At 44.4% G+C, this 72,089-nt stretch overlaps 4 protein-coding genes across 4 annotated transcripts in view; 1 reads left to right on the plus strand and 3 right to left on the minus strand.

The window, feature by feature from the left end:
- Nucleotides 1–10,202: 10,202 nt before the first annotated feature.
- Nucleotides 10,203–14,082, minus strand: LOC306737381 (volume-regulated anion channel subunit LRRC8C-like; the record flags this gene model as incomplete). Its single annotated transcript, XM_079219107.1, has 2 exons — nt 10,203–12,727; nt 13,942–14,082. 2 exons carry the CDS (start codon nt 14,080–14,082, stop codon nt 10,436–10,438), a joined length of 2,433 nt encoding a protein of 810 aa, XP_079075233.1. The 3' UTR covers nt 10,203–10,435.
- A 2,249-nt stretch (nt 14,083–16,331) lies between these two features.
- Nucleotides 16,332–25,057, minus strand: keap1b (kelch-like ECH-associated protein 1b; the record flags this gene model as incomplete). The annotated part of the gene is made up of 6 exons (XM_079219616.1): nt 16,332–18,688; nt 19,958–20,134; nt 20,812–21,017; nt 22,126–22,802; nt 23,722–23,967; nt 24,752–25,057. 6 exons carry the CDS (start codon nt 25,055–25,057, stop codon nt 18,423–18,425), a joined length of 1,878 nt encoding a protein of 625 aa, XP_079075742.1. The 3' UTR covers nt 16,332–18,422.
- A 7,652-nt stretch (nt 25,058–32,709) lies between these two features.
- On the minus strand, nt 32,710–33,924 carry s1pr5b (sphingosine-1-phosphate receptor 5b; the record flags this gene model as incomplete). Its single annotated transcript, XM_079219816.1, has 1 exon — nt 32,710–33,924. The coding sequence occupies one exon, from the start codon at nt 33,922–33,924 to the stop codon at nt 32,710–32,712; it is 1,215 nt and encodes a 404-aa protein (XP_079075942.1).
- A 35,187-nt stretch (nt 33,925–69,111) lies between these two features.
- The window catches only part of fdx2 (ferredoxin 2), a gene marked incomplete at its 5' end in the record, with an annotated part of 3,009 nt that continues 31 nt past the window's right edge, over nt 69,112–72,089 (plus strand). Inside the window, 5 exons of the mRNA XM_079219141.1 lie at nt 69,112–69,298; nt 69,592–69,643; nt 70,590–70,696; nt 70,780–70,867; nt 70,975–72,089. The exon at nt 70,975–72,089 is cut by the window's right edge and continues 31 nt beyond it. Coding sequence (XP_079075267.1) covers nt 69,112–69,298; nt 69,592–69,643; nt 70,590–70,696; nt 70,780–70,867; nt 70,975–71,131 — 591 coding nt within the window. The 3' untranslated portion in view covers nt 71,132–72,089. The remainder of the gene's footprint in view (nt 69,299–69,591; nt 69,644–70,589; nt 70,697–70,779; nt 70,868–70,974) is intronic.

Genomic DNA, 72,089 nt, shown 5'->3' on the forward strand with positions numbered 1-72,089 from the left:
GAACTCATGGTGGTGATATAAAAAAAAGTTCCAATAACAAAAACTTTCCACACAAAAGGTATGAAACTTTGCTTTTGTCTTTTTTGCAACATTCGCTTCGAGCTCCCCGACTGAATCTGAGCGCTGACAGGCACCTCTCTCCAATAAATAGTTTCATTTACAGAATGAAGATTTTGATATAAATATGAAGGCGCATTTCAAACATTTCTGTTTTTGTTTTTAAAGCAAAATATAATAACATAATAACTCCCGGCCTCGAACATCCGCCTGGCAGGCAAACGTTCTCGGACGGACGAGCCGGCGACCCTTCGGCTTATCCCGACGTGCTTGAAGCGAGGGCCCAGTCACAGATGCGAGCAGCTTTAATTTAGATTTAGCTTTAATTTAATTTATATATATATATATATATATATATATATATATATATATATATATATATATATATATATATATACATATATACATATATATATATATACATATATATATACACGTATATATATATATATACATATATATATATATACACACAAATATATATATATATATATATATACACATATACATACTGTATATACATATATTATATATATGTATATAGATGTTATATGTATATATATATTTGTAAATATGTATATAAATGTATATACAGATACAAATACGTATCAAAAGTGATGAAAAGCTTGAGGTTTCATGGAACGCCGTGGAAGTGGTGTGGTGACTATTTCATATGGTTCTTGATCATACAATTAAATTAAAGTCAGTTCATTTAATATTGCCCAACATCGCAAATACAAATTTGCCTCGAAGGGCTTCACAATCTGTACACATAACATCCCTGTGCAGGGACCTCATCACATCGGATCAAGAAAAACTTTGTTCGCTGTGAAAGGGTTCACTGTGAACCCTTTCACAGCGAACAAAGGGAAGAAACCTGAGGGAGAGCAACAGAGGAGGATCCCTCTTCCCAGATGGACAGAAGCAATGTATGTCATGTGACCAGAATGAATAACTTAACGGAGTTCCAGCACGTTACATAAATATGACAGAAAGTATTAATATCATGAGTAGTAGGCATGGTCCACGATCCATGAAGCAGAAAGAAGTAGAGAGGACGGGCATCAGCAGGGCCGCCATTGCAGGAGGCAGGACTGGCTCTAGGCACAGCCACAATCCATGGAAACTTGAGGCGAGGATGCACAGAGGCTCCCGAAGAAGATGAAAAAAGGAGAAAAAAAGCAAGCTCAACTGTACTTTGTCAAAACTGTTCCAAAGTTAACATGCTTCATGAGAGGCATGGCTTGAAGACTTCTGCATGCCAATATTAACTCACAGTCAGAGCGCCACCTACTGGGAAACTATGGCAATTTGAACTAGAAATGAAGGACGAAAATGAAATTGTCCGACTTCTGGTACGGTTTAGAGCATGGTCCCAAGAGAGTTATTTTTAAGTTTATATGTGGTACATACGCCTATCAAATATTGTGTATCTATGTTGAACGTACTGCAAGGGCTGCTTTGTTGAATTTAGTTGAATTTACCCCTAAGAAGTTAATGGGTCCTTTTCTTTTGAACACAATGAGATACAAACAAGCTTTTGATACATTTTTATGAAATTGAACCTTTAATGATCCACAGAGAATTCTGTACAAATCAAAGCCAGCGTTTAGGAAGATTTGAGGAACAAATAGTTTCTCTCAAAATTCAAAATGGGGGAAATTCTAAGTAGGCGGAGTTTAGTGCGACCGCGTACTTTTTTGTAGAGCAGACTCAACCGGACATGTGTGCCAAATTTCAGGTCAATTGATGATAGGGGGAAAAAACTGTGGGCTTTCACAACTCACAGGTTGTCAAAAAAAAACATGTTTTTTAGGGGGCGCTATTTGACTTTCTGTACGGTTTAGAGCATGGTCCCAAGAGAGTTATTTTTAAGTTTACATGTGGTACATATTCTTAGCGAGTTTCATACATGTAGGTCAACCGTAGCGCTGGGGCTGCTTAATTGAATATTTGTAGGGGGCGCTATCGAGCCAAAGTGCCATTTTGAGTCATTCAAGTCATATCAGGCAACTACATCTTTGCCTTTAAATGTGTGTGGCAAGTTTAGTTACGTGTCGAGCATGCCTAGTCCCTCAAAAGTGACTTTGTTGTTGACCGAGAAGGATGGGTCGCCAGGGCAACAGCGTTTTACGAAACATCAAAATCTTTGGGGGTTGGCGTCATGAAAGTCTTATGTTTGTCTAGAAGTAATTGGAAGTTGATCTGATTGACCGACTAAGAGAAGCAAGCCAAAGTATAGAAATATTTACTTCATGTTGCCATTAGGTGGCGCTATGACTCTAATTAAAAATTAGACTGCACATGTCTTCAGGCCTGGAGGCTGATCAAACATGTGAAACCTGGAAAGGATCTTATCATGTGGAGTCGAGGTTATTGGTTTATTCGGTCACGGCGAAGAATCAAACTTCCGCGATGCTCCCACGCGACGCCGTTCAACAGATCCTTACAATCTTCAAGGTGATGCATTACCAATGTTTTAAGTCTCTTCCGACACATTTTGAGAGGGATCTGAATAATCTGTGAGGAGCACGGTGTACAAGTAGAAAACATGTAACTTCCTGTTGCCTCTAGGTGGCGCTATGACTAGGATTAAAAATGATCATATGGATGTCTTCAGGGTCAAGAGGTCATGACACATGAGAAATATGGAGTAGATTCCATCATGTATGGCCGAGTTAAAGCAACTTCCATTTACATGGAAAATGGTGTCTCTTTGCCGCTGCTCTGCGCTCACATAGTTCGATATTTTTAAAATCCTTTGATAAATTTTCCCTGCAAAGGCCTCAACATCATATTGCCGGAATGTGAAATCAATCGTGTGTAATCTCTAGGAGGAGTTCGTCAGAATACAACGCCTGAAAACAAGGAAATGCCAAAATTGAGCGGTTCACTACAGCGCCCTCTAGTGTTTGAATATAATGAAACAATTTGGGTACGTTAAGGGACACGATGTTGACATATGCTACAAAGTTTGTGAAGACAGGCCAAGTAATTTAGAAGTTATGTGTTTTGACATATTGAGCCACGCCCCTAAGAGGTTAATTGGTTAATAACTTGTGAACGCAATGAGATATCAACAAAGTGGGAGATATCCTTTGATCACATTGAGCCAATGATTATCCACAGAAAGTTTCGTAAGAAATGGACCCAGCGTTTAGGAGCAATGGGAAAAAATAGTTTTTTACAAAATTCAAAATGGAAAATCTAAATTAGGCGCATTTTAATTTCACGGATTACTTTTTTGTAGAGCAGTCCCACCCGGACATGTGTGTAAAATTTCAAGTCAATCGGTCAAAGTTCGTAAAAACGGTGGGCTTTCACAACGGAAGGGGGCGCTATAGAGACATTTTCTCAGACTTTTGGTCGACACCCAAATTATATTAAAATTTTCGCCGAGTCGGATGGGTGTGCAAATTTTGAAGAATGTAGGTTTATCCCAAGCACCTCTTTTCCCTGCGCATTGGTCGCTAATAAGAATAATAATAATACTTAGCATTTCAATAGGTCCTCGACTCCATCAGTGCTCGGGCCCTAATTACAGTACATTACTGCGCGTTGATCAGAGGCTGCTCTCTACGAGTGAGAGTATAAACAACGCTACGGAGTCCTATTCGCAAATTGGGACACAACTACGTCTACAGCTTCATGTTTCTTCATGTTTCTGTGCAGATAAATAATTTTAAAAAGCGAATAAAAACACAACATCAAACGATAGCCGACGGATTTTTGAGATTGCCTTTCTGCTCTCCACACAGACGGTTTAATCTGCATGCAACCAAAGCCCGCTCAAACGTGATTGGTCGATACTACTACGCGTAATTAAAGAGTTTGTTTAGTTTGGTGCTTTGGCACTCAGCAGCTACGCCACCACTCACCCATGATGAGTATGTCTAATGCAGTTACTCCCAGAGCGCTGCGCCGGTGCCTCATGGAGGCAGCAAAGCTCCACGTATCAGTTTCCACATCATAGCGCTCCACGGTGTTCAGCTGGTTGGTGCCATCGTAGCCGCCCATGACAAAGATAAGATTCCCCAGAGAGCACACACCTGCAAAAGGGTCGATGGAAAGTTTATTAAAGCGTTAGATGACTTTATCTAGATGTGGGGAAACCGTAGAAAACCAAGCAATCCCCCAGAGTTCACTCCTGCTGAGTTAATTGTTAACGAAGTGAATCTCTGCACTGCTACATTGATGCAGTAGCAATCTGCACAGATGCACTCAAGGAGGTCCCACTCCACATGATATTGATACTTGAAAAAGAATAATACTTAATTCTCCCTCTAAGTTTGCAGAAACTAGTTAAAATTCCTAGTGCATGTCAAGCAAATGAGTGTCAAGGGACGTGAGACTCGAACAGACGCATTCTGATGTCAGGTGTGGCCACATATTTTCATTACAGTCATTACAGAGGCATTCAGACAGGTTGGGGATACTCCTTTTCATTTGTCATTGTGGTGTTCCTGGTTAATATTTCCCATTTGTCACCACCGTTCTCAGTTTGGGTAAATCTTCAACTGTAATTAACACACACACACACACACACACACACACACACACACACACACACACACACACACACACACACACACACACACAGGTGTGATATGTTGATGGCCGTTGATGGCCACACGTGTAGAAGAAGCTGGGCAAACAAACACCTTTTTCAGTCGTGTATTATAAACCGTGTGAAGGTAGTTAACTCAAGGTGAGATCTAAGAGATCTATTGCATATGACAAAGAGTTGTAACACAGGCCGTGGGAGAGAAACGTTACCAGTCTATTTTTAGCTTCAAAACATTGATTAAATCGGCTGGTCTTTAGTCAAATATCCTATTTCTTATTTATGAATGAACACCAGGACAAACAACTTGGAACAAATCAAAGCACACCCTGCAGCACACTAAAAGTAGTTTCACCTGTTGCTAGCTTAAAGGATACTGTTGGTGTTATACATTATTTTGTTATTATCAACAATAAATCAGGCTGTGGCCTCACTGACTAATATGTGTGAGCAGAATAACTGCAGCATTTACTTTGGTCTCTTCAGGGGAGCACAAAGCGGATGCATATGCAAATAAAAATATATATTTCACCCAAAACAACCATTATGAAGCTGAATTTGCTTACCTTTCAACGCCATTGTGATGAATGCACCCATGCGATCCACCGACTGCATATATCATGCCATCGATGACACCCACACCGATTCTGTTCCTCGGTACGCTCATGGGTGCACACGGCAGCCAGCAGTTGTTCATAGGATTGTAGCAGTCCAATGAATTCGAGTCCATGTTGCCGTCGGGCGCGTTGTTCCTTCCACCCACAGCGTAGAAAAGCCCACTGATCACACAGGCTGCGAGGCCGCTGCGGGGAACCTGCAAGTCAGCCAACCGGAGCCAGGCTCCCGTGCAGGGATTATACGCCTCCAGGTAGCTGAGAGACTGACGGAAATAACCTCCGGCTGTGTGGATGAGCTGTGGCACTTTGGGTGTTCTCCAAGAGATGGCTTTGTTGGGCTTGTGGAGGGTGAGGTCCTGGAAGATCTGGGCCAGGTAGTCTTTACACTGGGGGTCCCAGTCCAGAGACTGCAGCTGGGCCTGCAGGAAGTCGGGGGTGAGGGAGTGGCAGCGGACGGCCTGGAGCAGCGCCTGGACGTACGGCCGCCGGTTCTCCCGGTCGTAGCGCACCCACGCCACGCACGCCTGGAAGACTTCGGACTCGCAGCGCACATTGAGCTCGTCTCGGCTGATGAGGGTGACCAGCTGGCAGTGGGACAAGTTGAAGAACTCCTCCTGGGTCGCCACCTGGGGACAGAGATGAAGAACTTTCAATAAGACAGGAGCTCCGATCCACTCAATATCGAGAAGGAATCAAAAATAAACATGGTAAGACTCTTTGAAGAGGACCTGCTCCTTCAGGGAATGTAAAACTATATTCCATTTCTGCTAACAGATCCCCCCCAAAATGCAACACATTGTGCCTCTAATGTGTCAGGAAAACCAGAAAATGCTCTTAAGTGAGAACCAACACATTTTGGATTTTTTTTGTGGCTTGAAATCGCGGTGGCAGCAGGTTCAGCAGGCCGACCCAGGCTTCTCTCTCACCCGCAACACTTTCCAGCTCATTCTGGGGGACCCTGAGGCGTTCCAAGGCCAGCCGGGAGATATAATCCCTCCAGCGTGTCCTTGGTCTTCCCCGGGGTCTCCTACCAGTTAGACGTGCCTGGAAAACCTCTAATGGTTACGACCCAGAGTTCGTGGCCATAGGTGAGGGTTGGAATGTAGACCGACCAGTAAATGGAGAGCTTTGCCTTCCGGCTCAGCTCCCTCTTCACCAAGACGGACCGGTACAACGCCTGCTTTACAGCTGCAGCCGCACCGATCCGCCTGTCGATCTACCGCTCCACCTTACCCTCACTCGTGAACAAGACCCCCAATACTTGAACTCCTTCGCTTGGGGTAGGCAGTTTGTCCCCACCTGAAGGGAGCAATCCACCGGTTTCCTGCAGAGCACCATGGCCTCAGATTTGGAGGTGCTAACTCTCATCCCTGCCGCTTCACACTCGGCTGCAAAACGCCCCAGTGAATGCTGGAGGTCACGGTCTGAGGAGGCAAACAGGACCACATCATCCGCGAACAGCAGAGAGGTCGATCCCGAGACTCCCGAACCGGATCTTGTCCGCCCCCTGGCTGCGCCTAGATATCCTGTCCATGAAAGTCACGAACAGGACCGGTGATAAAGGGCAGCCCTGGCGGAGGCCAACACCCACCGGGAACGTGTCTGACTTATTACCGAGGATACGAACACAGCTCCTACTGCAGGCGTACAGAGACCGGATGGCCCGTGCCAACGGGCCATCCTGGGAGTTGGCACTCCCAGGACCCCTCCAGTAGTCTTGCGAGGGTAAAGAGCAGTTTCTGGTTGCTTTCCCTCGCCACTGGGCTCCAGTGCATAAGTACCCGCCGCCATTAACCACATGAAGACTAGGGTTGAGCTTATTTTTTTTAGTTAGTTGGTGGGTAGGTAGTCAGCTAGAGGGGCGCACTGCTAATTACGTCATAGGCTGTAGACTGCACACCGGTAGCCTTCGCTTTTTTTGTCGTTGATTGTTTCTGACACTTATATATGGAGAGTGTTAAGCACTTCTTGGCTTCCTCAGAGGAAAATTTGGATCTCTGCGAGAAAGCAACTGCTGAAGATAGCAGAAATGTTTAACTTTGAAATGGGTGATACATGTTGCTCTATGTCTGTGGTATGGCAGCAGCTTCTCACTATGAAGGACTGGCGGTGGCCTTTAGAGCCTCGTGAAGAGATGCTTCCTTGGAAACGTAATGTAAAATGTATGGGACGCGTTTCCTTGAGCTGTTGAAAAAAATACAAATTTAAGGCACGGGTTGTTGGGTGTCTGGGTATTTGGGACAAGATACCTTGCATGTGTTAAGCTTGGGATCCTGAAGACTACTGCTGCTAAATGGGCAGTATGGTTCATATTATACGCAAGTTGGTTTGTATTTCGGTTCTTGGGTTCATAGTCTAAATGGTTCTGTTGAAACTGGGAGCATTGCACAGCCTGTTAGGTGTCTGGGTAGTTGGACCCAGGTACCTTGCAGATGAGTATAGGTGGGATGGGGTGAAGTGGTGCTGTGACCATAAACACTACAGCTCATGCCTTGGTGTGGTGGGAGCTGTGTGGTAGTTGGGTTGCCTCTGTATGCTGTGCGTCTGTGGACGACTTGGTTGGCTAGAGAGCCTTTTGTTTGAGAGGAACCTTTTGGATGCTACTTTGGATTGGTGCCTATGGTAAGTTACAGTTCTGTGTTCACGACTCGGTCCTGCATCTCTATGCAGGAACTGGCCCTCCTGAGAAACCTTGCTGTGCGGTCTTGTGTTTTCATGTTACGGTGTAGTCTCTCTGGCTTTCCTTCCTCACTCGGCTCTCATTCTTAGATGCTTCTCCACGTGTGGGAGTTGCTGGGTGGCAGTGTGGGGATGGATTGGCATGGTAGGGAGGGCTCTGAGACCAGCTGTTCATCCATGTGACGTTTGGTAATGTATATGGATTTCTTAGATTTTTGTGAAAGATGTCCTGCTTTGGTTTCCTGTGCGGTATGTTTGATGCTGGGATTCCTGTCAGAACCCATCTCTTATGGGGGAGGGTGTGACGGTCCCCAGCCAGGCCACAGCGGTCTAATGTTCTGTCTATGTTGTGTCTATGTTGCGTCTATGTTTCGGGCAGTTTGGGTTTCGCCAACCACCTTGTTTATCTAATAAAGCCGCTTTGTTTTGGAACGCTGCATCTCCTGTGCATTTTGTCGCGGCGCCTGAGCCGGGTCGTGACAAGGACTTCAGGTGCTGCCCCCTCACCAGGGGACATGTTGGCCGGGTTTAGGAGTTCCTCAAAGTGCTCTTTCCACCGCCCGACGACGTCCACAGTCCGGGTCAGTAGTCTCCCCCTCCCCCGCTGAGAACAGCCTGGGGTAGGCTCTGCTTTCCCTTCCTGAGCCGCCGGATGGTTTGCCAGAACCTCCTTGAGGCCAACCGAAAGTCCTTCTCCATGGCCTCCCCGAACTCCTCCTATGCCCGGGTTTTAGCATCCGCGACAACCACAGCTGCAGCCCTTCTGGCCTGCCGGTACCTGTCAGTTGCTTCAGGAGACCCCTGGGCCAACCATGCCCGAAAGGCCTCCTTCTTCAGCTTGACGGCTTCCCTCACCCCGGTGTCCACCACTGCATTTCTCGGGTTGCCGCCACGACAGGCACCAATGACCTTCTGGCCACAGCTCCTAGCGGCCGCGTCCACAATAGAGGCTTTGAACATGGTCCCCTCGGATTCCATGACCCCAGCCTCCCTCGGGATTTGTGAGAAGCTATTCCGGATGTGGGAGTTGAGGACCTCCCGGACAGGATGCTCTGCCAGACGTTCCCAGTTCACCCTCACCACACGTTTGGGCTTGCCAGGTCTCTCTAGCCGACTCTGATCCAACTCACCACAAGGTGGTGATCAGTTGACAGCTCTGCTCCTCTCTTCACCCGAGTGTCCAAGACATACGGCCGCAGATCAAATGATACGACAACAAAGTCGATCATTGATCTCCGGCTTAAGGTGTTCTGGCACCAGATACACTTATGAGCCACCTTATGCTTGAACATGGTGTTTGTTATGGACAAACCGTGGCTAGCACAGAAGTCCAACAACAAAACACCATTCGGGTTCAGATCGGGCAAGCCGTTCCTCCCAATCACGCCCCGCCAGGTTTCTCTGTCATTGCCCACGTGAGCATTGAAGTCTCCCAGGAGAACTATGGAGTCGGCAGGCGGCGCCCTTTCCAGGACCCCTCCCACCGACTCCAAGAAGGCCGGATACTCTGAAATGCTGTTCGGTGCATAAGCACAAACAACATTCAGAGCCTTACTCCCCACTCCCTGCGGGTGGTGAGTCCACAGGGTTGCTGGTCCATGATCTTTTTTCGGGCTGAGCCCGACCGGGCCCCATGGGTGAAAGCCCGGCTGCCAGACGCTCGCCGTCGAGCTCCCCTCCCGGGTCTGGCTCCAGGAGGGTATCAGAGTGTGAATCAGATAAACAACGTATTCTTATATCTTCGTCTTATCTCAAGTTCCAACCACTCTACAGGAAATCATTCCCAATATTTTACTGTAAAAGTTGTACACTCAATATATTACTCATCCAGCAGGTACTGTAAAAGACAACAGTTGAATTGTATGTTAGTTGTTAATTATTGTATCACTTGATATCATGCCGACTCGACTTCTGATTTTAAAACCCACGGATGACTCCAGTCTTCTCCGAGAGATAAATACCTTTTATTCGGCCTCTGAAAGGCTTTTTCTCCCTCCGCTTGTTCGGCGCCTGAAAGGGAGCAACATGAGCCGCCGCTCTGGGGGAAACGCCTCCTCGCGCTGCGTAAACCTGTCCAACGGGATGCAGCGCGGTGACACATCCCGTGGCTTCTGCTCTGAAGAATCCACAAAATATTCAGGAAACAGTGAAGACGCTGTTTTATTCGTGTAAAATATTGAACCCTTGTCGACAGTATATATATATATATATATATATATATATATATATATATATATATATATATATATATATATATATACATATATTTAAAAAAAAAAGGCATCGTTATTTTTATTTATTTTTCTCAGTCATTGACACATTTAAAAGCACATTTCACGATGACTGGTTTTTATAGATATGTTTTCTAGGGTTTGGTTGTCCTTTTGTGGTCAGTGATGGTTTCCCATTTAACGCTATTTTATGAGACGTTCCTCCCAGTAGCATGGATTCATACTCCGTCATAGACCACCACGCACTGAGAGAAGATGAGTCAGCGACAGCCCTTTGTTCCACAAACTCAGCGATTAGTCAACCTGCTCCGTACATCTGATGGCAGCAGATCCAGCAGGTTTTCCTCCGCGATCAGCCCGCTGAGGTTCAGCAGGGAGCAGTCCCCGATCTCCACAGGGAGAGACTCCAGTCGGTTCCCTTTCACCTCGAGCCGGACCAACTGGGCCAGGCTGGCCACTCGGGGGCTGAGGTCCAACAGGCAGTTGTTTCCCAGAGCCAACGTCTTCAGCCGTTTACAGGAGAACAGCTCCTCCGGCAGCATCTCCAGGGAGTTGAACGCAGCGGAGAAGAACTGCAGCCCCTGCAGGATGCCCACCTCAGGAGGAAGAGAGGTGAGCTGGTTGTGGGAGACGTCGAGGTGCCGGAGTTTGGTGCAGTAAAACAGCCGAGAGGGAAGCTTCCGGAGCTTGTTCCAGCTGACGTCCAGCGTCTCCAGGGTGTGCAGCTTGCTGATGTGATCGGGGATGTACGTGATTTTGTTGTGCCACAGCTTTAGTGTCACCAATCGGTGGCAGTGCTGCAAGCTCAGGATCTCCTCCACCGTGCTGAGTTTGTTTTCCTTCAGGTCCAGCTCCTGCAGATTGCTCAGGCTGAAGACGGCACTTGGGATGCGCTCCAGCTCGCAGCCCACCAGCTCCAGCGAGACGAGGTTGGTTAACTTCTTCAGGCAGCTAAAAGCTCGGATCTTGACGCCTTCGTTATGGATGCTCAACCGCTGCAGCTGCAGCGCAACATCCACTACGCTGGGTGGGATCTTAGTGATATTGGCGTGGAGATCGAGGACTCTCAGAGCTCTAAGCCCTCGGAGAGAGTCCAGAGTGGCACTTTTGGACACCTCATTGGCTAAAGGACCGTTCAGATACAACTCCTCCAAGCTCTGCAGGCTGTACATCCACATCGGCACCTCTTCTAAACTTTCAAAGTGTAGACACAGGACCTTTAAATGCGCCTTGAGGTGGTTCAGGGCCGAAAGCTGGATCTTCGCAGGGCAGAAGACCAGCGATAACTCCTGGAGAGAATCCAGCTTGGCGACAGCAGCTGGGAGGATGACGTTCTTGACTTGCTCCAGTTTCAGCGATTCCACTTCAGTAATCTCAAAGACGGTGTCGGGGAGCCCCGGCAACATCGAAAGGTGGAGCTCCAACCGGTTACTGGAGTTCTTGGCGAGGCGGGTACGCAGCTTTTTGGCGGTCCACAGGTAGTTGAGGTTGAGCTGATGGAGATGGCTCTCGCTGACCTCGGAGAGAAAGACGGCAAATCTCTTGGAGTACAGAGCATCGTATTGGTCCACGAGGTGCAGGAGGAAGGCAAAGTCGTTCTTCACATCCGGTATGTCGTTGATGCCCGTCTCCAGGCGGACCTGCTCAAAGGAGTACTCCTTCAGAGGGCGATGGAACTGCCAGTAGAGGGTGTAGATGCACAGAAGGCCGTACACTCCCACGAAGCAGATATAGCAGTAAGCTAGCTTGGAGAACAGATGGGCTTTGTTGTGGTTACAGCAATAGATATCAAAACCAGTCAGCTCAGGAGGAACATAGCAGCGCACGATTATCTCAATGTTCGGTACCAGCACCGACGTGTAGATAATGATCACAAGGAACTTGAAGACCTTCAGTGACGTTTGCAGCACGTACATGACGTACAAGATGTCTGCTTCCTCCACGTGAGTTCTGAACTTCTTCACCTTTTCAAACAGAGCTTTGGCCTGCTCTCCTTCCTTCTTGTCCAGGACGGAGGGCGCCGACTGAAGCTCCGGGTTTTTCTTTTCTGGGTTGGACTTGACGGAGGCGGAGCGAAGAAGCAGCCCCGAAGTCTCCTCGTCGTCCGCTCGTCGGTCCGTGGAATCTTTCGACATGGTGTTCCTCCTCCAGCTAACCAGCCTTTCCTCGCCTCGTTCCTCAGAAACCTCGCTCAGGGCCCTTGTGGTCCAGGGGGAATCGAAGCACTTCCCAAGGATGGTGACGAACAGGTCAAGTTTAGAAGACGTCCCGGGGAACTTGAACCAGAAGCTGCTCGCGACCATGAAGATCATGGTGTGGATCACGACGAGGTACGGGAAGAACTTGGCAAACCAGTGGACAAACTTCTCGTAGCAGTAGTGGTTGACAAACACATACTGGGGGTTGTCCAGGTTGTTCTTGCGCCCAAACACCTGCAGGATGACGGGCTCTACAGGCGAGACCGATGTGTGGTCTGACGTCTCGTTGTCCCTGTAGGTCCGGATGTGGCTGCAGTCGATCACTTCAGGCGTCTTGCTGGTGAAGGGGCTGGGCAGGCAGGAGATCTTGTCTTGGGTGAGCTGCGGAAGAAGAATAAAAAACAATGATTTGCCACATAAACTGGGTTACCGGCAAAAGCCATGATAAAAGTATATCTGAGGCCTTGTCCACACGTACAAGTATTTTTGTGAACGCGGGGTTTCCTCCTGAAATACTGGTTTGGAGTGTTGTAATGTAGCAGTGACCTGCATGAGCGTTCTGACGCCTCTGTTCCTCAGTGGAAGAATAACCAGCACATTTATTTGTAGGCATGTCAAGTTCTGTTAAGTGTACCTAGATGCATTCATGCCGCCGTTGCACGACATGTCGCCGCATGAGTGACGCCTCGCAAGAGGAGAACACAGCGAACTCTTTGACATCACAAGGACAGTTTTCCCCTTCTGCAGTGGAAACATAGTTTCTGAAAATGTTTGCGGTGGTTGGATTTTTACAAAATAACTGTTTTCAGGCACACGCACAGAGATACTTGTGTACGTGTGAACTAATGGACAACAAGAAGATCTCCCTGTATTCACCATCTTAATAAAGAAAAAACTACATAAACTCAATTAAATGTCAAGAAATGCTGCTCCACAATGTGTTTTTTAAACATTTTGATGTTTATTATAACTGATTAATACTAAACGGTGAAGAATTAAAGCTTAAATAAACACAGAAAGAAAATGAAACCATCATCAAAAAAACAAAACAGGGATTAACCTTTGAAAGAATGTCTCCCGCTTGTAGTATTTGTTGGGGACTTTTTTTGTGGTGGATAATACACATGTGGTGCTGTGGTGAGTATATCCAGCAGAACTGATTTAAATTACAATACCTATGTTTATAGTAATGAAGAAACCAGCAAGCAGAACTTATCTTCCCGTAGTTATTTAATTACATGTTATTTGTGCTATTTCTAGTGTGACACAGACATGAGGGAGACACAGTAAGCAGCACGCTAGCGGTCTGAATCTGCAGTAAGTGGGTCAGGAAAGACACGTTAATTCAGTGAGACCGGCTGTGTTTGTGCATGACTTGGAGGTCAGATAATGTGAGAATTAAACACAGCAGAGGGTGTGCAGGGACAAAATATTCCCCCGATATGCCACAGCAGATACAAAAGATGCACACGTTTCACCCTCATCGGGCAGAACGTTACATTGGGTAAGTAATAGGTGGGTTCCTACATCTGTGTCATAATTTGAAGGATTAATGAGCACACAATCACAGAGTGTGTGCTTTGTAGGCAGCTCACCTGCAAGGTGCACCCAAGGACACCGATCATCAGCATGGCCACGCACAGGTACTCTGAGAAAACATCCCACCACGGCTTCAGGACCCGGTACTTTGAGTTCTGCTCGGCGCCGAAGTTTCTGAATTCACCCACTGGGATCATCCTGGCTGCTGCTCCACGCTGAGGGAATGAAAGAGCGACAGGGAGTTTGACTTTCAGCACATTGTTGTCTCATCTTGTCAAAGTTTTTTTTATTTTATGACACAAAAAGAGATATAGTTAGATTAGATTATAGAGTTTTAAAGAGGATAAACTAGTTTGACAACAATGTTAACAGAGAGGAACTCCTTCAGGACAGGGTTCAGGAAAGGTCCTTTTTTTTGTTAATGGAGGCCTACTTTCCCCCTGATTATTCTAACGGTAAAGAGTAAAGACTACAAGCTCAACCTTTGTAATAAAACCACTGAATCCACATTTGTTTATTACCCTTTTTAATTTCTGAAGAAATATGACACTTGTTGAGTAAACAAATAGACAAAGCATTGCAACAGACCATGACACATGTTGTGGGATTTAAAAATCGCATTTATAAATAATGTGGTTTTTAATTTTGTTTTGTTACTAATTATTAAAAGTCGTTTCAAAATCACATCATGTGAGACACTACTCACTACCGGACGTCATGACAGAAAGAACAAGAAACTTGAGACGTTTATAACCGTCCATCAACTTTCAATGTTTTAAAAATAGTTCCACTTCGTGTTTTCTGAGCTTTCAGGTGAGTTTCACATACCTGCGTCCGAGGAGGATCAACTGGTGTCCGGTGGGAGTCGGGAGCCGACGTTCATCGTTAAAGACGAGCGCGCACCGTCAAGCTGGCGGGTAACACCACACTTCCGGCACACGATTTTCAAAATAAACGCATCCTCAACGAGCAGGTGCAATCCGCTCGAGCGCTAACTTTACAAGCAATGAAGAGAGAGTTTCGACGTACTATTCTATAATTTGTTTTATGATATATTCAAATATACTATACTGTGAAGGACCAGAGCAGATAACATTGGAAAATAAAAGGGATTTTATTCATCCAAATAATTTACAAGAATAAAGATATTAAATCAGGCAAAAGTGACATTTAAATACTTATGTCCTCCAGATAACTGTCGAAGATCTTAAGCAGAAATAAGAGACAATGCCATCTAATCTCCTTACTTTATTATGATGTATTACATTCTAGACAGTGGCCATTGTTGATTGCAGAGGAGGGAAGACGTTCCTCTTGGTAAAACATTGTGGCTCCTGAGAAACACTACTGGATGTAGAAGAATGGCACAGTCCAGTTGTTCGTCTTTTGGTAAACAGCGCTTTGAGTGGTTGGAAGACGAGTAACGTGCCATACAAATACAAAGACAATAATATACGTTGTGGTCCTATCATCAGGACCAATGCCAGCAGGTTGGATCAACCCAAGTTGTGGTGAGGATGAACTGCAACGTCTGGCCGAGGCCCCAGGATTCATCTCCCTCCACTGGACGAATATCTCGTGCAGCCTGACAGAGCCTGGCTACATGGAATCACAGGAGGCCATTTCAAGCCTCCAGCGGAAGTAGCTGCTAGGAGCTGCAGTCGCAAGAACCAGAGAGGCCTTCAAGCTGAAGGAGGCCTTTTGAGCTTGACTGGCCCAGGGGTCAGGAAACAGGTTGTCCAGTGTTTGGCGGATGCCTCGGAAAATCTGGATGTGGGAGGAGTTCTGTCAAACTGTTAGACGACTCAGAAAGGGACCAGAGATGCTGAAGGCTCTGACATTGTGGGGCCGTCTTGGCTGGCATGCATCTTCAGTGTCACGTGGACTTCGGGGACAGTGCGCCTCCCCGGTAAAGGTGTAATCCAGGGTGCTGAAAGGAGGCTCAGACCGATTGCCGAGGAGGAGCAATGTATTTTCCATCCTGGCCGCAGACCAATTATATAAAACAAACAAACAATCCATGTGAAATGTATTAAAAGAACATCTTTCCTACGTGGCACAGTTTCCACAACAGCTCCAACTGTTTCACTGAATACCTTTCCTCTGTTGAGGTCAGCTGTGGTCTTTCAATGTTTGACAGGATTATGTCTTGATCCTCTTTTAAGTTAATTAATAACACGCATGCCCCAAGTTTAGACTCAAACCAAAGACAAATGAAACTATTTGCAGCTATCACGAGAGCACTGACTGTCCAGTATAAGGGCTGTACTGCTCTCTGGTGGCCGCTTTGAGTCCTTGCATTAACTTCAACGCATCTTGACCCAAATTTCTTGACATAAACTACATAAGTGATGTGTCACATGATCATGGTCATGGATTTAGGGGCCAAATAAATAATAAAATGTCTAAAGATCAGAAATAACAAATAATGACATGACTAAAGCAGTACGACAAACATATATTTTACTTTACAATGTATTATTGTACAGGGTATTTTTGCTGGAAAAGAAAATGTACAAAGCAGACCTTAAATATTCTAATTTCCATTCCAACTACTGACGGACAGAAACAAAAAAGTCCCTTTAGAAGTAAAGCATTTTCTTTTTACAAACATCCAAAATTAGCATTAACAGGCATTTCTACTTAGTTACAAGGCATGCTAGTTATTGAAAAACACAACACCAGAGTCCAATTCAGTACAAAGCTGATGTCAGTTAAAAGGAACGAGAAAAAACACTAAAAGGATCCTGAACAAATAAATTAAAAAAGTGAGATCTGAGATTCTGTACAAGACTTCTGAGAATATCAATGTACAAAACGCCACTGAAAAACCCTTTTAGCTTAAATTGCTGTTACAAATACACTTCTTGAAGCAAGTCTTTGTCGTTCGCGTACAATGTCTGAACAATACATTGCAGCGCACAAACACTTCTCTTCTGAGGTCTGGTGGAAGCGAAGGCCAAAAGGTCAGCAGGGTCTCAATTGTGTCAGTAATGAAGTGTTTTTCTAAAAACACACATAAAAAAAAAAGAAGTTTGTCATCGCTATTCCATTTCCTCTAAACAGTCAGAGGCCGTTTCTTCGTTCTCTTGGCACTTCATACACCCGATTATACTGGACCAGACTCTCTGACACCCTCACCAGAAGCAACACTCTGCCACCTCGTCCAAAGAAAAGAATAAAATCACATCTTCTGAATGGAGCGGTGGATATTAGTGGAAGAACATATTTGTTACAATGCAGTTGTTTTAAGGTCCTGCTTCTCCTCTACAAGAATTAGAATTTGAGACAAGAAGCACTCGTGTGAACGGATTCAAGCGAAACGATTGACGTACGAGTCACTTCAGAGAATTTGTGGCAAATCATCAATTTTCTTTGGATCCGCTGCCTTTCTCGACCCGGAAAAACGTCTGTCTGAAGAATTATAATGACTTACAATCTGAATTAACTTGGAGATTAAACGTATTGCTGAAATAAGATAATAGAAATAAATAAATGCGGTCACCAGTTTAGTGTGATTTGCATTATGAGATTTTCTTTGAAGATTTTACTGCTTCACGGCTGTAACCACATTGATTTGTGCACTCATCAGAACTCCATTCCTTGTTCTTGTATCAAAATATCATGATATATATATATATATATTACCGTTTTGTTAGATTTTCAGACACATTGCTGCTCGTTTTTAACTGTAAGGTGTCATTGAGTACTTTGAAAAGGTGCCCATGGATAAAATGGACCATCATCATCGTCATCAATAAATGCACGACAGATGGCCTCCATCATGAATTAACGAGTTTGTGCGGTTCAGAGATGTTGCTGACTCTGACTTGGGACACATTCAGTCTGGCGTGCAGCTTGTGGCTGTCTCAGTTAACTTAACCGATGTCGACACACCACAGTGATGCTGAGCCGTTCCATCAAAGCACCTCAACTCTATATACTGGAACCAGTAATGCCCACAGGCAGTGTAATGGCACTTTGAACTCTACGGCCTATGCTGTCAAATGCTGCTTTTTTGTGTCTCTTTTATATATAATGGGACATTTGAATTACTTATATTTTTCTCCCCTCAGATTTAGCCTTTGCTTGAAGTGTAAAGAGCCCCTGATGACTCTGAGTCAGTAAACGGCCCTTCTTAGTTTGTATGCAGCCCTTTCCTCCCAGGGCTCAAACCTGGGAGATGATGGTCCGACTCAAGACTTCAAATGCGAGATCTGAAAGCACAGACGCACTGAGGTCTATCAAATGTGTTTCCCAAACAAATTAATCAATTTACCAGAGTAGAAAAGTGGACTGTATGATCTGGGGTCATACTTGATATGGATAGTCCAATGGGGACATTAAAACAATGTATTTTTTTCACGGCACTTTTAAAATAAAGTGCTACTCGTTTAGGTTTTTTTTTGCTTGTCCAGAACCAGAGGCAGCATGTGGCGTTTCACCTCGGTCTCTAATTTGTTGTGAGGGTCTTTCTTTAGATTTGGTCAGACAGAGTGAAGTTTGGGGTGATTTTGTGTGAGTGTGTCCATGAGCTTCATGCGCCTTTGCCGAAGGGCCCGTCCTGCCGCTGGCTGCTGTGAGAGCTGAAACCGGAGCTGTTGGACTGACAGGCTGGTGACGGGGCGCCGCTCTCCCGCTCGGCCTTCTGACTCTGCGGCAGCTCTTTCTGGCACGGCTCCATGGTGACGGCCACGCCGACGCCGCTCCGCCCGGACGTCATGCGAGTCACCTCCGACCAGGTGTCCTTCTCGGGGTCATAGCACTCCACACTGTCCAGGAACGTGTCGCCATCGTAACCGCCTGTAAACATACACGCTGACTATTAGTCTGATGAATGTAGTTCAATGAAAAGAGAGCTCCTCCTATGACTCTCATTGAAGCTCACGATAGTTCACTTATAAACATCCCTATAAACATGTTGGAGGATTTTACAAAGGCTTTAGAAACTGAGTTCTTAAACATCTACATTTGAGTATATATTTTGTCAGCCCAATAAAGGTGTTAGCGTGACGTTATTATTATTATCAATTCTTGCCTTTTTCTTAACTTGTATGTAGGCCACTGGCGTCAAACTCAAGGCCCGCGGCCCGAATCCCGTCCGCCACGTCATTTTAAGCGACGGCTTGAAAGGCAATGACCACCATCGTGGACCCGTTTTGAGTCGGTCTTTGCATGGGCAAAAGAATCATCCTGTGCTTTTATTTTGAAGGGAATGTTTAATGCCGCAGAGTGCCTTCTATTCACTCCTCAATGCTGCGTTCACAACACGCCAGACTATTTGTGATAGTTCGCTTCATTCACAACTTTTTTTAAATGTGTTTGTGCATGAAAGCACTGATAAGGCTGAAGTTATAAAATGATTATGTGTGTATTACCTCGTGTCCTTAAGATGCACTTTGGGGGTTTTAATTCAGTGTAAAAGGGAATATTTCTAACTTTTTTTTGTGTTGGCATACTGTGATATTCTGTACTTTCTCAGGTTCAAACTGCACCAACTTTTCATTAAATACATTTGAGAAGTTGAAAATGTTCCTTGATTTGGGTCTCGGCTCATCATTCAGGGGGGATGATGGACCGCTGGCCCAGACCAGTTGAACCGCTGGCCCAGACCAGTTGAACCGCTGGCCCAGACCAGTTGAACCGCTGGCCCAGACCACATGCATGTTCTTATTAGCTCACAATTATTTGTTGGACCCGTTTATGTCCTTCTCAACGGTGACAAAAAAGCTTTGAACAAAGTTAAAATAATAACGTTTGTCTTTGTTATTTTCTTCCGTTTTAAGTTTGATCTTTGATAGAGTAATGTGTGTCTTTACCCTAAATTAAATGGATTTATGCCATAGTAACAGAGAAATGCGCTTACATATATTTGTACATTTATATAATGCAAGCACAACATCAAACGATAGCCGACGGGTTTTCGAGATTGCCTTTCTGCTCTCCACACAGACGGTTTAATCTGCATGCAACCAAAGCCCGCTCAAACGTGATTGGTCGATACTACTACGCGTAATTAAAGCATTGGTTTAGTTTGGTGCTTTGGCACTCAGCAGCTACGCCACCACTCACCCATTACATAGATGAGTCCGTGTAATGCAGTTACTCCCAGAGCGCTGCGCCGGTGCCTCATGGAGGCAGCAAAGCTCCACGTATCAGTTTCCACATCATAGCGCTCCACGGTGTTCAGCTGGTTGGTGCCATCGTAGCCGCCCATGACAAAGATAAGATTCCCCAGAGAGCACACACCTGCAAAAGGGTCGATGGAGAGTTTATTAAAGCGTTAGATGACTTTATCTAGATGTGGGGAAACCGTAGAAAACCAAGCAATCCCCCAGAGTTCACTCCTGCTGAGTTAATTGTTAACGAAGTGAATCTCTGCACTGCTACATTGATGCAGTAGCAATCTGCACAGATGCACTCAAGGAGGTCCCACTCCACATGATATTGATACTTGAAAAAGAATAATAAATGAACCCGTCTGCTGTAACCCGTCTCTTTGTTATGGCTGACATTATAGAATAGTACTTTCATACCATTATATCCATCTTAGACAGGCGGATGCTGTCAGAAATATGAATTATGAATCTAAATATCATAACCACCCACTCCTACATGAGAATACACAAAAGACCCGTTATTATCACCCCTGTGTACAAATGACAGATAACGCATATTTAGTGAAGACACATCTTTCTTAATTGATATTGTTGGCATAGTAAGATCAATACAGTTTATTTTGTTGCTGGCTGGTTTTTAGACAGGAAGAATAAATGAAAAACTGCATCTATATATGCAAGTTTATTTTTATTTTAATACATTAGATTCTAAAAATATGGATGTCAACTTGCACGGTCAATTAACATTTGCCAACCTCCTGGCTGATACTTTTCCCCTCAGAAAGCAGATTTCTAGCGGTTCCTCACCAGCTCCGGAGCGCACCGTGTTCATGGCGGCCATGGACTTCCACTCGTCCTTCTCAGGGTTGTAGCACTCGCAGGAGCGGAGCCGGTTGGCCCCGTCGAACCCGCCGACGGCATAGAGCAGCCGGGTGATGACAGCAACACCGACACCGATGCGGCGCGTCAACATGGGGGCGACCAGCTGCCACTGGTCCCGCTCTGGGTCATACCTGAACGAGGAACAGCATATTGATTTGTTTGAAGGCTCCAGGCAGAAATGTTTATGCCAACTGCCTCTTTTCACCTGCCATTGATAAGCTTCACAGGACGCTTTTATTTCCCCTGACCTCAACGACTGCAGTGTAGGAATCAGTCAGCCTTATCTCGCCTGTAGATGTCAGGTGCGAACTGACGTGGCCACATATTTTTGCTGAGTCAATAAAGAAGCATTCAGACAGGTTGGGGATACTCCTTTTCATTTGTCATTGTGGTGTTCCTGGTTAATATTTCCCATTTGTCACCGTTCTCAGTTTGGGTAAATCTTTAACTGTAAATCACACACACACACACACACACACACACACACACACACACACACGATATGTTGATGGCCGTCGTGCTAATCACCCTCCAGCCTTTTATGGCTCATCATAATTCACGCTGTTGGTGGCTCACTGTCAGACCAGCTGTCGGGAAGAAGCTGAGCAAACAAACACCTTTTCCAGTCGTGTATTATGTACCGTGTGAAGGTAGTGAACTCAAGGTGAGATCTAAGAGATCTATTGCATATGACATAAAGAGTTGTAACACAGGCCGTGGGAGAGAAACATTACCAGTCTATTTTTAGCTTTAAAACATTGATTAAAGCTTCCTCATTGAAGCAAAAAAAAGCACATTCCAGGAAGTGGAACAAAAGCTTTTAAGTATCCAGGAAGTTACCTGTTCCCACTCTTAGCAATCATTAACTATGTACAACAAACAGACCAGAGCATACTCCTCTATTAGAATTGTCATCTGCTGGTGTTTAGTCAAATATCCCATTTCTTATTTATGAATGAACACCAGGACAAACAACTTGGAACAAATCAAAGCACACCCTGCAGCCCACTAAAAGTAGTTTCACCTGTTGCTAGTTTAAAGGATACTGTTGGTGTTATACATTATTTTGTTATTGTCAACAATAAATCAGGCTGTGGCCTCACTGACTAATATGTGTGAGCAGAATAACTGCAGCATTTACTTTGGTCTCTTCTGGTGAGCACAAAGCGGATGCATATAAAAAATACAAATATATATATTGCACTAAAACAACACCATTATGAAGCTGAATTTGCTTACCTTTCGACGCCATTGTGATGAATGCACCCATGCGATCCACCGACTGCATATATCATGCCATCGATGACACCCACACCGATTCTGTTCCTCGGTACGCTCATGGGTGCACACGGCAGCCAGCAGTTGTTCATAGGATTGTAGCAGTCCAATGAATTCGAGTCCATGTTGCCGTCGGGCGCGTTGTTCCTTCCACCCACAGCGTAGAAAAGCCCACTGATCACACAGGCTGCGAGGCCGCTGCGGGGAACCTGCAAGTCAGCCAACCGGAGCCAGGCTCCCGTGCAGGGATTATACGCCTCCAGGTAGCTGAGAGACTGACGGAAATAACCTCCGGCTGTGTAGATGAGCTGTGGCACCTTGGGTGTTCTCCAAGAGATGGCTTTGTTGGGCTTGTGGAGGGTGAGGTCCTGGAAGATCTGGGCCAGGTAGTCTTTACACTGGGGGTCCCAGTCCAGAGACTGCAGCTGGGCCTGCAGGAAGTTGGGGGTGAGGGAGTGGCAGCGGACGGCCTGGAGCAGCGCCTGGACGTACGGCCGCCGGTTCTCCCGGTCGTAGCGCACCCACGCCACGCACGCCTGGAAGACTTCGGACTCGCAGCGCACATTGAGCTCGTCTCGGCTGATGAGGGTGACCAGCTGGCAGTGGGACAAGTTGAAGAACTCCTCCTGGGTCGCCACCTGGGGACAGAGATGAAGAACTTTCAATAAGACAGGAACTCCGATCCACTCAATATCGAGAAGGAATCCAAATAAACATGGAAAGACTCTTTGAAGAGGACCTGCTCCTTCAGGGAATGTACAACTATATTCCATTTCTGCTAACAGATCCCCCCCAAAATGCAACACATTGTGCCTCTAATGTGTCAGGAAAACCAGAAAATGCTCTTAAGTGAGAACCAACACATTTTGGATTTTTTTTGTGGCTTGAAATAGTCTGTAAACAGTGACTTGACATTGTTTAAACAAAGCCAGGTTTCTTTGTGTAACACTTTGGTCAAACGTTAATAAAAAAGAAAGAAAAAAAAGGGAAATAAGATGGGAAGACCTCAATTTCACTTCATGATTTCTTTCTTTTGTTGTAAAGCACATTTGTGAAAGACTGATCATCTGATGGGCATTGCATGACACATCTGTCTGAGTGAGCTGCCAAACCTGCCCGGTTTCGTACCTAGTGTCAGAGATCAAACACCTGATGTCCTTTTATTGTTTTGGTAGTTAAACCCACTCATAGTACTCACTAAATCACAGTTTGCATTCTTGAGAATCCTCACACAAAAAGGCACGAGCCAGTCGACCCTGAAAAGCCAACCAGCGGAAAACCCCACAATGGAACAATGAAAACACGCATTTACTTACAAAACACCCGCGTGTAAAAGTGACTAATAGGACAGCTCAGTTTGTTTTTACAGTCGTGAGCAGTGCAGATAGATTTAGTCGAGTCACTATATGACGGATCATTATAGCGGCAGTATCCCGCCGCTGAGGTCCTTTGCTACATGGCACGTCTTCCTCTTCCTCATTAACATGTTCCCGTCTTTATCTACACTGTCGACTATCAAACGAAAACGGAAGTGAAAAACTCAGCCGAAAGCGTCACCTGGCTGAAGTTCATGTAGATGTATTCGCGGGCCTTCTGGTGGAGCTCCATGCAGGCGATCTGCTCAGCAAAGTTGGCGATGCCGATGGCGTTGCTGGGGTCGAGCTGCTGGACCAGGAAATCGCAGCAGGCCTTGACCACGCTGTCTATCTGGTACATGACGGCGCCGTTCATCACGTGGATCACGCACTTCTCCCCCACGGAGATGCTGGCCGTGTAGGCAAACTCGATCAGGCGGTCCATGACCTGAATGAGCGAGACAGAAAGAGTTTAGGGGAAAAGGTGGACAAGATTTGAAGGAGAGGGATGGGAGAAGGAAAAGAAACAAGGTGCCATTCACATATCTGTGCTTGGCTATTCATTCTTTCCAAACTGATAGACATCTTGAGTGTATTTGCATGAGATTCATAAACATCCAGGGAAAGTAAAAGAAGGTCAAACCAAGTGTAAGTTACCACACATTTCACTGTGGATACGTCAAGTCAACCTTGAAGGAAGCATTTCATGTAGAATTTCACTAATAGCTGTTTTCTATTTCTCGTTTATGTAACATTATGTGTATTGGGACAGAGCCGTCTCCATAGCTCCCTCTGGAACTCTGTCCCCAAACTCAGACTGCACTGACCTTTCTTTATTGAAATCTCATTCAAATGTTTTTTTTTTATGAATAGCACATTTCCTATAAAAAAAAACAACCTCTTCCTTTTTGTAAAGATGATGTCACAATAGCGGGAGAACAAGATGACTTAGTTTAATTTACTTAATTTAGGATGTCGTTTATGTTAGAATGGTTCTATTCCCGTTTAGTTTTGTAAAAAGAAAAACATTTAGTACAGAAAAACAATATAGTATACGTTGTGCCAATACAACCTTTTGTCAAACGAATATAAATGTCTGATGTTTCTGGAATCATAAGTCTTTGGTGTCAAAACAAATCATGTGATTTATTGGTTTTAAAAATGTCACAGCTAACACCGTTGACCCCGGATTGCGCGTCAAATCAAACAAAACAAAAGATGCCCCGACTCACCCTGGGGTGGATCCCCTCGATGGACACCAGCTCCATCCCGCACTCCTTCAGTCCGTTGGTGAACATGGCTCTGAAGACCGGGGACGAGGAGGCCAACACCACCTTGTGGGCCACGAAGTCCACGGCCTCCAGGTCCTTGTAGCGCACGCGCAGCTTGACGTCGCACAGCTGGCGCTCCAGACGTAGCTCGTTCATGATGGCGAAGGCGGCCGCCGTGTGGCTCTCTAGCGTGTAGCTGAAGACGCGGTGGCCGTTGCGCGTGGACGGAGTCACCAGCGCTTTGTATTCTGTCAGGCATTCTGTCATTTCCTACCCGGTCTCCTCCTCCTCGGTCTCTTTCTCAAGAACGGCGGGCGGCGTTACGGGACATCCTTGCACGGCCGTGGGGGAAATAAAAGAAAATCAGACGGCTCAGCGGGAAGCTCCGGGTCCTCCTGGGTACGCCCGATATTCGTTCGTGTGGAAGAGTTCACGTTCTGATTAATGTGGACATGAGGATTTCCTTGGTCCGCTTCAGTACCTGAGTCCAGCCATACGGCTCGTTATGGCATCACTAGAGACTTCCTCGTGAGCTGCCAGTCCCGGCTGGTTGTGCGTTCACATGTTGCAGGTCCAACATTATCAAAATGTCTCGCGTTCACGATTCCTCTGGCTTTGTCCGAGGTGTTAGTAGTGACAGAATAACAAGTACAGAACGTGCAAGAAGTTCCAGTGTGTGTTTTTTTCTTTCTGTGTGTCTTTGGAGTCAAAAATAAACCTATCGGTTTGCGTAACTCACTACAGAGAGGGATAGGAAGTCAGATGTAAATGTGTGCGGAGGGCTGCAGAGTGACAGTAGAAAAACAGGCTTGAGTGCCAAAAGTGTCATGAGTGTTTGGTGGCTTTCTCCGGAGACGCCTTCCTTGAGGTTGACCAGCTCTGGAATTGGTTTGCAGTGCTGCGTTTACTAGGAAGCTTTTGGCTCAGCTGACAACTGGAAGGAAAGAGTGAAACAGTATGTTCATGCAGTGGCACAGTCACGTACTTTGAAACAACTCATAAATGCACAGTTTGTAAATCCTGCCACTGTTTAAATCTGTGTGTACACATCTGTTAAACGCTTGCAACAAGGGGTCGTCTATCAACTCGCACAGCTAAACTTTATGTGCGCCAAGAGACCATCGGGGCTTTCTCTCACACACATGGAGTTTTCTTCCCGGAGCAGTTCAGTCAGGGTCAAGGTTTCCTCATTTCCTATGATGAGTGTGCTACTTCTAGTATTCATAGATCATTTTAGTATTTCCTTGCATTTGGGGTTAAACAGTAGACGTCTGCGTTAAGAAGATTTAATCACATCTTAGCGTCCCTCCCCCATCTAAACTTTAAGACAGACTTTAACAGCTTCCAAAGGGTCTTTAAAAAAACAAGTCAATACAATACTAGTCTGAGGGAAAGCAAGGGCGTAACATCTCTGTTTCGAAGGACGCTGGAGTCACTTAGATTGGGCTTGAGTTTAGCCGGTCAGCAGGACAGAGTGCTTTCACTCTGTCCTGTGACAAATCCAGCTGGAGGCAACAGGTTGGACGCCGGCCGACAAAATCAAAGCACGCGCTTACCGATTCAGCAACGAACACATGCAAATATTTCGTACACAGGCAAATAACAATTAAAAACAAAACTCTTTCAATCAGAATCAAGACCTCTTAATATAACCTTTTAGTTTCAGAAGTCTCAAAACAATCCACTGCAGCAGATGATCAAACAGGAGACAACTATGCAGACTTGTCTGAAATGAATACTTCTTTTCAGGAATATGCAGGCCCAGGTCCACGGAGAGGGAACACTTGCTCTGTTGCACAACATTAAAACGTCCTCGGGGGATGCTGCCAAAACAACACCTCTGTTCGGTCACTCTAACTTCTTCTTTTCCAGAATAACCAAACTGCCTGTATCACTGTGACATGCTGTGCCAAGAGCAGCCAGCCCCTGCAAATTGTCTAACTGGAGTTGTTCAGAGTTATATAACAAAGCACTCGTAAGTTCTGCGTACACAAGCGGTTTGCTTAGTCGAGCCCACGTTTGCCTTACACATGAAAGAAGGATCCCATACAGTATATTAATCAAACACTGGTATCGGATCGGTATCAAGACCGGAAGAGTCCAAAGAGGTGAACCCCAAATCCACAGACGGTGAACCGTCAGTGAGCATCACGGAGCTCGTCATGAAGGCGACCAGCAGGCAGTAACATGAAACGCACTGAGATTCTCCCTCCGGGGTGAAATTGTTTCACAGGAGAACATGTTGCTCAACAGGCAGACCGAAACGTCACTCCGACAAACCGGCTTCCTGAGTCTCCTTTTGTAGCTGCTGCCGGATCTCGGATCATTTGCGCAATTAAAATGTACATAGAAGTTTGACACTGAAGAAGCAAGAGGTGTTACCCCTCCTTTACGCCAAGTTAAGAGCAAGCGAGCACTCCAGCGCACGTTTGGTTCAAACCGCACCAAAAGAGAAGAGATTTGACGTTGAATGCAACTCAACTGGAGACGAAACAACAAGAGGACCCATCGACTGGCAGGAAATGTGTCTATTGTGATAATCGGTTCATAGTTTAAACCATTTCCCCCCAAACTAAAATGCCCCAAAGTTGCATATTTCAGCTTCTCAAATGTGGAGATTGTGTGCCGTTTTTTTTTGGGTTGTCTTATATTATTACCGTAAATCGTAAATGTACTTTCTTTCTGGGGTAAAATAAGCTTTCTGGAAGCGTCACCTTGGGATCTGCGGATTAGTACATTTTGACATTTCACAAACCAACCAGCTACGAATATTATGATATCCACAATCTGCAGATTAATTTCCTATATCAATCAATCAGTAAAAAAAAAAAGTTCATCACAGGTCGGTGTTATATAATGATTATAAAGAAAAGGCAAGATATGATCACAATTGAGAAGCTGGGAAGAAATGAGAAAATACTTTGCATGAACAGGCAATAAACTATTATTTGATACAAGTTTTTGTTTCTTTGTGTCAATAAACTAATTAATGAATGGTCAAATGTGTCTACATCTCTAACTTGATACACCTTTAAATGAAGGGTATTTGTCCTGGCGGGAGGTGCATAACATAAAAATAAACAGAGCATGAATATTTACATTAAGTGGGTAAAGTGAAGCGTGTGATCCAAACACAGTCTCTCAGTGTTGTGGGATGAAGGAGCATTAGACTCGTCAATAGTCGGCTGTAATTGATGGAGTATACTTAGGGGACCCTCTGGTAGACCCCCGCACCTCAGTTTGAGAACCACGGCCTGCAATCCCTGGGATGCCATTTGACAGAGATTGCAGATCTGGAGTGAGTTACAAACAAACACACGAGCGTCTATCGTGTTTCCCGGGCGGGTTTTGGTTGTTTTTGTTGGCTCTCCTTCAGTGACTCATCGTGAACTCTTCACCGAGCTCAGCGCTGGAACTGTCTGTACCAAAACATGACCCAGAAGAGCAGCCGGGTCCTTACATAAACCCAGATGCATTTAGACTTCCGCGCCATTACTCGAACATTAAGAGCGTCAGACAAAGCAAATACAAAACCGAAATTCAGGGTAACAGACGTGAAGAAGAGTCGTTTTTTTTTTTTTTTTTAAATAACGTTAAATCCCGTGTTTGGTTTGCGACGAAAAGTGAACTCTGTGTGTCCCATTCATGACGAGGAGAAAGCAGCTCGAGACGCCACAGAAAACAAGTTAAACGTCTCGGAAACGGAGCTGACAGCGAAAGAGGCTCCTAATAATAGACGGGGCAACGTAACGGCGGAAAGCCGCGACACAAAACACACAACATGCTAACAAAGCGCCGTGGACACGTGACGCGACGGGAAGCTTTCACTAACGGTCATGGCGCGCGAGCCAACGGTCAACGCTCGAATACGTATTTAGAAAGAAAGAAACTCACGTTGTTTAGTTCATGTCCTCCATCGCGGTCTGCGAGCTGTGCGCCACATAGAAGAAGTGTGAGGGAGGGAGGGAGGGAGGGAGGAGAAGCTGTAACTCACCGTGACTCAGCATTGTGCCGGCCTCCTCTCGCCTTCACAATAAGAGTCCGCCTCTGTTGACGAGTAGTGGAGCCGAGTCGTCCCGAGTCGTCCCGAAGGAGGGGGCTTTTATTGAGAAAAACCGAGGCCCAAAACAACAACACAACTGTAGCGTCAACGTCCATCAAATTTATGTTGAAGCTACAGTTGTGTTGTTGTTTTGGGCCTCGGTTTTTTAAATTCAAATTCTACAAAATACGACCTGCATACTACATTGGTCACATGTGTCCACTGTTGAAACTAAGGGATATTGGGGAATAATCCCCAGTTCATAATAAAATGTGAAATTAAATAAATAATTCAATACAAATAAATAATACTCATATACACTGCACATACTTTGCATTTTTGCACTTTCTTTATTGTTTCTTTTCCTAAAGTATTACGCTTTACTGTTTTGTTTTGTTGTATATATTGAGTACTTTGCATTTCTGATATTTTTTGTGATATTTTGTATTTTGATTCGATTTTTTCTGTGACAAGCGAATTTCCCCTCAGGGATAAATAAAGTATCTATCTATCTATCTATCTATCTATCTATCTATCTATCTATCTATCTATCTATGTCTATCTATATCTATCAATCGATCTAAAACAGGGAATTGCTAATTGCAATTAAAAACAATAAAACAATAAAAACATATGTTGCTAAAGAGACATGACTATGATCTATCTATGTGGTTCATGTTGCTTGATGAGTGCTTCTAGATGGATCCGTCCTTGTGATTGGCTGCAAAGGAACACAGCCGATGAAAAAAATATGCTCCGCGCAGTTGCTGACACTAGTAAATTTCCCCCTCTTGCAAAATACGTAATTCGGGTCAACACAGGATACAGACTACTCTTTTCTGGGCAACAGCCACAAGGTGACGCCAAAAGCCAACTATGACAGCGCAGGCGCAAAAAGACCTACATCAAGTTACTGGTTCAAAATCATGATATGCTCACAGATGAGTTGCGGGAGTGAGCTGTACAAAAAATATTCAAGCTTTGTTAGGACCCATAGATAGAATCCACAGCTGATTAAACCAAATAATCAGTGCTGTAAATCCCTGCTCCCTCAGGGTCAGTGAAATTGATGATGAAGCATTAACAGTCATGAAAAACCCATGATGTGATGTGACAAGCCTTGAATCGGCCTTCACCAACAATTCCCCAGCTGAGCGATGACGGCGCCCTCAGTCTGTGTGTTTAGTTCCAGTCAGAGGAATTAGGTGAGGCTAGCCTTGGGGCTGCAAAAGGAAACTCCTCGACGAGAGTCACACGGTGTGTCTGCTCTCCATTCTGAGGATCAGTTGTGTCATTTACTTTTCATGTACATGTTTTATATTTTGTATATTTTGTCTGTGGTTGGGACAGTCCTGGCAGATGACTCGTGACCTCCAGCCGTCCAGTTTGTTGAATGATTTCCGCAGCAGGAAGGAAGCTGGAGGGAGCGGGAAAGATTCCCTGCTGACCTCTGTCAGCGGGCCCAGTGCTGGTGGATCCTTTGAGGAATCAAAGGTGTCCCAGTGCCATGTTGTCCTTTTTTATTTAAGATAAGTATGTCTGTGGGTCACTGAGGAGGTAAAACTTGGAACTGGGAACTAGTCTGCAGGAGGTCTAAACGGTACCACTAGACATGGCTTTGCATGAAGCTGAATGTCTTAGAGTTGCTGATCTTTTTCCTGTTTGAGGTGTGAAAAGTCAGCATATGCCCTAAATAGAATATTGCACATACTGTGTATATCAACACAAGCTGAAAATGTTTGAATATCACACCACACTTATGTTTTGAGTCAGAGGGATATGTCATATTAATAGTTTTGATATGAAAGAGGGCAACACTGCAGCACTTGTGGATGCAGAAAAACAAAATCAAGACTCTATTTCACATTTGTCGATCTTGGACTTTGTGGCATTCATAATAAACTAGAAGGCAGTGTTTCTTAAAGGCATGATCGGGGGGAAAAGCCAAGGAAATGCCGCACAATGTATCTCTTGAACTGCGCCCTATTTAGCTGTCTTTGTCAGTCCTTGCTGAAGTAGGGAACACGCAAACTTGAGTAGAACTGGCAGCCTGTTGAGTTTTTCCTGTCTGTGCAGCAACATTAAAGCCAGCTGCATACGATCTTTCTTTGTTTCAGCACGGACAAGCGTGGACAGCAGGTCAGAGCGAGGCCGCGGGCAGTCTCCCCCATGGGGGGACAGAAAAGGGGAAAAAGAGAAATTTAGATCTCTGTTAAAAATATAAAAAAGTGCTGTGTGGTGCCCGAGACATGCAGAGCAAGATGAAGGCTGCATGCAGAGCAAGATGAAGGCTGCATGCAGAGCAAGATGAAGGCTGCATGTGGGCCGATTCCAAAAGCAGATGTGAGACAAGGGGGCCGACTTCCTGTGGTGTCTTTTCAAGATCTGTTCTTCCATTCAGACAACCCTCACACAGAAACGCACACAGTGTAATAACAAACCCAAAAGGTCTTTGGAATTCTTTATGAAAACATTTTATTTCTTTTATGAAAAGAAAGGTAAAGTTTTTCTTGTTACAAAATACATATAATTTACAAAACAGATGGTATGAAAAGTCTTCAGAAATACAAAAGGTTCACTACACGAGTACAAAAAAAAGTAAAAAAAAGCACACCGCCTCATTCATCCATTAAGTTCCTGAAAGACTGCACTAAACACAACATCCGTGTAAAAATAAGGACGTCAAAGTGATTTTGTAATAATAAAAAATCCGTACCCTAAACTAGAACCGGAAACATTCTGTCAACATGATGGATAGTGAAGGGAAGTATTGGAATAATTGCACTGGTTCCGTATGGTTTAGCTTACGAGTGCAAGCACAATATTTATCGTTAGACGTCCTGCAGCTGCATGATGATTAATCACATCCACAACTTTGTTTGTGAGTTGAAATCTTGAAAGTAATCTTTTATGTTTAGGCTTACAGGTGATGCAATTGCAGCTGATTTCAGTTACACCATCAGCATGTCATGATGGGAAGAAAGCCTCCGTTACATTGCATGATGACATTTTGTTGTTTAGATCGCTGTTGCAGTTTTCCTGCATGTGCTAGACTGACATTTACATCGGACACCAAACCCCAATGAATCTCTACTTAGCGTCAGATAGGTTAACCGCCTGTCATTTCAAAACAGCGGAGGGGGGATTTTAATGTGGTGCCTCCCTCCTACAACGATACCACAGCATTCTTCACTGAGCTGTGAGGACAGTTAAGAGTGAGCGCCGTCTCTCTCTCTTAACTGTTATCGCTCAGTCTCCCTGCATCACAGATGTGTAGCGGTGCCTCGCGCAATTTTATCTCAACAAATCGGACAACCCGTGGGCCTTCGAACCAGCGAAATCCAGGTGTCTGCAGATGCACAGATTGCACACATGGCACGCGTTTGTGCTGCATTCAAGGCACTTCAATAAGAACGTTGACCCAGAACACGTGACGATCACTTTCGGTTCACAGACGTCTCCTTCCAGGCTTCGACACAAACTGTGGAACCACGGGGGAAATTTGAATCCGAGGCCGCTTCTCCATTCATTGTGATATTTCAGTGCAAATTAGTTAAAGGGACTAATCCCAAGCATCTACTTGTAAGAAAAGTGTGTTTGCTTGTTCACATTTGAGTGGCATCCTTAAGGCAGTTTGTTTTGTAATCGTCTCACAATGAAGTTCTGCACCACTTCTGACTGTCGACGTGAGTCATTTGTCCAAACAAAGATTCTCTCGTGCCTCTAGAGTAGTTCATACACCCTCTGTTTCGGTCAATGCTCCTAAATTTGACAACACCAGTCCTGCCTCCGCTCTATAGAAGATGTGCTACATGTCGTCTGTTCAGGAGGGGGAAACCAGTTCACACACTTGGACTCGATCAGTCAGTCGCAGTCTTTATGACTTGAAGAGTTTGGGGTAAAAGGCCTTGATAGGTGATGGAGTGGTGATAACGTTCCCGGAGGAGATGGTCGTCTCCATTCCCCCCTCTAATTTCTGGGACGCCACCTCAGATTTGCTAAAACTGCACTCCAGGAATGGCATCCCAATCTTCTTCACCTGGCCGTCCCGGGTCATCAGACACGGCCGACAGAGCAGCCTCAGAATGGCTCTCCTCATGTCCTTGCTGGTCAGAGTGTAGATGATGGGGTTGAGGAGCGAGTTGACCATCGCTACTCCCAGGAAGTAATCGGCCTTGTAGAGCAGGCGACAGCTGTGGGTGGGGCAGAAAAAATCCAGGAGGAGGAGGACGAAGAGGGGCAGCCAACAGGCGATGAAGACGCCGAGCACGATGGTGACCGTCTTGAGGAGAGCGATGTACTTCTCCGATTTCCTCGCCAGGCCTTTCCTCACGCTGCCCGACAGGCCCAGCCGCTGGCGCTGCGTGTTGGTGCGGACGATTCGGAAGACTCTGACGTAGAGCACCACGATGGCCAGGAGCACCGCGCTGAACACAGTCACGCAGAAGAGGATGTAGCTCTTGGCGTAAAGTGGGAGGACGGTTGAACACTGGTCCAGCCTGCGGATGCAGTTCCACCCCAAAATCGGCAGGACCCCCAAAAACCCTGCCAGCGCCCAACTTGCGCCAATCAGTGCCAACATCCGCCCCCGCTTCGCCCCGTGGTACGGCCTCATGGTCACCATAGTCACATGGCGTTCAATTGCAATGGCCAGCAGACTGATAATAGAGGCGGCCAGAGTGATGAAGACCCCTCCCTCCCTGACGAACCAGAGCAACGGCGTCAGCTTCAAAGTATTAGCCCCGGACATGATGATGTTGGCCATGTATGTAATCCCGGCCAGCAGATCAGAGAGAGTCAGGTTGCCCAGCAGGTAATACATGGGCAGGTGGAACTTCTTGTTCCTCCAAATGGCGATGAGAACCACGGCGTTCTCCAGGACGATGAGGAGACACACCACCAGGAACGCAATGCCCTCCGGTTTGAGTCCTTCGCGGTAGCGGTCTTTCTGCAGCTTGCCGGTGTAGTTGTAATGCTGCACGAGCACCGAGTTGTCCTGGTATTCCCAGTAGAACTGCAAGTAGCCGGGAGAAGAGGCGATGGGGGAGGTGGGGAATATGGAGGTAGAGGGAGCAGAACTTGAAGCCTCCATGACTTGTGTTGCTTTTCTTCTATTCTGCCTGGAGTCAGCGGCTATAAAGTCATTTTTGTTGACATGCTTTTTGGCAGAGCTGTGATGAATGTGTCCAAGTACAAAGAAAAAAGACACACAGCAAAATGTCTGAGCTCCTTCGATAAAGGGAGGGATTACATGAAGTTGGTACAGCCTAATCCCCAAGAAGCCCTAAGTGTTTTCCTTCCCGCCAGAAGACGGTGCTCTTGAGCTCCGTTGGTCCTGGTTAGAGGGTCCAGACGCTGCAGAAGGACATGAGAAGAAAAAAAAGCATAAAAAAAGATGGAAAGAAAGGACACAGAACCACAGATAGCTGAAACCACGACCCTTCAAGAGTAACTCGAGAACAGCACAAGATTCATACTTTTCAAAAGGACTCAGTCAACTTGCAGTGACATTTAAGACACTTGGCCACATAAAACGCGATGAGTCAAACAACATGAATCACAATTCACATAAAAGCAGCGCGTAGGCTGGTGATGTCAATCCTGAAGCTGTCTGTGTCTGCGTCTCTTCCTGACACATGTATACAAGCGTATTGTTAATAGATGAGTTGAATGCATACTTTACTATGTCATGTGTGTATTAAATTGTGACGATATGAAACTTAAACTTAGTCGTGACCTCATGAATGCGATATGAAAGGGCGGAGGGATATTTTTAATGGCAAATATCCAGCCGTTGCAACTGTGTTTAAAGTGCATGTCAGTCAGTGTGAGGTTGTTAGACAGGAACCATCACATCATGTGGACTTCATTTGGCACACATGCAGACGTCCCTCCATCCCAGCATCATTCCACCTTCACAGCATAGATGAGGTGTGTTTGAAGTCTCCCACACATGCAAATACTCTCAAACAGTCCAAAGTTGATGACATTTGCAAACTGTAACCCTAAATATACTTAAGGTTGAATTATTCAAGCCGACAATGTTAGCGTTAAAAACAATCAGGGGTGATTGGGGTTGCATTCCTTTGCGTCTATGTCGTGAGAGGGTCTGTTTTTCTCGCCTCTTGAGTCATATGTTAACATTTAACAAATGGTCTGGAGAGTTTAACCCATCCAATCTGTTGCCAAGAATTTGGGAAATTCATATGATTTGAGTGTGTTAGTATAAACAGCTGAGCGTAGAGTTTCCTCGATAGAACGGATTGAATCTACATCATGGATAAAAATATGAATGAGATCACGAGTGACTACCGGAGTCTCGAAGTCAGTTATCCAGGATGAGATTTGATCGAGAGAATACGTGTGTTATAATCACAGGAATCAGCATTTGTGTTTAGAATAATGCCAAAGATTTTTCTTTCAAAAAATGTCAAACAAGCAAAAGTTTCTTTTGCACCATACATTGTTTCCTATAACATTCAGTGGCAGCCTTCCTGTTTTCCTCAGGTGTAAATAGTGCCACCAAGCAAAAGATTCATTGAAACATTACAAATAAATCTTCATTTTGAACCAAATCACAAACAATCCCAGAAAGGTAATAAGTATGTTAAAAAGCAATGTTAGCAATTAAAACCAGACACGAATATAACCGTTAAAAAAAAAGATCTGAAACCAATGCCAATGATAACATCACCTGTCACACAAGAGAAGAGAATCACTAGGAAGTTACCTGGAAATTGATGTAGAGTTTCCCTCTATCACCTCATCTGCTTGTCACGGAGGAGAATCCAAACACAGGAACCAAAACAGTCACAGGCAAACTGACAAGGCAGAGGGAGTGCACCGAGACTTAGTTGAAACATGCAACAGCTAAAGGGGGTTGGACTTAAACCGAACTCTCTCTCTCTCTCTCTCTCTCTCTCTCTCTCTCCCCCCCACACACACACGCACAGACAGGCCCACGGCAAGAGGATTTCTCCTGCCTGCGCACCATAAGATCTCTTCCTGATGACTGACAGGTGAGGAGGACCCGGAGCGATCATTACATTGGGATCTCACTGCCAGTGTAATCAGCAGCTCCGATTACACTGCCACTGCATGGCTGTGGCACTTATTCACGTCTCAAAAAGGTCAAGTAATGTCATCGATACACAGTCCTTCCTGATTTCATCACGAAGACAACATTCATGACAACACGATGACAGCGTAAGAAAAGTTGTCAGTCACACTCAGGACCCCCTCCTCAAATGTTCCCATAATAAGTTACATATCTACATGCAATGTACAAGACTGCAGGCGCTTTGTCATCAGACAGTTTGAAGGAAACATTTGCAAGGCTGCAAAAACGTCAACACATTGCACTGAGAACAATCAAATCCTGTAAATCAACCGTTTGTTCTAAATAAATGAAAGCTGCAATTACGCTTAGAAGAACCGGTTTTGAAAAGACGCGGCTCAGTAACAATTCCCCCGAACTCCCTGAGCCAACTGAAATGCATAGCTTATTGTTCTTCTCAATTTGGGGTTTTAGATTTATTGCTCCCACGATTATCTGTTCTGCAACCCCCTACTTATGCAGCCAGGGAAGTGAAGCGAATCCGATTCACATGGCTTATCTAGCAGTGGCTTCCCAATTCAGCGGGATTTCGGCGTGCTTTGACACGCTTCAGAGGCTCACCTGCAGAATATTTTCTCAGAACAGAGCCGAGAGGGACGCTGCACGAGCCTCAACGGAAACGTGTGTTAGTTTGCTCTTGGTACGGTTTTTGTTCTGCTTGTAGAACAGAAACACACAAACTCACTGACTTTTGCATTTGCTGTAACATCTATTTACTTTCCTAACTCACAGTGTGTGGACTGTTGTAAGTCCTGCTCTTTATCCGGCTGATGCACTACACTACAGAGGCCGACTATTCAAACCTGTTTGCTGTGTGATTACCCGGTTTAGAGGAATAATCCTCCTTTATACTGTACTTCTGAGTGTGGACAATACACAAGCTTCTTTCTTTTTTTTCCCACCTCTTATAGTTCCCACCGACTCTCTCTGTCTCACATGGCCTTCATACAAATGTGTTTATTTTTTTGCGACTGACCAGGTCAAGGGCCTCCTCTTTGGCCCCTGATAACGTCAGCCCAACGCGACTGCTGACATTCTGGCTGCGTTTCCATTCAACTGTCAAGCAAATTTGACACCTTTATTAATGCCGTTGGGGGAATTCTTCTCTGCATTTAACCCATCCTAAGTAATTAAGGAGCAGTGAGCAACTGGAGGTTCAGTGTCTTGCTCAAGGACACTTCGACATGCAAACTATAGAGAGACCGGGGATCGAACCGGCTACCTTGTGGTTTCAGGACGACCACTCTCCCCATGAGCTACAGCCGCCCCAATTTAGGAATTGTCAAAACGAAGTTGTGCACGATTCCATAGGCTGGTTTGGAGCGAATAAACAGTGTAGCTTGGTTAGAAGTTGGAAACACGGCAGGGGAACTCTATCAGGAGGTCATCAAACAGTAATATCCTGTCAGAGGCCTCACATCAAAGCCTCAGACAGAAACGGGGGTCCGACACTGAGGAGGAGTCGTCTACCAGACGGACAGGACGCTCATACTCTGCACAGGAAGGAGCAGCTGTCCTCTTTCATGTCTCCTCGTCATTCGTGTGTTACTCAGTCTTGTCTGTTTTCCTGTTACTGTTTCGTCTCTCTCTCAAAATCACACTTTTCCAGATTTTCTTTCAGTCCTCCCTGAACTCTTCCCTCCACGTTTCTGATTTCTTTACTGCTCAGCTTTTCTGTGCAGCAACACTGGAAACACGCTCCACATGGATTTCCCTCTCTGGTATTCTTAACGTTTGTTTTGGGCCACACACACACCGCTGCGATGTCGACTGCTTTTTGGGTGTGGATGTTGACCTTGATGGACCAGTTAGGTGACCGACAGGACCCGTTTGGGGGAGGGTCGCTACCGCCGCCCAGATGATTTGACTCTCACGCTGGAGTGACGTTATAATGGCGTCTCTAAGATGGCAGCGCCGGCGGCGACAAGTGTCAGCTGTAGTGTTAATATTTTTACGACCTTGATGTTTCTCAGCCTGAAGAGTCTGAAACCCAGGACCACCTACAGTCTGAGAGTTGGAAACTTAACTCATATGGCATCATTTCTTAAATTCTTAAAGTTTGGCCTGCACTGCAGCCTGACCTGCACTTCATCCCAGCGCAATAAAACATTAAAATATCTGTCAGACCTGTCAGACAGAGGGGGGTTGAGAGGCGAAGATATGAGTCTGGCAAACTGGGCTTCAAGACACCATCTAAATGTTTTTTTGCCTGCCAAGTCCACTTCAGTCCTCTTCTTCATCACCTAAACACTTCAGGCCGAAGTCTCTCTGAGGCTATCGCACCGCTGCCCCTCCTGCCATCTCTCACCACTCAGTCCTCTGTCCTAATCCGCTGATAAGTCCCCAAAATCTGGACGAGCCAGACTAGCCCTGTGACGATAAGAAAACATTCCTCGCTGCTTGCAAATGTATCTCTTTATTTTTTCTTCCTATCACACACAGCAGCAGAAGATTGTCCCTCTCCTCTCCTCTTCCACTTTCATCCTCCTTCCTCCACATTTCCATATATCCTCTCCGAAGCGTGATGTTTACTTTCCAGCATGCGATCACTCGATGGGCTCGCCGCGTTGCAGTGCATGACCTAAGACAGTCCAACCCACTCATCAGCGCATTGTTTGTTTGGATTTTCCAGCCAGCTTGCTGCGGCTTTTCGGGGGCCATACTCAAGGGGAATTTATGAGGATCTGTGCTTATTTGAAGTGCTCGCAGGGCACTGTGGCTTCAGAAGGAGGGATAAGCCGAGGAAGGAGTTCAGAGGAAAAGTTGAGGGAGGAAGGGAGGGAGGGGGTTGTGGAAAAGAGATACAGGCGATTTGGACGCTGGGGATTTGCAGCGAGGAGCAATGAATCCTCACAATTAAGCTCCTTTCTTGCAGGAAATGGCCCCCCATTGCTCCAATTACAGTGATAACAGCAGATAACACCTCGGACAAGGGGACACCAGTGATTCTGTACTGGCATGTGTCTGCAGTGTTCATGTGGTGGTTTCCCTCCTCTCAGGTCACAGAGAAGTCTGTTGGCGATCCGGTCTATTTCTCCTGGCTCGGCTGCGCCTCAGTGCCCAAAGCTTTGCTGGGCGAGTGCGGCTGCAGTGTGGATGCGTTCACTCTACATGCTACAGGCTACATGAGATCCAGATGGTTCTTGGTTTAGATGTGTGATACCGACACTCCTGTAGCCAACTCAGTATGATGTGTTCATTCCTGCAAATTAACACACAACTCCCATCGAGGCTTGGTCCCCGAGGGCGTGTGTGCATGCGCTTGTCAGTTAGTGACTTTGCATACCCTCAACATGCATCTAGTGTATACACACACACTCCGTTCATGAAAGGACAATAGCTGTCTTTGACATAACTGCTCCGAATGATTAGCTTCATCAATTTGTGCTTAACCTTTCTCCTTAATGCATACTATGGATACATTTAACCCTGAAATACTTTTTTTTTAACCTTCAGGTTGAAATGTTTTACATTGAAGAAGAAATATTGTAATATTGTTAAATCTTTAGAAACACAACTAAAAGTATCTTGCCTGAAAGTTGCATTCATCCATATGTTTATATTAACAATGGAAACTATTACAAAATGTATTGTGAAGAATCCACAGATACTAATCATTGTCTCTAGTTGTTCTCGTAACAATCCAGTGATTTAGTGTCTTTCAGTTTTTACAAGATGCAACTTCACAGTTTTGGGTTCAGATTAACCGCTGCCATCGGTTTGGTTTCCAGCAGGCAGCGGCTTTCAGTGAAATAAACCGACTGTACGCCGCCCAGCAGCAGACATCGTGGTGGAGACCAAAACAGAGTGAAAAGGAGTGAATATTGAACAAACGTTAATCAGGTGACCAGAAAAAAAATGAATGATAATGTTGCTGAGTGTCTGGAGGGCGATGGAACAAAACAAAAACACGTTTGCTTACACATTTGTCACATTAACTTTAAAAACTGATAATATGTACATGAGCTCAAGCATAAGCTTATGCATGTTTCACTTTGAAAAACATAAACGCACACACACACACACACACGGACGCACACACACAAGATGAGACGCGTTGGTCTGAATATAAAGTTGTTGAAGTGTTTTGAAGATGGAGTTTTTCCTTCTCCGATCACCTTGGAAGTCGGTGCAGTTCTGCCAGAATCTCTTCTTCTGCACATTTCTCCAAACATAAACACACATGAATCCTGCCCTCATGGACCTCTCTAGAGACATGATGGTAATCAGAGGAGATGGGCGGACAAAGACATCGCAACCGCACGGCAGCCATACGAATCCCTGCGGGACGCTCTCTCCGAGATTTTGTTGCTTGAGCGATTCCCGCTCGGCTTCTTTGTGGCCTCTTGAAATTCCATTTTGCTCTCTGTTCTTGAAGGGGGAAAAAAGAGCAGGAGAAGCACAAACCAGTAAGAATGTAAATGAATGCCAGATCTCTGAGTTTTGGCCCCTTTCTGCGTCCCGGGATAATTTGTAAAAACGTGCAGCCAAGACGCTGATATGGGGAGAGTGAGGAGAAGGGCACGAGACAAGCTCCAGCCTGAAACCTTTCTTTGTTGTCTTTTCCTTTCCCTTTCTCCGACTTTTTCGTCTTCCCTCTCATTTTTCACGTTTGACCTCTGCTCACTTTCTTTCAGTAACTCTCTCGTGTTTCCTTTCAGAAGGTGTTTTATAGAGAGAAATGCTAAACGGGCAAAGTACCAGCTCAGTCAACCAGATGGTACGGTTAGCGTGACTGGAAGTGATTTGAAGTCTGGTTTCCTCTCTTTTTTTGTATTCTAAAAGAACCCACCACTCAAGAAATTGCTGACCTCAGCTGAACAATTAGTGACTCACATCTCACTTCAAACCAAACCATCACTGGAGGCATCAATGGTTCAAAGAATGGTGCGGGTCGGTCCGCTCAGTGTCGTCATGAATGTAAAAGAGGAAGGTTCACAAAGGGGACTACCGTGTCTATGCGGCAAGTATTAAACCACAGCCAAGAGGTTGTTGGATTAGCTTAGCATTAAGACTGGAAGAAGGGGTGATACTGTGTATGGCTGCTGGTCGCTAAGAAACATTGATTTTAAAAGTTTATTTTATATAGCCCAACATCACAAATACAAATTTGCCTCGGAGGGCTTTACAATCTGTACACATGACCTCCCTGTCCCGGGACCTCACATCGGATCAGGAAAAACTCCCCCAATAAAGATAGTAAAAACCCTTTCACAGGGAAAAAAAGGGACGAAACCTGAGGGAGAGCAACAGAGGAGGATCCCTCTCCCCAGATGGACAGAAGCAATAGATGTCATGTGACCAGAATGAATAACGTAGCGGAGTTACAGCACATTACATGAATATGACAGAAATTATTCATATAATGAGTAGAAGGCAGGGTCCATGATCCAGATAACCATGATCCATGAAGCAGAAGTAGGTAGAGAGATTTTAGGCTAAGCTAAGCTAATTGTGTCCTGGCTCTTGGTCAAAGTTTTTCCAAAATGTCAAACCACTCCTTTAAAGTGACAAACAGTCAAAACTGCTATTTTTGGGTCCCACTCGGTCAGCCAATAAAAAACACATTTGAATGGATTGTAAGTTGCCGATTGGAGTTAGTTTCCCTTTCCATTCCTGTTGACACAACCCCGTTCCTGTTCAGCTCATCTTGAAGTGTAAATCTTTGACAGCAAACGCACAACAAAGTTAATTCAAAGCACGGTTGCATCACATACTTGCCAGAAGCGACGCTGCAGGACTGAGCAACAAGCTACACATGTATCCCAGATCTGAGCTGTGCTGTTCACACATCTGGCCTCCTGCCGTGTGATATCTGTTGTTATCCATAAATCAGTTGGGCTGCTCTCCAATTCCAGCTGGCTTGTTCAGCTTCACAATAGGACGTTTTGTAGGAGCAGCAGCACATATTTCTACCTCTTGCTCGTGCCTGTCATATCTGTCACATCTCACACGGGATGGCTGAGGTGACACGTTACGATAAAAAGCGAGGGTGAGATAAAAATTCAAAATCATTCAAATAGCCGGCCACTCTTTCCGTGTAGACTATAAAAGCCTGCATTGTGTTGTGTGTAAAACTTCATGTATGGTCTCTGACAGCCTACTTTGTTTTGAGCGACCATTAGTGGAAGTCAATGCTCTGATGTCATTCGAGCTCTGCAACCAATTAGGTGCGGGCCAGAGAAATTCAAATGCAGAAACTTAATGTCTTCCTCGGTTTTTGAGCCTCCACGTCTATGTGTCAGTCATTCGTCGCTCGACCCCCAAACCCCCCAAACCCTCCACCGCCACCACCTCCTCCCCTCAGCCAAAAACCACTTTTCCAAGCTGCTTGTTCCATTGCAAGCAATTAGATGTCAGGTCGCAAGCTCACCAGCAGCTGGGTCCTGTTTCATTGTGCTGCGGTGCAAGTTCAGTGCAAGTTTCAGTAAATGGGTATCAGGAGTGCATCAGCAGATCGTGCAGCAACACAAACCAGCTGGCCTCTTCAGCTCATTCGCTCCACGGTGAAAAGTGAAAGACAATTTTAATTTAGTTTGAAAACTAAATGCAGTGCAAGGTTTCCCCGTTCCCCCTCGAGCGATCGCAGCAGCAGAATAATCACATCGGCCTATAGACTCGTACATGCACAGGCATGTGCACACCCACTGGGGGGAATTCTTCATAAATTTGTCTCCTCATTTTTTCGGCAATCCTTCTGTTTGCCCTTACGTTTAGTCGAGACAGAAATAGGCCGAGCATACGTCCAGAGGGAACAGATGAAATCTCCATCAAACATCCGTCTGTTGAAAATCAGTCAGTTTCTCATGTTTTTTTTGTCTCCCAATAAGTCCCAACTCCTGATTGAACAGTTTGCATTCGATTGCGTCCCACGGCCGCTGAAGGGATCTAGTTGCGGTTAATGTCAAGACAAATGCAAATCGTATACGGCTGCAGTTGCAGTCAAGGTTGTCAAGTCAACTCAACAGCAGATGTTGTTTTTTTTAAATCAAGCAGCGGTCCTGGGTCTCCTCACACTGCAGTAGATCACTCGCCAGTCCCACAAAGTCCTTGGCAGGTCTATTGTCAGCTGTGCTCAAACCCAAGGAATTTGTAAATTCCAGTCAAGATGCCAACGCTGACAAATAAGTCAGGACGAATTACAAGGCAATCTAGATAAAATTAAGCAAAAATACTTTCAATTTCTGGACCCAAAAAATGTAACAACGGTCATTATAATTTGACTTCTGTGTGTGTGATGATCAAACTCATTAGGAAACCGCTTCTGTCTCATTTTGAAACTGGTTCAGAGCAAATTTGAGAGAACTGTTGGGAACAACACAGTAGGAATCCCACAGTCAGCGTCATGTCTATCCATAGCTGAGATCAGCAGGTCACGCACAGCTGTCAGCTCCAAGTCTTATGTTGGTGTTCTGTCTGGGTTGTTTTCAGAGGGTGGGGGTTATGTTTTCCCAGTGACTGATAGGACTCGTTGTTTACGGAAGCACAATTATACGAGCGGCTGGGCAGCGTACTGGTCCCAAACGAGTCCCCGTGGACCCGCTAATGGCCACCCTATAACTATCGAGGTTTGGTGAAAGAGCAAGCTAGTGTCTTCGCTAGCTGCTATAAACCCTTTTACTGTTTGCTTACACTGTGGACATTGTGCTGAGCCCACTGTTCGTGTTTAATGTTAGCATTGAGAGGGATTGGTAGAGGCAGAGGTATTTTAACATGTGCTGGAGAGGCTCGAAAAGGAGGATGGATTTCACAAGCTTCCTGATTTGCCTCTGACATTCCCAGTGGGAGTTGTCATCTGGGACCTTTCCTGCCCCCTTCCTTTTAAAGGTATGGATGCCAGGAGCAATTTAGTGAGGAAGAAGAAGAGTGGCAGAGGCAAGAGCAGTCAGACAGAAATAAAAAATGAAGTCACTTTGAAGAAGCGAGGAAGAGAAAGCTGGACAGAGTTTTAAAAAGACAACGACATAGATTCAAACATTACCCAGTTGCCCATTACTTTCCTCCTGCCTCACACACATGAAACAACTTTAATGAAAACTCCACAAAGAGCTGTGAGTAACTCTCCCAGTGAATAGCCAGGAATATGCCGCAGCCTGAAGAGAAGTGGCATACTTGTTTGGATTAGAGAGCGAAAAGATCCCCCATAGCTCCCCGAGCTGTCATCTGGTGTCTTTTCTTCTATAACATAAACCTTCCTGCCTCTCTGATCAGGATTTCTTATGGCTTTTACTCCCTGAATGGAGCTCAAAGTTGAGATGCCTGCTCTTGCACATTTGCGCTTATGTTTGGACAGTAAAACATGAAATCCCCTGCAACACAGAGGTGATTTGTCGCCAACGTGCTGCATCAGCATCTTTTAACGAGTGCGTGTGTCTGATTACCTCACGCTCACAGTATCTTGCTGTTGCTCCTGTAAATCAATTTGTTCTGGTATTAATTTGCATGCTCTGCCGCCAGATGATGCATCTGTGTGACGAAATACAGCATGTAGTAACGTGGTGTGTGCGTGTGAACTCAGGGGAGTTGTTTGTTTACTGTACAGTCAGTTCACTGCACGGCTCTTCCGTTCTCAAACCAGGCCTCGCTCCCTCAGTTTCCTCGATTTCCCTGCGTCTCCTTTCCGCCCCCTCCCCCCCGCACATCTCAGCTCCTGCCCTCCAGTCCCTCTCTTGCCTTCCTCCACTTTATTCAGATCACTTCTTCCCTTTGCTCAATCTTCCATTTTCAGTTTCTGCCTTTCGAGAACCAGATGTGCAAAGGTGACGCAGGAATTGAACTTCCCTCTACGGCTTTCTTCTTTTATTCGTCTACAACTGCTTTTGTCTCTTTTTTAATGTTCCAGAAAGATTGTCAGAAAAAGAGCGATTACTGTCAGCAGGCTTTTGAGTGTAACCGTGGCTATAAATAGCTATACATATGTCTGCATTCAGACACGGTCAGACGCCACAGCGCACAAACTAGTTGTCTTCAAGCACACCTCTCTGTCTTTCTCTGCAACCTACAAAATTGTAGTCCAGCATCTCTTTGCGTTCTTTTGTCGATGTCTTTTGAGGACACAAATGTTATGGGACTTTATATGGGCAACGTCGCCGTCAGGATAGCAACTGGTTCAAATCTATTCAGAATATATGCATGACAACACATGAAAGGACAGTGCTCGTCATTTTGAGTAAGAGGAGAAAAAAACAGAAAGAAAACAGGAAAGAGTTACGGGATCGTACTTTCCCATGATTACTGTTTCTCCGTCCAGCTACGTGCAGAATTGTGCTGGATGGTAACATTTGGATGCGTCCAGTGGAAACAGATTACAGATGGTGAGTAAATCTCCCTCCAGGCTATCGCCCAGGACAGCTGACAATTTCATGGCCGTTTCTGGACAACTCTATTTGGGCATCTATGCAACACAGAACAAAACAAGCGGTCACCAAATCCCATCATCCCATTTGTCTCTCTCGGTTCCAATGGAGCTTTATGCAGAGATTAATTGGGAGAATTACACATTCAAAACACTTTGATTCACAGGCCATGGGTTCTCACAACCCACCATTAGTCATTCTAGGCATACTGTCACGCCAGCAGGACACGGAAGAGTGATTAAGTGAACAAAGCAGATTACATCTCCAGGCCATGTTTGTATATTTATCCGATTGGGACCTCTTAGTTTATTTCTCTTCTCGTTCAAGCACTTACTAATTGCAGATGTGCTTTTCTGATGGCTCTTAACTGCTTTATTAAGATAATATACTTCATCGTGAGGGACCTTAAAGGTTTCTGCAGTAAATGGAAGGGCGATAGGGGTTTCCGGGATACCTTTGGCCCACTTAGGAGCATGTGCATATGCATATGCTTTTCGGTAACGCGACCCCAGGCCAGACAGACAGGTAGAGTCCCGGTCTCCAAAGACAAACTAAATATTCTCAGGAAACAAAGTTCAGCAGCAGTATCCGTGAACTCTGACCTCAGGCTCCTAATGGTGATTCCTGAGAGCTTGTTTTCATTCTTTGCATTGACCTCATACCGTCGCCAGCGCCCCCCCCCCCCCCCCCCACATCCAAGTCTCAGCTCTCAGCATCACAGTTTGTAGTGTTTAGATGTGACCACTTGTTTTCCTCGGAGACCCTCGTCGTGGGCTCTTGAGGGCCGCATTAACATCAATTTACGCAATTAAGCAAGAATGCGTGAAGAGTTAGCTCGTTGCTGCTCTGCGGCCAAAGTGTGGAATTGAGCTAATAGCAGCTGTTCGAGCCGGATCTTATAACACGTTCACATGTTGCATTAGGAGCCGCTCTCACGAGCCAACGGCGGAGTGACTGGCTCCAGATGTTCTCCGCGGCAGTGGAAAAGGCCTCGCAATATACAATGGGGGAGATGAGGAGATGTGTATTCTGTCACAAGAGAAGGATGAGAAGCGTCCCCGGTGATTTTAAATACCCTAAAAGGATGTCTAGTTTTTAGCAGCGCTGGGCCCATTGGGCTGCATTTAATCAGGCGGCCTTTCTTTGCCAAATCCTCCTGACTAATCCTGTCCAAATGATAACACCTTAATGATTGTGTTGTGATATTTTGGTTCTGGGAAACTGAGGACACTGTGTTGTGATTAAGTCACGTTTTGTGGTGGAAGGATGTAAACAGCTGATTAAGGGACACTCTTCTCTCAATGGGATTTTCAAGCTTTATTGGTAATTGTTTGTGTGAGCTTGTCTCACAGCCACGTCCTACGGGGATTTCACCGAATGTCAAAATGTCCATTGTTTGTGCAGAGAAATTGGCCTCTGATTAGCAGCATGCAAATCACTGTTGATTGTGCTGCCGCTGAAGCAGACAGCTGTGTTCACAAGGGAACGTTTGTATCGTCAGCTCCGATTCCAGCAGTTCCTGTAGAATCGAGCACTGAAACTTTTCCCTCATGACTCAGGCTTTCTATTTTCCAATTGTTAAACTTTGTAAACTCAGACTCGCTGAATCTCCAGCCAAGACTGAGATGATTGTTCATGCATTTCTTGCATCCTGTTTGGATGGGTGGATCGCCAGCCATCCTAATATTTGTACACTGACCCTCCTTTGGTCAATGGTTTACATGGTCCTGGCTTCATTTCATTTTTACATTTTTCTGCAAGGTATGTAGTTTGTGTATTTATGTCTTTTTATGCACTTCATATCATATATAGTTCATTGGCAGCTATTTATTTGTCTTTTTTTTAAAAACATTTTTTATTAGGGGTTGCTTTAACCATGTTTTAACTGTTTTTATTCTGTTTTACTATATATTGGCTCTGTGGCACTCTGAGTTTCTTCTGAAAGAAAAGTGCGTTTAAAAATGAAATCTATTATTATTATTATTAGGGGTAACTAGGGATGTGTCAGTCAGAGCGGTGGATGGTGTGTAACGCGGCAAACATTCATGTGGGAGTCTTGCGATTAATGTTTGCCTTTCTATTAACCTTAACTGTGACCTTCCCCGGACTAGAAGTGTTTTAGTTGCCTAACCTTAACCAAACCATGACCATGTACATATTGGATTTGCCCTAACCTTAACATTAAGGTTTTTTCCATGTGCCAATGGTGTAGAAAATTGTGAATTTTACAATATGAACATATAATGGAATTGTGCTAAATTGGTCGGTATCAGCATTCTGGTCTGGTGATAGAGGGGATTTATTGCGGTGAGGTACTGTATTTTAAACCACCTGTATTGTCTTTTTTGCTTTTTCATCCGTATTTGGAGGCATTACTCATGCTGGTTTCCTCAGCCTCCAGGCTGGTGACAGCTCTTCGAAATAAGAGACAGGTGGTGCAATAGAAATGTCCGTTACTGAGAGAGAAGAGAGCTAAACGACCAAACACTCACTGCTCTTAAGATAAGAAAAAGTGTGATTCAGCAAACCCATTTTGCTAAAACTACAAATGATTTACATGTATACTTTAAAATACTGCTATTTCCTTCATTACAGGCAGACATTTCCATTAACTGTGTTTCCAAAAATCTGTTTTGGCAAAATCTTAATATTGTGCAGAAATGAATGGCATTATTGTCAAAATGCCCAGCTACTTACTGTGCAGAATGACCCCTGCTACCTCTGCAAAGGAGGCTATGTTTTCGGCTTAGTTTGTCTGTTTGTCAGAAGAATGACGATGTCTGGTAACTTGCTGTAAAGGTGCAGCGTGGGCCAAGGACGAACCCATTAAAGTCTGGAATGGATCCAATCACAGGGCGGTTGCACAAATAATTTTTTACGAGAAAGGGCATTTGGTGTCTGAATAACGGGAAAATGTTCCTCCTGACTAGGAAATGCCTCGTGAAAAAAGCCCTCTCAAGTCTGAACAACAACAAACAACAGCTATTGACGTGTTGTAAAATACAACCCTCCAAAGCAGGTTTGGCTAATGGATTATATTGCAGCCTAATTGGCCAAGGTGGAGCTCATTTGAACTACTTTATATAGTGTTGAGCAGTTACACCTGTGTGTTTTGGGTGTACATGTTCAATGTAAGTAAATAACAAGTAGCCTAACTACAGGGATAGCTTTCTGATGAATGAAGGAAAGGAGTAGACATAATGAATACAACGAAAATACTCAAAGAAAGTAGAACTACGTATTTAAAAGTAACTGTACTTAAAATGGACAAAAAAGCACCACTTGAATTTTCAATGTGAATTTCCCTGAAACCTCAAGTGTTTAATAATTCTTCCACTAACACAGAGGTAATGGGACACTGACTGCTTTTCAACAGAGTGCCAGTTCAGAGGTTCCTCCTGTGTCAGGCAATCTGTTTTTTATGAGCCCATCTTCTCATCTGTGCTTCATTATCACTGGTTGTGTCGTCTCGTGGTAATGGTTCATGTGGCTCTGATCTCTGGAGCTAACTGCTCCTTAAGCAGTCAACTCAACTATAAATCTAGAATTTTAGGCAGATCTTGAATCAAAAGAGGACGTTTGCCACATCTGAGCATGAGTAGTAGGTAATTGAAAGAATTGGAGTCTGGGGAGTTTTTTAATGACGTAGTCATCGGGGTGGCTTATGCACTTAACGATGCTTATGCGGCTCACATCTGCTTGCTCGCTGTAAAACACGTGCAATTTGACGAGGAACTGAACGCAGTGTTTCATATCAAAATTGCGACAAAGGAAGAGCAGATGATCATCTTCTTTCCATCTCACCGTCTCTCAAAGCACCACAACGCCTTTCATCTGCTCAGACAGACATCTGTGTGTCTGTGTGTAAAGCACCATCATATCTGGAGCAAACGCAGAGTTAGCAGCAAAAAACAACAAAAGAAAAGTCTTTAGCGGCCCTGAGAGACTTTATACAAGCTTTAACCCAGCAGTGTTTTAACAGCAACTGATTTAGACTGACGACATGCCTCATTCCCGACTTCAACTCCCTCAAAGTGTTTCACTCCCTGCAAGAATAAGCACATTTTGAAAGAGTGTGGGGAGTCATAAATGACCCTTGACTGTGACCGATATTAAATAAGGGAAACGACACTGTGAGGGTGTCACTGGATCCGTGGTTTACACTAACAGCACTCTAAGTCATTCCAAACCGTTTGGTGCCACTTTAATGATATGGAATTAATGTCAAGTGTAACATGCTGGTCGACAGACGAGCGATTACAAAATCTCTAAGTGATGTCACATCTTTCGCTAATGATCCCTTCAGAGACACATTAGAGAAAGAGAGAGAGAGAGAGAGAGAGAGAGAGAGAGAGAGAGAGAGAGAGAGAGAGAGAGAGAGACATTCCCTACATTCTTCCTGCTGAGTCAATTCCTCTTTGTGATGCTATATGGTCACGGATAGGTTAAGCTCCTCACCACTCATTCTTATCGCTGGCAAACTAACATATCTTCGCCTGAAAACACTGTTATAAATCACATCGAATTGGGGGTTCTTTTTAACAGCGTGACCCACTCTTGACCACAGACCCCCGGGTTTAAGGTTTAAGTCTAAATTGCCACTTTGAGAAGATTGCAGTTGTCTAGCCACACTGTTGGTGGGAAACCTTTGACTTGAACGGTTATAATACACTCTCCTAGGCTGAACTTCATGTCTTGTGATGAGACAGAAAGTTCTCATTTGTTAAGTCTATCTTAAACTCTCAAGAACAATATACATATTAAAAGAGTTATTGGTTGCTGTAATCAGTCCTCCTCTTGAACTCCACCGATGGAAATGATGAAAGTTCAGCAGAAGCTAATGTGAGGCTTCAGCAGGTATAAAGTTACAGTATACTTTTAATTCCCTCTTTTTGTTTCCTTGCTGATCCGTCTGGGAGGATTATTTAGCTGCATGTAGCCACGGTGTGTTGCTGGGATGAAACATAATAAAGCATACATATGCCTGCCAAGATATGCATTGAATTTGTCTAACTCACAATGTTGAAATCTCAAATATGCTTTAGCTGAACGTAAAGCCCTGCTGCTAAACTGCTAAATTCAATAGAATTGCCATGATCACTAGATTTGTTCACAGATCTTTTGCATTGGATTAACTATGACTTTGTGCTGACCTTTAATGGAAACAGCAGAGGAAATGATGTAAACTAACTTGTGTATTAATTAAACCTTCCTCTGCCTGAGTACCTTGCGCTAAATAAGAGGCATTATTGGACAGTTATATGAGACAAGAGTCAACAGCAGAGTCAGGAATCCATAAATTGCTTGAATTAACTGTGTGAACTGGTTTTCCCATCAGCAAGTGATCTAGCGAGCTTGCTAACTGCCAGCCATACAGCTAACTAGAGCCATTTAGCTGTAGCTATTGTGACAAACTAATGCCAGCATGTTAGCAGTTAGCCTGCTAGCTACATAAGTTCCAACACATCTCTTTCCACAGTAACTAGAGCCATTAGCTGTAGCTATTGTGACAAACTAATGCTAGCATGCTAGCAGTTAGCCTGCTAGCTACAGAAGTTCCAACACATCTCTTTCCACACACTACAGTAACTAGAGCCATTTAGCTGTAGCTATTGTGACGAACTAATGCTAACATCTTAGCAGTTAGCTTGCTAGCTACAGAAGTTCCAACACATTTCTTTCCACCTCGTCACATACTGACACTTTGCCAGAATCCTTGGCATCACTTTCTAACGCATTGGGTATAGCGCACATTCACAGTAAACATGTGGCAGAAGTTAATCAAAACCACTTCATTAGGTTTAGGAAAAACATCATCGTTGGGCTTATGATGCATTCCATTTACCGCAGAATTAAGGGGCTGAATAAGGGGCTGGGAATGACGTCACACCTGAGTACAAGTCGGAAAACGTAATGACAGTGCGGACGACTGATTTAATGAGACACAAGTAAGACAGAAGAACAGCTTATTACTGCCGCTTGGGCTTTAGGTTGGAGTTGGTAGGATTCGCTCAACTTTCAAAGTTGGAAATCTTACTTCAGTCGGCGTTCTAGTTGAATTTTCTGGGAACTGGAAACCTCCGACTTCCCATTTCAAATGGAATGCAGCATTACAATTACTAAGTGAAATACAAACAAAGTCAAAATGCATTTACACAGAGCAACGTCTGTCTCTTGCCTGGCTGGACATTTGTGAAGTTCAGATCTGTCTGGATCTGTGCGGTGGATTACTGACTGTGGCCGTAAGAAAAACAAAAAATCAAGTGACCGGTGAGCCAATCCATGCTGTCATCATATATGCTAAAATGCAAGCTGTAAAGCTAGCTACTCCCACTACTCTGGATAAACAAACTGTGTTGTTCAGTCCTCCTCCTAGACAACTGGAGCCATTACAGCCACCACAGAAACCCAAGGCTCTCTCTGTATTAAAGATTGCCTTCATACGTTTGCATAAGCCCCTCTCCTCCGCCCTCCCGCCTCCTCTCCATCCCTTCCTCCTTTTCTTCCCCAATCTCATTCTTTGTGGGTTTTGGAGTTGGCAAGTGCTAGGCGTCACAAAAATTGAGGCCCACTCTTTCTTTCGCCCTCAATTTTTCTCTCCTTCTTACTGCTCCCTTTCTCCCTCTGCTCTCCTTCCTTCCTTCACTCCCTTTCTCGGGACTGGGCGTTCATGCTTTAAACGGTCGGTGGGGGGACTTGCCAAAGCACATGTCAGAGAGGAACAATGAGGGAAGGTTAGTTTGAGAGAAAATACAGGAAGCCAAGAGGTATGGACTCCAACGGGCCTGTACCCCGGTGAGAGCGTGAGCCTGCCAGAGGAGAGTGTGGTTTGTGGGTGCGGCCCAGCCGGGCTTACTACCCAGGAACAGAGTGATTTACCTCACACAGGCAGAACCCGCTGAACCGAACACACACAAAAGAATTCACACAGACGCTCACCAGAACAATAATATACACACACGTCGATAGTCTAAATTCCCCACTTCCTCTTATTCCCCAACTTGAATTCACGAAAGCCGCTCTAATGGTGCGGAACATTCCTCCCCGTTTCCAAGTGTCTGTGTGTTCGACTTCGACAAGAAATAGATCAGCAGATAGTTGATGGAAACCTGAGGGGACAGTGGAGGGTGGAGGGGACACGCGCTCATTTTACGACCAGTGCCTGAGTGTGGGAGGACAGGTTGACCCCTGTAGATGTGGATGAAGGAGCCTTTGTTGATAAAAGTGATGGATGACATGCTCAGGCCCACGGAGTCGTAGATGGTATCTGTTTTATACAGGACTAAAGAAGGGTCTGGGGCAGATGAGCAAAGACCGCACTCCATTCATCAAGTGAGGAAAAGAAGAAAGAGCAGAGCAGAAAGAGATACCAGTGTTTGAACATAAGCTGTTTATGGTGAGTGCTGCTCCTTACGTGGGGCTTTCCACCGAGAGCCTTTCAGCATAGCAACATGAAACACATGGTGGAAATGGGAGTTGGGAAGCGAACAAGAGTAATATTGGCACAGGGGGAGTCATAGTCATGAGGGAGAGCAGTCTGCGTTACTGGCATATCCTCCTGTTCTGCGGTTTCTTATGAATCATTAGAGTTTTAGAAAAGAGTTACAAAGAGTTTACAGAAGAATTTCAACTCTTTTTTGTAGCTACTTGTTGTACAAACTCTCAAAGTGAACCTGCTAAAAGGACACATCTTGATCTTTAAACTGCCTGCCGCTCCACTTGCATGCCTGGTATTGTGGTCGTCTTGCACGTCTTCATATTGTACACAGATGGCAAAGCCGACCTCTCGTGTAGAGGCAACTCCAACCAAAAGGGCATAAATGTTCATTTTCTGAGAGGGGAACTTGCATCAGCAAATAAATCTTCGCGAAAAACGCAGCTATCAAAGAACATGTGTCTCTTCATACTGTGCTAGATGTGTTTGATTTGCAGCCTCTGTGTGCCGCTGACGTTTGACATTTGCAACACAGGAGGGAGAGTTTAAGGTGGCAAAGTGCCAACAACCAGGAGACAGCATCCGAAGCGACATGCTGTTGGATCAAATGTCTCCACTTTATGCACTCTGCCAGTGGTTCAGGCATTTCAAGATCTGCAGCCTGACAGTATGTGTGATTTCAAATTTACACCAAATATGAACTTGACCTGTTTCGAGCAGCTTCACTGACAAATTTAACGTTCACTCAATCTGTATTACCTAACTTATCATACGCCCATTTGCCTTTTGTAAATTATGTTTATAGTTCCTGTTCATAGTCTACCTACATTTAATGCACAATCAACCTGTATAATATGTTCATATTACCTCAATCAATCTGTATATTCTGTATTTATATATTACAGTTCCACTTGGAGCGTTAACTTATTATCTATAAAATAGTTACTTTATTATCTGTATATTGGTACTTACTACTATTGCACTTCTGGTGTGTAATGACAATAAAGTTGAATCTAATCTAATCTAAAATTGTAACGGTGATCAAATAAGTCAAACAATTTTAAACAAAGCATAATCTTTTTAGTTAAATAACAATAATAATTCTGCACCAAACACTACTCACTCATTTCATTTTTATAAAAGCAGGAAAATTGGAAATGTAGTGGGGTTTGAATTTGTTATTATTATTATGGTTATAATTTATGTATTTATTATTATTAGCAAGCTCCTTTTTTGTAAAATATTGTATATCTTTTTGTGTGCTTTTGTGTAAATTATGAATAAATATTCAATGTATTGAAAGTTTTGTGTCAAGCTTTTTTACTAGGCCTTTTTTTATTTTTTTTTATTTAAAATGTATTTAACCAGGGAAAGCCTCATTGAGATTACAAATCTCCTTTACAAGAGTGTCCTGGTCAAGACAGCAGTAGCACATTAAATCAGTTCCAGACATACAACATAAAACAGTGACAGAACATTTTTAGATCACAGCATGAGTAAAAAGAAAACTAAGACTCAAGTCATCATATCCTAGTTCACACAGGTGCAGATCCTCAGTCAAAAACATCTACAACCAGATGAACCTTCCTCCAAGTCTTTCAATCTATTTTTAAAAACACCTAAAGAGACCGGCTCCCGGAAACCCAAATCAGTCTGCAGCAAATTCCAAGCCGCAGGAGCAGCAAACCTAAAACTCCTTTTTCCCATTTCGAGGCGGACGTTGGGGACAGATAGCAAGAGTAGGCCTTGCGCATGTGTCACAGAACCTTTAGTTATGTGGGCCCAACGGGATCTGAAACTTGAAGACTTTCTGTTGAGTAAAGAGAGGAATAAGACCTCTCTATCTCTAGTAGCATACTTTTTTCACAAATTGGTGCATTTGCCCGGGATAAAAATCATGGCCAGAATGCATCATATTGCATCATTAAAAAATAAAAAAGCCCCAGGACCACCCTAGGTGACTTCTATCTCTCAGTCATGACTCACACTCAGACAGTTGCGTGTGGAAAGTAGGGAACAGAGAAATGATTGAATGTACGCCAAGATAAATAAAATCAAAACAAAAAAGTGAAACGATCAGAGTTGAAAAATGAGATAGTAAAAGATAAATAGAGGAGTAATTGAATTAATTAAGCTCATCTTTTGGAATTGTCCGATAACCTTTTACATTATGGGGCTCCATAGAGCTGCTGCTAACCGCCTAAGAGAAACCCTAGTAGACTACGTTAGGAGAGGAAATGCCTTCAGGAAAGTGGAAGGGTAATATGTAATGAATTCTTTCCATGTGGGGAATTTCCACACGCTGGTGGGTTACTATTAGACTTGTCTAAATTGCATATCTTCCGCGTCAGTGGAATGTGTACCCTACCCCCTTCCACTTTCATCTACACAGCCCTGACTATGAGAAAGCCCCCTCTTTTGCAGCAACTTTAATTAAAAACCAGATCACTAAATGGATTTTGGTCGGATGACTGCGACCGTGGATTTGGCAGACAAGCTTCCAGTGAAGATACAGTCATGGCATTGTCTCCATTCTTTTCATTTGGTTTGTTTAGTTTGTCTGTTTACAACATTAAAGTTATTATCTATTCACTCATTCATCTATGTATTTATTGTCTTTTTCATTGTCATTTTTAGTGTTTTTTACTCTCAGCGTTTGTTGATCTATAAATAACTTGACGAGACTTGACATGACTCGAGTCAGTTTGTTTGTTTGCGTGTGTGTACATGCCATATTATTTTAGTCTCTATGCGGTAATGTGACCAGGTGCTGCCTTATAGCCTTGAGAGTTGAGGTAATGTGTCCGGATAATTAAAGAACCCCTTTCTGCCCATGTGTGTGTGTGTGTGACAGGGGTTTGTAAGCTCATTTCACTGTCTGTCTGTGTCTGACTTCTCTTAGATGCGTGCTGCGTGGGGGTGTGATGACTAAAGCAGTATTGTGCACTAGTTCGGTGTTCCAGTGATAGACACGCACAGCAGTGTCTGACACACCTGTTCAGTCCACGTCAGCTACTGAAGTGTCTGGTTTTGGTTGTGCTCATAGAAACAGAAAAGTAGAAGAACAGACATTCCCATTCAACTCAATCTAGCAGGATGGTCCGAACGGTGGCCGATTTTAAGCGTGCCGTTGCTATTACACTCGTTGTAGCGGGCTAGCTTTCGCATAAACCAAACCAACATACGGCAAGTCGAAGACTCACTGAGGTAAACGACTAAAAAGAGCAGTGGAGTAGTAACGCTTCATCCACATGTGGGAAAGAACATTGCTAACGCCAGATCGGCTCATTTTCTGTATCCAGTGTAGCAGTACAGCATGGTGGATAGACCATGCTAGCCAGCTAGCTAGCTAGCTAACCAGCTGACAGGAGGCTAGTTAGCTTAATCCTACACTGGTTGACGACGTATTATAAGTAGCACATCGTAGAGGATGAAAACATGGTCTAAATATGGAAAATATGGTCTAAATATGAACATTCAATTAACGTCTTAAATAGTCAGAGAAAAAAACATATACTTTTGAAATATTTTCAAAGGAATAATGCTCACAGGGCTCTGAGGGAAACTCTTCTGTATGTCTGTGATTAAAAAGCACATATGAGCCAAAATGCTCCTGGTTGTGCACATTGACATGTGTGTTTACATCACAGTTTTGACAGCAAGTGTGTCTGCATACCTTTATGTGTGTGTATGTGTCTGTGTCTGTGACCATGGCATAGGAAACCCCAGAGTAATAACTCACACAGCTCGGTGACAGGAGCTGCTGCGATGGCCAGTGCAGATACACCATCCCAACAATGAGGCAACACCGCTCACAGCTTTTCCAGGAACAACCGCACCAGACCGCTCAACTGCCATCTGCCAAGCCTTTATCATCGCCTGCCTGTCCTGGTTCAAACATGTGTGTGTGTGTGTGTGTGTGTGTGTGTGTGTGTGTGTGTGTGTGTGTGTGTGTGTGTGTGTGTGTGTGTGTGTGTGTGTGTGTGTGTGTGTGTGTGTGAACACGCAGTGGAAGGGGTTCAACATGGCCACTGGTTTGAGATAAAGAGGAGGAATCCATTCAAAGATTAGCGTCATATGAAAGAGTGTAAAAATGTGGCGAAAAAAGGCAGAGGGATGTATGTATTTATGTATTAATAATTTCCCCTCATGTTCTAAAATATTAGCCTGCCTTATGTTCATTTACTTAATAAATTATCATCTAAAATGTAATAAAGCTGTTATTTGGATCATACCTCATGCAATATCATTTAGTTTTCACCGAACACGTCTGGTCTGAAGCACAACGTAATGAGAGTTTGGTGCCAATTTGAAATTGATGAATTTTCCTTAAATTGACCCAGTTAGGCCTTTTCTCTTCTTTCTTCACTTCATAAATCTGTCGAGTCATAATCGTCCTCCAGACTGCTGCACAAACCCCTGAGACATAAAAAAGAAAAGAAAAGAATGAGGGCTTTGTTTTAGTTTGCCTAATCTTAAATCATCACAGCTCTCTTACAGCTCGGAGAGACTAATCTCCTTACATGTCTTCGGCCGCGGCAGAGCTCTCGGTGCAAACACCAACATCAGAGCAAAGACCTTGATTTTATCTGAGGCGCAGAAGACAAATCCTCCTCCTGTAGCTCGGCACCACGGATTTAATTTAAAGACTGTAAAACTAATTAACTGAGGCGTTGTTTGTGTGCAGAGCTTATCTTTCTTGTCAGGGATTGCAAAACAGACCTGTTCGCACAAGGTGCGTTTATTTTCTTTCAGAACCACATTAGATGACGTGAAACTTTCACAGTGGTGAAAAGTGTTTTGAGGACAGCATGTGTGTGTGTGTGTGTGTGAACAAGTCATGTGTGTATTGTGGCATGAGACACATTCAAGACGGGCCTACACCACGTCTAAAGTTGTCCCTTATCATCTCTGCTGTTCCACAATAAAGCCCTGCGCTCCAGATGATAACGCCCAGGAAGGAGACGGCGACCCCGACATGTGCAATGCACACGCATGCAAAGAAAAACACACCACATTATAAGATCCACACACCGCATCACACCCTTTGGATAACAGGATAAACGATATACAATACATCACGATAAATAGTGTGGACATTAGGAACAGATGTGGCTCCATTGAAAGCTCATTATTCAGAATGGACAGATCTAATCATTCATGTGGCTGTTTTTCCCTCAAAGGAAATATGCATTTTAAATATGTTATGTTTCTGTCCTTTGAAGAGACAACAGAACACTAAGGGCATACAATTTCCTGCACATGTTGGCTTGCGTCAAGTTAAAAAACTATTTGAGCAAAATGTGTTTTGTTTTCTCGTACTCTCTTGGGCCAATTCAATCTGCAAGCAGCGCTGATAACAATGTTCAGGCTGACTTCTGTAGACGAGAAAAACAAAGAAGTTGAGCTTGTGTTTTGTTTTGGTCACGAGGTGGATGAGGGATGGGGGTTCTTTTGAGACACAGGAGCGGAAAGGGAGAACATGCACATTGTAAAATGAGAGACAGAATGAAGTAAGCCAATACACGCAGAGATGAAGTACCGACTGGGTCTTGACGTTTCTGATACCAGAGTGACGCTTTTCCGAGGAAAGGAGAAGATAAGGCTTCAATTAAAATTATAATCATAGAGTCCGGGGCACGTACACCCTGATACCAAACATGGAATGTAGCTTTGGCCTTCTCGCAAGTTCCATTATTGTTTTGAAGCAGTTTAAAAACAGGAAATGAAAGCACTTCATTAAAAGGTAGACAGGTAGAAAACTGTTCTCCAGTATTAAGGCCTCCAGTAAACTGTTTTACTTCATGTTGTGTGACCATGTCTGTGATTTCATGTATATTCATTGCCTCTTAATGGCCGAAACGGGTTAGAATAACAGTGCTAACGGTGCTAACGATGCTAACGGTGCTAACGGTGCTAACAGTAGCGACAGTGCACTACAAAGCATGCGCGGCCGGCCCGGCCATGTCAACGAAGCAAGGAGAAGCTTGCACAGAGGGCCACTTGGTTTTCAGCTTATCCCCCACCATCTCTTCATTAAACAGTTGTGTCCTTTAAAGATTGTGTGCATTGGACCTCAGTGGTGTATTGTATGTGTACACCCCTGTGTGCGCCCTTTTTTTAAACATTTTTATTAGCGAAAATGACCTGTAAATGTAAAAGCAAACAGACGTGACATTATCTAAAGGCTATATAATTCACTTTAAAACATACCGTTGAAATTTAAAGACAATTTATTGCTGCAGTGAAACGTTGTACTTGGATCATGTGGCGTGAAACAGAGTCCAGTTTGTCGTGGAGTTAACACCTCTCAGTCCCCAGAGAGACGTTGCACTCTCCCTTGGACTAAATGTTTTACAGAGGCCGGGTCTGGATCACGGCGGGTCAATTACAGTCGCTGTTACGGCCATCATTCAATAACAACACAAACACACACACACACACACACACACGCAGGAAGGAAGTCAATCATTTTAATGTGGACGAAAGTGCATGAAGGCACATAAATATGCATTCACAGAGGCCGGCACACACACACAAACACACACTCTTCGTTCCAATAAAAGTCGTCTTTACCTGCTGTCAACAAACAGAGGGGAAGCCTGGAGTTACTCTCCCTCCCCAAGGAGCCATCAATCATTCTGCTGCCATGACAACAGGAAAAGGCTCGCGGTCGGCTCACAGTGGGCCGAGTCCCTGGAATGCAGTCGTTTTCCGCGGAAACCGCTAAGTGATTGACAGGTTAGTTTACTGTAATAAATTGGAAAGCTTTGACAGAGACAGAGGGGGGAAAGGGACACTTAGCTGAATCTGATGCGTCAGCTCTTTTTGAGGGTAAGCCTGATGATATTCTGTAATTACCACAGCGTATCGTTTTCACCCTGTGAGTCTGTGTGTGTGTGTGTGTGTGTGTGTGTGTGTGTGTATGTGTGTGTGTGTGTGTGTGTGTGCGTGTGTGTGTGTGTGTGTCATCACGGCATTATGTGGTCCTGGAGGCAACTACTGGAGCAGGAACTGCCACAGGAGCAACGTCACAGCCGTGCAAGAAGCAGTTGTGAAACTTCTGCAGATGTTCAGTTGAGATAAAAATCAAGGCCCAGTTCGAAGATGGGTGGGGTTGGGGAGTAGAAAGTGGCGACAATGATCCCACTAACAAGAATGGTCTCTATCAGGCCAAAGCCTCATATAGTCTATTTCTTGAGACATGACCTTCATGTTTGTCCAAAACTGTCCAAAAACATAATAATAAGCCACTCTTTATTAATATGAACATAGGCAGAGTCAGTCCCACATCCGCGTCATGTTGCTTTAAATGCATCAGTCCACTGCTGAAACTAGTCCCCCAACAATACCTCCCAGTTGAGTAACTCACACTTGACTACAGGCTGTCAGAAGAAATAACTAAGTCTTTCTCTCAGATGGCATCCTCAGTAGGACAGAATGGGACCGGGCCCAAGTCAAAGAGTACTGAATAGCACCAGCCTTAACTTTTAGTTTCAGTTTAAATCTGGAATTTAACGTTAGCTAATACCTACATTTCAGCAAATTATCCAGCTAAAGAGAAAAAAAGAAATATTTTGTCTTTTTATGAGTACTAAAATCTAGATGATCACTATCACTAAGATATATCTTGCTTCAAATGGCCATTATATATGTGTGTGTGTGTGTGTGTGTGTGTGTGTGTGTGTGTGTGTGTGTGTGTGTGTGTGTGTGTGTCTTTAACTTTCCTCCACATACCACAAACTATATTACCAAATTGTAAAATGAAACCTAATTGGCATGGACCTATAACGTCCTTCGTGTGTTTGTTTTTGTTGACATGATTCGTTGCGCCTCCATGACCTCCCAAGTCTTTGTCCCTTCCCCGCAGCCTTTCTCTCTCTGGTGTCAAAGGTCGTCGTCAGCGGTCACCGCTGTCTGTCACAGGTCAGACGGTAGTCGCTCAGACTGAAACCCCGACAGCACATCCAGACCTCCAGCTAAAACAAACACCGCTGTGCAGTTTTTAGTGCCGCGTGTGGACAAGGTCATTAATTACAGCAACAAAAAACACACAACTTGGGGCATGTAGCAACATTTTAGTGGCTCCATGTCAATGTGTGGCAAACAATATAAAAAGTGTCCCAGACGCATAAACATCACGGCCGTGTGACTAAGACACTGTGATAATGCCGGCTCAGTCGTCTGTGTTTACTCACATTGATGCTAAGTTTCTCTTTTGTCTGCGTGAGACACAAACATTCCCACGCTGGTGAAGCATGAAAGGACGTTTTTAGCTGTTTCACATTCGTTGGTTTGTGTGAGTCATCTGAGAGAAGAGAGTCACAACAGGGCCGGCCCAATGCAGCTCGTATGCACAACTGCAGGTACATCGTGCATAGAAATACGTACATATACACATGCACACACACATACACACGCACACATGCACACACACACATGCACACACACACGCACACATGCACACACGCAAACACATACATACGTACATGCACACACACATGCAAACGCACACATGCACACACACACATGCACACACACGCGCACACATGCACACACGCAAACACATACATACGTACATGCACACACACATGCAAACGCACACACACACACACACATACATACATACATACATGTACGCACACACACACACTCGCGCACACACACACACACGCAAACACACACACGCACACATACGTACACACACACGCACACATACGTACACACACACGCGTGCACACATTTAAACACGCACACACACAAAAAAACACACACACATGTACACATGCAAATACGCACGCGCACACACACCTGGAGCAGCGCCACCTGAGAGACATCAGGCGATCAGTGGGCTGGAGATATAGACACTCTCTCTCTCTCTCTCTCTCTCTCTCTCTCTCTCTCTCTCTCTCTCTCCTCTGAGCGGCGAGCGGTCCGACCTGTGGGTTGTTTGGTGCCAGAGTGCAGGCTACCATTGAGATCATTTTGGGGAAGCTGTGTCGGGGTTCTCTGCCATTTTTGTTGTCACTTCTGTTTTCTCCTGTTTTGAGGCAGACAGGGAGGTCAGTGTTGTTGTTCCTTTGTTCTACGATAGGCGAGAAATACTTTGTGTTCTCGCTAGTGTAGGGATTTTTGCTTGTTGTTTTGGCCTCTGAGACCCTGAGGCCCATTGCTTCCATTTTAGTTAATTTACCTTTTTGTTAACTGATAAACTGTCAATAAATTATATTTATTGCCGCTTGAACATCTCACCTGCCTTGCCGTTTCCCTTCCTTGTTCCACCTTTGCCAAGGCTATGTTCCCTTTGCATGTGTGTTGGGCCTGTGTACCCCTAGATAGATGGATAGATATATACTTTATTAATCCCCAATGGAAAATGTGTTGTCGTAGTAGCTACATATACAAATAAACACACAAGATCAAATATATGAAGCAGCAACAGGGATGAAAGGCATGCCGTAACATGTTGATGATCTGATAGGATTAAAAGGAACTCGGTCACGTTGGTGCCGACAGGCCCGTTGTCGTCATCTTGCAGGTCAAACTCAGCGGGACGGCCGCTGTGAGGTTTCTCGCCGAGTTCTAACTCAGGATGTTGTTTCAACATTTGAAGAAAGCTTATGATCTCATTAAACTGGCACCAAGGCCAGAGGAACATTACATTCTGTAAATGCTGGTCTGCATCCATCAGAGCAGCTTCATGTTGGTCCAACTCTCTCCCTTAATGGAGTCAAATTATATTATTCATATATCTCCAAAAGTTTAAAAGGGATATAAAAGAGTTTTAATACTTTGTTACATATTCACATGAAGAAAGGTGTTTTACGCCTCACACCTCACTATTTGCTTTAACACCTTTATTGTGTGTGTACAGTTTGCTCAGTGTGATGGCCTGAACTTCTTTAAGAGGTGACCTTGTTGTGAGCTGTTTCATGTAGGAACTATTTTCTACTTCCTGAATGAAACTGCTCCCATAATGGAGATTAAACGATCTTAGGAAATGTGAACTCTTTCTTTCCTCATCCTCTGTGAAATGACAGAGGAATAAATCCACTGCTCCATGGGTCATTTTGTTTTGCAGATCTCATCAGAGCGGTGAGATTGCCCTTTAAATCTCAGCAGTGGATGCAGAATGTGCTTTTTAAATGATTTGTTCAGGCTGCAGATGCACAGCCAAGGATTCAAGTATCATGTATTGTCCTTCTGCTACACAGGGTTGCACAACAAAAAGCAGTTGTAGAGTAATCATTTATTCCAAGACAAACATGACAAAACCAAAACCGAAGTGCATTCCTTTAGTTCAGTTTTTACCAATAAAAACAAAAAGACAACAAGTTAAAACTAAAATGTAGAAAGGTTAGCGGCCGCCCCCATTAGTGCTTGTCACCTGATCTATACGTCTCACAAAGCTTTTCATATTACACATGACTGTAGTGAAGCTCAAAACAACCGACCAACATCATTTTTATGCATTTATATTTTGGGGATTTAATTTGTGAATTAGTAATCATATCTTTGTGAGGACCAGTTTCCGTTTTGCACTAGAAGATGGAAGCCACTGCCCTTTCAACGACCTTTTCAAACTGCTGTTAAAAGGTGAAGACGGATGGATCCTCATAAATAAACAAGTTCAAATGTGTGTGTTTGTTTAAGTGTGTGTGTGGGCTATTTCTATTTATTTTTTGCGTGGAATTCTGGAAGAGCATGTTGGACCACTTCTTCTCCTTTTTTTTGTGGTCTGGCTCCGGAGATCTTCCAGCTGGAACCTCGTGGAGCTCTTGTTCTTTTTCCACTCCCGCTCCTGGTTCTGCAGAGTCTTCCTGAGGGTTTCTGGGGCCTGAAGGAGGGCTGATTTGTCCTCCTGCCACTTGATACAACTGTTTATTTGTTCTTCCTCGTCAAGCTGAGCCACACAGTAGTCTGTCTTTGTCTCAGTCTCCTCCAGCAGGTCTTTTACCTTTTTCAGGGCCGCTGTGACTGCGACCTTCCTGGTCTTCCTGTTCATGGGAAGCCTGGCACCTGAGCCGCCTCCCCCTGGTTGTTGAGAGCGTCCTTCATCTTGCTGAGTGGCTTTTTTCCCCCAGCGTCTGAGCCTGAACCCTCTTGAACTTAAGAGAGCTCTCCAGCGCTCTTGAACGAGCCTCTCACTCTGCGGCGTCCTTCAGCTGCAGCCTCGGGTGGCGATACGACGGCACCAGAGTCCTTCTCACCACGGAGCTCTGACTTGATCACATCCACCTCTTTGGTTTGGGAGGTCTGCTGCTCAAGATCTCTCTGAGCTTTCCGCAGCATCGGGCGGATGTTTCCCAGCTGAGTTCAGGTGCTCAGTTTCCCTGGTGTGTCTCCTGAGCCTCGTCCAGTTTGGCTTTCAGGTCACAAATCTCCTTCTGCATGAGATCCTTCTCATGGCTCCAACGGTTGTCCTCCTTCTCTTCTTGGAGCTGATCAAGGAAATTGGGCAAATTTGATTATGTTATGTATTGATTTAAGGATTCCTAAAATATGGCAGAGAAAGAACACTGAAGCATGGACGTCCTCCCGCATGAGTGTGTGTCAGTTGGGATACCATGTGCGCTCAGTCACCTATTATGTAAGATGGTGTATTTAACACAGTTTATTTTCCCACAATACAAAATATATATACTTTACTTTGATGTTAGATTGGAAAAAGTCATCTGTCTGATTAACTGTAACCTAACTACTTAATTATATTCTTACAATACTGTGTTACACACACTCTGTGAACAAACGTAAAGGCCTTGTGTGTGTTTGTGTGTTTTGATTCATTATTTGTCATTATTTTTTTATTGTATTTCCTCTTATTTTGTACTTTGTTTGCTTTACCTTCTTGTTATTTTCTTCCTTACAATTGTAAACAGATCAACACATTAACAAAATGAAAATACTTCTCTGATCCCTGTGTATCATATTGTGCATACTCATCAATAAAGTATATTTAAAGAAAAAAGATTGGAAAGTGTTACCGCTAATTAACAACATATTGCACTTTGCTCATAAGGCAGTAACGTATGAAGCTGTATCTGCAGCAATGTGACCTGTTGTGGTTTGAATGTTTTAGCTTGATTTGGTAATAATAGCTAATCAGGTCAATACTTAGCAGCTTTGCCAGAGTTCATGTTCGTGTGGCTACGCTGGTTAACCTGTTATCTTTGGGGTCAATTTGACCCCATAGATAAAGATATATACAAATATGATTGACATAATTTGTTTTGCTTCATACTTCATGACTTTTCCTAATTTAATGGGGACAACTGGGTATACATAAAACTAGCATGATATGTTTTCAATGTCCTGTGCACATCTTGTACGCATTGGTGTTCTTTGGGGTCAATTTGACCCCAGGCTGCTTTAGCTGTATAAAACAACATTTTACACACATTTGTTTTGGATGATATTGAGGTCACTTTAACACAGTGGCGGGCCGTGGATTTGGTACCTACGCTTGTGGTTTAGTTTAACAGCGGCACTCAAGGCTGAAGGCAAGGCAACAGAGGAACACAGCAGGTGGGCAATGAGAGAATACGCTAATAGGGAAACATAATTATAATACATGTAGTGCATTTATGAAAAACAATTCAAATAGCTATAACTTTTTACTATAAAAAATTAAAAAAGCCGTCAGGGCTTAGCAGGCCCTGGTGGTTCTTGGTGCTCTGTGAGCTTCCTTTCTGCTCTCTCTCAACTGAAAAGGACTTCTGAGGAAAGGTTTTCTGTCCATGAGGTGTTGTCCCATCTCTTCGACTATGAAAGTGACATTGAGGAGAATGTGTCTGAGACAGAGGATGATGTCTCTGATGATGATGATGATGATGATGATGAGGCATCCTCCTCTGATGAGAATGAGACCCTCAGTGTTGACCCTCCTGTTGTCTTCCCACTAAAGTTATGATTGTCCATCTCCCCACTTGAACACCAGGTAGACTTAGTGCTGCTGATGTCATCAACATGGTTCCAGGCCCCACCAGTCAGCCATGTCCAAGACATACAGCATCAATGTTTTATTTAAAGGGATATTTAGTCAACAAAACAAACATAAAGTAACTTAAACTTTGGAAAACATTTAAATTATAATAATTTTCTGGAGTTTTAAGTTGCTGTCATCAAATTGACCCCAAGGGTAAAAGATATAAATAAATGTAAGATATAAATAAATGGTAAATGGTAACAGTATATATTATAGAGCTTGGAGTATCACATTTAAAGAGGAGATGAATTGTGAAAGTGGCACAGGGTTCAAACCCCAACTGACACCCGTCTCACCCTGAGCTGCTTGTTCCCAAAGGAGGGCAGTAAAACAAGTGAAATAAAATGAAACAGCTGCTGTCATTCAACCCGGTGGCCAAATATAGATCATCATATAACTGATGATGTACTTCCAGTAAAGCCAGAAACAACATTAAAAAAGGGAACTAAAACACGCAGGCAGACAGCGAGTAACCATGCAGGAGACATTCGTAACATATCGACACGCTTGGAAAAACTTATGCAACTCCAACATGTTTGGACTTTGTACAAATTCATCAAATTCTACTTCTTGGCCTCAACGCTCTTTCCAACACCTGGACATTCATTTAAATGAATTTACGTCATGTACAATAAGTTCATCTCAAAAGGAGGGAAAATGCTTTATAAAACAGGTCGTCAAAATGTTAAATTAATGCTCAAAAGACTGATTGCTTAATTTTTTAACCTCAGGGGAAAACATAGACATCTTTTCCAGTTTTCAGATTAACATCTTTAAGTTTCCATTCATTTTTAATAAATCTCCCCTTGGGGATGAATAAAGTATCTATCTATCTTTAAAGTGCCGCCGGTCCCCTGTTTACAGCCTGACTGTGTGTGTGTGTGTATGTGTGTGTGTGTGTGTGTGTGTGTATGTGAACAACAGTGCCCATGTTCATCGTCAACAAGGAACACGCCAGCATAACTGTGACAAGGTTCACAATCAGGTTCACAATCGGCAAAAGTAGGAAAAGTTGAATAACTAAAAAAACAATAGGCGCTGGTGGGATTGAATGGCACCCAGGGGACCGCTGGGAAATGTTGGGTTTTTCCATGTTGTATCTGTCCTTGGATACATAAAGTGAATACATGCATGGAGTACTCTGGGGAGATTCACATACATCTGCTGAAATGTCCTCATGGGCTGTGTGTGTGTGTGTGTGTGTGTGTGTGTGTGTGTGTGTGTGTGTGTGTGTGTGTGTGTGTGTGTGTGTGTGTGTGTGTGTGTGTGTGTGTGTGTGTGTGTGTGTATGTCTTTCCTTAAGTACTTGAGTGGGAGTGGCTTTAAGGAAGTATGAGTGTGTACACAGGGTTTTGTGAGTTATTGTACCGCCTAGTCTTAAGGGAGTGAGGGGAGTGTAATCTGAAGGAACAGCTAGGGGCCACTTCATATGCAAGTCAAGCGTTAAACAACCTCCACCCACCACACCCCTGTACACACACACACACACACACACACACACACACACACACACCTGCAAGATCCCAGGACCGGAGGGCCCGATGGTACTAACTGTAAACTCTAAATTCACAGACTTCGCATACACAGGTAAACTGTCCCTGGACACTAATCCTGCGCAGGTGTGTGTGCGTGTGTGTGTGTGTGTGTGTGTGTGTGTGTGTGTGTGTGTAAGAGAGAGGGCATGTATGAAAGTGTAAAAGTGTTTCATTATGTGGATTTGGAGTATATAAAGTGTAATAATCTGTATGCCAGTGAGTTGACTCCCAGCACTCCCTATAAAATAAAAAACTAGACCTGAAAGTGCCCCATTTACTTTTTATGGCCATGGAAAGAACCTCTGCATCCAGATGGGGGGTTATAGTAAACCCCAAAGCACAGATCACTATGAGACACTGAAGGAAAGACAAGAAACGACAGCAAAAATATAGTGCTGTTATATTATACTGCACTAGAGTTTATAAATCACATCTCAGATATCAACACAGCGCTCCTCAGTGGGAGTTTACTACTCTGCCGAGAGATTCTAAGTTTAGTAGCTCCGGGTTTTTTTTTTAGGAAAACTTCCCTCCAGGTGGATGTCAAGGGCAGGGAGGTACAGACAGAGAGAGAGAGAACAGAGTGTGAGCTCTTCAGCTGCCTCTAGCCAAAACATCACTGCTTTCTTCACGCGCCGGTGGTCTCAGACGTACACAACCGCTTTGCCTGCATTTGATTTCTTATCAGACTTCTTCTTCCTGCGAACATAAACATGGCAGAATGCAAACTTACTGCTGTGTGAGTATGGAGCTGAACAGTGAATGAGACTTTGTGGAAATAATATTTTGTTAAATAATACTTTTGATCCTTAACTTTAACGGGTGGAAAGTAGAGTATAGCACAACATGTAGTATGCTAATGTAAAGCTAATGTAAGAAAACAAATTCCCTTTTTTCCCTGTGAAAGGGTTTTTACTATCTTTGTTTGTTTATCCTGATCCAATGTGAGGTCCCGGGACACGGATGTTATGTGTACAGATTGTAAAGCCCTCCGAGGCAAATTTGTATTTGTGATGTCGGGCTATATAAAATAAACTGAATTGAATTGAATTGATACCATAATGTGAAAAGGCATTACAATTAAAAGAAGAGCGTTGCAATTTGATCTCATTTAAGTAGCCACGGTTAGGTGAACAAATATGCAACATCATCCATCACTTATCACTCAAACCATAAAAACGTAGTAGTAGTAGTAGTATTAGTATAAAAGTATTATCAGCAAAATAAGGTAAATAAAAGTACTCATTATGCAGAACGGCACCTTTCAAAATGATTTTTTGTTATATATGTTACATTATTGGGTTATCATTAATAATGATGCATTAACATGCCACCAGCCATTTAGACTTGTAGTTGGTCAGATGGAGCCAATTTAAATTATTGTATGTTGTTGGGTCTATTAATCTATAACAACACATCTTTTTATACGATTATCATACATTTGTATGTAAAAATTAACCACTTACTAAAGCTGCCAGATAAATGTAGTGGAATAAAATGTATACCATGAACTTTTGCAATGTAGTGGAGTAGAAGAAAACAATTCTACTTAAGCACAGTATACGGTCCAACTCTGAAATAAAAGTCATCTAACGTGTAACTGGTGTCTCCAGCCTGCACACAAAACACATGTTAGACATTGTTAGAGAGTGAAAGGCCCAACAGTCAACAAAGCAGTTAAAATGAACCCCGTGACGACCAGCGACAACATTAAAGTAAGTAGTGTTCAGGGCCAGCGTCCTCATCCCTGCAGCGGCGCAGCAGCGCCCTCTGCCGGCGCAGCCGCGCGTCACAGCGCTGCAGCGCTCTTCTCCCATTGGCCGCGTCCGGCCTCGTGACCAAAACAGAAACATGGCGGCCGCGGCGGCTGTCCGGTCGAGCATGGGTCTGACTTTGAGGCTTTCTCGAGCTTTACCCGACTGCAGCAAATGTCCCTTTCAGCGGTCAAACGGCTGCGTCAGCGGCGCGGGAGCTCTCCAAAGGAAGGGCTCCTTCGACAGCTTTCGGACCATAACGCGACACCTGCAGACGAGTAAAGGTGAGTGGCTGCTAACACTTTTAGCCCCATTCACAGGGCTGCTCTTTCCCACAGGACTATTTGTGTCTAAAGCAGTAACTTTTAGTTTCCATTAAAGTGTGTACGCTTGTGTTGATGCCCGTGGAGTTCGGGTAGCAGGTGGTCCACTGCTACCCGCGGTCAGGGTTGAAGTCCGCTAACAGCGCTTGTGTAACTTGACATCAACATTCCCAGATGGGGCTGTGACGCAATGCAACAAGTGAAACATCCACCTGTCCCCAGAAACACTCTCAGTGCTGCTGCTTGTTTTACAGGCCTGTACCGCAGCGAGGAGGGCAGCTCCAACGCAGAGGACCCCGACGATGTGTGAGTTTACGAGGGGCTTAAACATGTGTGTTGTTGTGAATGGATAGGGTGTTCTCAGCTGGTATTAATCAATGCACACATTATACTTAAACACATCAAAACTGTGAAGCTCAAGTCAGTGGAAGCTACATGTAATCCAGTGAAAGATAGCTTAAATAGTTGCTGAGTCATGTTGAATTTGCAATTATTTTATTACTTTTGGGGCCACATCCTGAACATGGACGTCACTGAACCAGAGGTACTCTAAACCAGCAGAAAGTATTGTTTTGAGGGTACACATTAGTGCAGTTTGTAGTATAACTTGTAATTCTTCATACAAAATGTATGGGTCAACATTAACTGCAGAGATTGCGTTTTTTATCCCCGGCTTCTCCTGTCCACCTGTCAAAGTGACCTTGAACTACAATGGGACTTTGTCCTGCTTTAGGACGAAAAGTGCTATTTAAGTGCAGTGCATTTACAAAATACTCATAGTAATTCATGTGCGCTTAATGGAACCGGTCGGACTCTGCACAGTTTTATCGACGAGAGGATTTTGGAAGCGCCAGCAGAACATCTTAATGTCGCCTCCCCTCAGCGCGGCTGAGCAGGAACCCGTTCTGGTTTGGCCTGACCGTGAGAATAACAACGCCATGTTCAACCACATTGGTTGGAAAATGGCAGCACTGATAGAAATTGAATATATACATATTAGTGGGAAAAGGTTTGTGCTCCTGAATTTAGGCTTCTCATGAAGCGTGTTCACTGTGTGGATCCAAAGTAAACGTCACACGAGAAGTCTTTTGTGGGACTTTCTTTTTCTTTCGTGAGTACTGACCTAATTCAAGCACTTTCATCTACACTTTGTTCCTCTAGTGTCTTTATTTTGGAAGCAGTAAAAGAGTATAATGATGAACTTTTTTCAAAGGCTGAGGCTGAATAGTTGTATAACCCGCTGCTGTTTCAGGGTGAACGTGGTGTATATAGATCGGTCGGGCCAGAGGATCCCGGTGAAGGCCAAAGTGGGAGATAATGTCATGTATCTGGCTCAGAGGCATGGAATTGAACTGGAAGGTGAGCCTGCACAGTTAAAGTATTGAATTGAAGCGTGACTTTAGGTGTGACTTGCTCACTCTTTGTGCGTCTCGTTCCTTTAGGAGCCTGTGAGGCCTCGCTGGCCTGCTCAACATGTCACGTCTACGTGACCTCCTCCCATTTTGACCTGCTGGCGGAGCCTGACGAGAGGTAGGTCCGCTACGAATGACTGCTTCCTTAACCGTAGACAGACGTGTGCGATGTGGTTTAGCGGGAGATCGCCCGCAAATGTGTGACACGTATCTTGGCCTTCTCAGGGAGGATGACATGCTGGACATGGCGCCCAAGCTTCAGGAGAACTCCCGGCTGGGATGCCAGATCATTCTCAAGCCGGAGCTCGACGGCATGGAGCTCACCTTGCCCAAAGTCACCAGGAACTTCTACGTGGACGGACACGTGCCCAAACCTCACTGAGAAGAGGAGCGGGTGCCGAGAAATTGAGAAAAAGAATGGAGGGGGCACGGGGGTGACCGCGGAAGAGATGCACGGCGAGGGTAGTAAAGAGTCCGTAGCAACTCCCAAGACTTCTTCCTGACTGACAATTCCAACAGTTAACCAATGACGGCGCAGGTCTGCAGGTGACAGTCAGACACTACTTGATTCTCACAGACGGTGAAATCAATGGTTACTTCCAAACAACGACGTAAAGACTGATGGTTTAACAGACGATTTATTTATGTATGGGTGGGTGTGTCCTCAGGCTAGCATCAAGACGCCATTCAATCCCACAAACTGGGCTTTGCCGAAACACCGGACACTTCAAGAGACACACCACGTCTGTCTTCTCCATCGCAGAGCAAGTTTCAACCCAGTTCATCTTTGCCCCGTTTAATGGAACATTCCTCGTTACAGCTCGTATACGCACAAGTATTACAAGATGATGTTCTGAGTCATTTCTGTTGCTCTTGATTCACTTGTTAGATATAATATGCATTTACTCTTATTTCTTATTTTTTTTGCTGGCTTATCAATATGTACCGACTGACTAAAGGTTAGCCCCAAGTCATATCTAGACCTTCTGCATGGTACTGAAGCCAGATAGAGGAAGAAGAAGCCATTTATCACAAGACAAACGTTGTTTGAAGCTGAAAGGGTCGGCTCACATCGAAGGAAACCAGAATTTAGACACAAAAATAACTTACATTTCATTCACCTGCAAAATATATTTAAGCGAATTGAGTTTCAAGTGGCAAATGGAGAAAAAAAAAAACTTTTGAAAGCACTTCCTCTCAGCTTCAGGTGCGCTTTGCTCCAGAGCAGAATGCAGCTGGTGGGCTTCACGTTACCACGGAATGAGTTTACCACGTCTACCCCTAACTTGGTAAAGCCTACTGTACCTGTCCTTACGCACAAATGTAAGTCAACTGTGTAT

Source organism: Taurulus bubalis, assembly GCF_910589615.1.
Source record: "Taurulus bubalis genome assembly, chromosome: 6".
Taxonomy (NCBI): Eukaryota; Metazoa; Chordata; class Actinopteri; order Perciformes; family Cottidae; genus Taurulus; species Taurulus bubalis.